Source organism: Trachypithecus francoisi, unplaced genomic scaffold, assembly GCF_009764315.1.
Source record: "Trachypithecus francoisi isolate TF-2019V2 unplaced genomic scaffold, Tfra_2.0 Lachesis_group18, whole genome shotgun sequence".
NCBI lineage: Eukaryota > Metazoa > Chordata > Mammalia > Primates > Cercopithecidae > Trachypithecus > Trachypithecus francoisi.
The window spans coordinates 32,323,363-32,395,451 of NW_022681463.1; positions in this window are offsets into that span (position 1 = coordinate 32,323,363).

Sequence of the window (72,089 nt, forward strand, 5' to 3'; positions counted from 1 at the left end):
GGGATATTGGCTGGGATAACACTTCTTTGATTAACAAATCTCTGTGTTCATAATACAAAGTTAGAGCCATCCAAAATACGTCCATTACACACATGAAGAATACGCCACGGACTTTGTACACGTTTTCCACATCAGTGTTTCTTAATTTTATTCCCTAAATGTCTACCGTATTTTATTATGAGAATCATTTTTGTGGGATGCAAGGAAAATTGTCTTCAGAAAACCTGAACTGAAATACACAGTAAAACTTGCTTCTCATTTTCTAGGTAAGAAATCTAATGACCTTTCCTCATCCTAATGTTCTTGAATTTCTTATAACATTTCTACCAACTAACATTTTCCACTTTCAGTGAATAACTTTTTGTGTCTGCCTTTCTCCCTCTTTATCTTTTTTTATTTCTCTATTTGTTAGTTGGCTAACTGACTTCTCAGACTTTGCATTCCTCTTTTATTCCATCATAATTATTTGTATTCTCTGTATGGCTGTGTCCTATGACCATTTTATTACTACATCTCATGGTAATGTCCCACATTACCACAATGCTGATTTTCAACACAGAGCATCTTACTTCCCAAGGTTTATCATCATCTCTAGAAAATTTCCTAGATTCAAGTTCTGCATCCCCAAATCTCTTGTGATAATCTGTGTGATTTTATTTGATAGGATCTTACTTTGCCATATGGAGAGAAATCTGAGGATCACCTTTCTATCTCACTTTCCTTAGACCTTACATAAATTATTAACCAACTTTTGCTAAACCTATCTTTTTTATTGGTGCCTATATTTTCGATTTTGTATTCCCACTCCAACCATCTTCAGTCAAGTCGTCAGTTTTTTTCTATTGTATGGTTGTTTTTATAGGCATATATCATACTTCCCTTCAAAATGTAATGGCAAAAATCATTTACTTCCTCTTCAGGCTTATTCTCTGCCACACTCTTGGCTCTGAGTGAAAAAAAGATTTTCGTGAGGCATATGATTATGGGAGAAAGTGTATTCCTAAAAAAATAAATAAATAAAAAATAAACCAAATTTTGTCATGAAACAAAAGGCACAGTAAATGAACCCTTAATAGACAATTAGTGGTGGAAAATATTGCTGTCCATTTCCCTGTCATGATGATTAGAAAATGAAATTTAACTAAATTAATTAAACTAAACATCAAAATGTCCAACCATATTTTCCTGACTTCGGAAGCCTTCTGAGGAATGAGTACGATCTTCAATAATGACTAATATTGAGGGAAAATGCAATGTGATATTTTATGTGTCTGCGATGTTTTATGGAAAAAATATACAATGTACGTATACATATATATGAAATTTTACCTCCTTAAAGCATTGACTTGAAGAAATATAGTTGGGAAGAAGTTGGGAAGATGTGAATAGCACATTCTTCCACTCTGGCTTCGCCATATGCATATAGTATTTGATATTAGTGATGCAGTATTTTTTGTTCCTTAGTTCAGCTAAAATCCAGGTTGTTGTCTCATGACAGGAATAATTAGGCACGCAGACATACTGAAAGATGAGGAGGGTGGAATTTATTAAGCAAGAGGAAAGTTCTCAAGAAAAAGAGGGTTTCTGCAAGCTGGTTTCCACCTCACAAAAATACCAGAGCACCAAACGTGAGCTGAAGAGGCTAGACTCCTTGTGCATAAGGCACAAATTCCTGGTGACTTCACCCCATTCTTCCAGTGCACATGTGGGCTTTTAGTTTGAAGCACTCCGCATTGATTTATTTCCCACACAGCACATGTGTTAAGGGACGGAATATTTCACCATGCGCATGTTTAGGCAAGCTCCCTGTGCACAATGACCTGGGGGTTTAGAGGTTCTCCAGGGACCCTTCCTTATCTGCCTAGGCATTTGACTGTCTTCTGCCTCTATCATTCTCCACTCTGAAGAAATACATCTAACTGCCATTAGGATAAGGATAAGGACAATGACCAATCTTAACTCTTACTGACAGGTAAAAAAGTCAGATCTCCCTCAGTGGCCTATCTAAGGTCCCAGATAAAAGGAGGTAATTATTAGAAGCTCTGGTTGCATGATTGTTTGGATTTCAATGGCCTAAACATGAGAAGAGACAAACCGATTTATTATTAGAAGAAATGTTATCAAAATGAAACGGGTGGGTGGGTAAGGATAGCTCAAAAATCCTACCATCATTACCAGATAACCTGGTGGCCATAGTTATCCCTGCTAAGATTAGTGTCCATGGGGCTTGGCTGTGGTTAGCTCTCTTGGTCTTATTTTCTCAAAAAACAAACCTTTGAGTTATGGGCACCCTATTTATTCCTATCATCTGGCAGAATTTGTAGGATAATTGTCCAGAACTAGAATATTGAACCAGATTTTGAGGTTACCCATCCCTTTTGTTTCTTCTGAGCTGCAGCCAGAGATCACTGGTTGATTCACAGGAATAAACAGAGTTAGTCTAAAATGTAGGCCAAAAACTTAAAAACAACTATTGAGTCTAGAGTTTAATGACAAATGTATAAGTTTAGAAACATAATTTCTGTTTCTCTAATCCTCATCTTTGTTAAAAACAAATCATGATAGGACTGAGTTGTTTGCAAAATAAACTTTAGTCTTGTACCTGGCCTATTTATTTGCATAAAGTACAGCAAAAATAATTATTTTTACATAGGCCTTTTAAATTGACTTTGATAGAAGTCTGTTCCACAAGGAACATCAGACAAGACCCTTTAAAGCCAAAGCCAGCAGTGGGGTTGTACCCTCAAATACTTTTGAGTTGGGTAAATTCCTCTTCTTGAGGTCCCACAAACATGGGGTTCCTGGTCCTGTTAGAGAGTCACATTCTTTACTCATACAGGTTAGGAGCCTAGTACAGAGGCTGTGTAGACAAGGTATGAGGCCGCTTTTCCCTCGAGGCTTTTATGGGCTCTGCAAATCAAATATGATTACTTAAAGGGAAACACACCCTTCTAGCCAAAGCTTTGGTAAAACAACCAGTTCCTCCAGTTGTATCCTGTTGCCAAAGAAAATGAGTTCTTACTGCACTGATGCAAATAACTATACTGCTATGAGTTCAGAATACTTACAGATGATTTCCAAATTCTAAAGGAAGAAGGCATAGACAAGCAAACATATTCCAAAATTAGTTCACAGGAGTTTACCTTACTCAATTATAAAGGACTGTAAGTAACTCAAAATAAAAGTTACCCTGACTCTGAAAAACAAAACAAGGAAAAGTTAAAAAAAAATTATCTCAGTTTTCTATTAGTTCAGTCCATTCAGTTAATTCTTGTTCTGCTTGATATTCATGAAAATTTCAGCACTTCATGAGTCCTGCAGGTTTTTTCCTTTATTCCAAGGTCAAAATCTCCAGTTATCAGGAACCTGTATTTGAGAGTACCTGTCAAAGTTCTGTAGCTGATTTTAAACCATCTTTTGAAGACAATAAAAACAAGACAACAGTTTTCTGCAAATAAAAAAAAATTCAAGGTATTTACAGTCAAAAACACAATTGACAAATTTGTTTATCTCTGTGGTTTACAATAACTTACCCTTAATTGTGATTGATAGCATATACTCAAACATTAGAATTTTAGAAATCCTATATAATTTTGGAGCATATATGAATATTAGTTACTAAAATATAGCCTGAAGAACATTAAACATCATTTTGGCAGTCCCAAGTACCTCAACATGTTAGGTAATCTTGTTTACCTCTCTTCGGTATGCTCCGGGCATTCAGGATGCATTTGAAAGGGGAATAGACTGAAGATGAATGGCTACTCATCTAGAAAGAGGGGAGCCAGGCATCCCTGTTTCCTTTCTGTTCCTAGTGAATGCCTAGAATACTTGAGAGAGAGAAGGAAAATCATCGTCTTTCCTTCTTCCATTCTTATATACCTGAATCTCAGCTTCCTCAGCAGGGTGTTGTCCGTGGATTCCAGTGCAGTTTTCACGCAAGCCAACAGGGGGCCTAGTGGGTGCAATTATTCACACACTCATGTGCTGCCTTTCTCCCTGCTGTCAATAACCTTCTAGTTTCCTAGACCCCATTTATGCCATGGATACTAGCATGACCTTTATCCACGAAATTGGAGACTTGGTTTAATCAGCAGGAATTAGCCATGCTCAGCTGTGCTGTACCTTTTAACTTCTGTTGTTGTCTGCCTCTGGATCCCTCAGATCCAGTTTCCTTTCTTAAGGCTTGGACCTGAGCTTGGAAATGAGTTTGGGGCAAAAGAACTGCCTCAGGGGGTGCATGGACTCATCAAGTCCCAGGTGTCTCTCATCAGACTGCAGCCAGCAGCCATCGGCGTTGCTCCTTTGCAAAAATGCCTCCTCAAACATGGGAGAGAAAAGATGTCTTATGAATTGGTGTCCTGGTCTAATAAGACCCCTTCCAAAAGGAAAACAACAACAACAAAAAACAAAAAAACAAAAAAAAACCTCCGATATAGAGAAGAGGGCTGTTACTATGTTGGTGCAAGAGTAATCATGGTCCCTGCCACTCTTACTAATGGAAAAAATCACAACTACTTTTTTACCTACTCAACAATTCCTGGTCTGGTGGAGAAAAAAAAAAAAAAAAACTTAAATGCAGGGCTGTGTTAACTGCTGATAGGGTGGAGAGAATTAAAAACAAACAACCAAAAAAAAAAAAAAACAGATTATGTACAGAGCTGCATTAATTGCTGACAAGTTGGAGGAAAAAAAAAAAAAAGATGCCTGGGGAAGAAATCTCTTATTCTTATGCTAATAAGTTTCTTCAACAGGAAGAGAAACTTTTAATTGCTGTCAGACTGAGCTGGATCCTTCAGCTGGGAGAGGGGAAGACACCTTAGATAGTGGTGGGGAATGCTGGCCAGCCGGCCACGTGGAGCATGGGTCCCCAAGGCCATCCTGGCTTCTGGGCAGTGGCAGTGGCAGTGGCTGTGGTTCATTCCTGCACTGTGTAGCCATTGGACACTGCATGTACATGTGGCAGGAAATACCATGTTCCACAGCTGGAAGGGAAAGCGGGTGGGAGCTATCCTTTGCCCATCTGTCCAGTGTATGCACCTGTGGCCATTGGGATTAGGGTAGAACACCCCAAATATTGTAAAAGAAAAGACAGTGCCATTATATTCCCAAAAAAGAAGGAAAATGCCATAGAAAAGACTTGGTTGGATCCAGGCCAACATTCCCGACCCCTGAGAGGGACATGGGTACGAGGGTGCAGTTTCCCCTGCCCTCAGAAAATGTCTATGAGTGAGAAAGCTCAGAAAAGAGAAAGAGATTTTGGGATTTTACTCACAAATTTTAGAGATTTGGGGATTTTACTCACAAGATTTACATTTTACTCACCGTTCCTCACGTCCCCATACAGGTCACCAAAATGATGCAAGATTTTTTGCTCCTTAATTCAGCTAAAATCTGGGTTCTTGTCTCATGACCAGGAAAAATTAGGCACATGGACATCTTGAAAGGTAAGGAAGGCACAATTTATTAAGCGAAATGAAAGCTCTCAGCAAAAAGAGAGGTCCTGCATAGAGGTTATACACCTCACAAAACTAATACAAGGCCAACACACACGAGCTGAAGAGGCTAGGCTCCTTTCCAGCATAAGATGCAAATTCCTGGTGGCTTCACCCCATTCTTCCAGTGTGCATGTGGGCCCTTAGTCTGAGCCACTCCGCAATGATTTATTTCCCTTACTGCACATATGTTAAGAGACAGAATATTTCAATGTGAGAATGTTTAGGCAAGCCCTGTGTGCACCATGACATGGATGGCATTTGACTGTCTCCTGCCTCTTATCACTAGTTCAACTCTTCCTTTCCATAATTCTCTACAGGAATTGCTCTATGCAGTCACCCAGTTAATTCTGGTTATTGCTGGTCATTTACAGACTTAAGAATGGGGTTTAGAGAGCATTTATAGTCGGCCATCTTGGCACACACCTGTGGTCCTAGCTACTCAGGAGACTGAGGCAGGAGAATTGCCTTCCTCGAGGTGGAAGTCGCAGTGAGCTGAGATCATGCCACTACACTCCAGCAGCCTGGGCAACGGAGTGAGACACTGTCTCAAAAAACAAAAACAAAACAAAACAAAAAAACCACGCACACACAAATAATATTTTATTTCAGCAGGAACTCAATTATAAAACGTAAGTAGTGCTTTGGAGTGGACAATATTGAAACATATGTCAGTACTTTCATTCCTTGGTATTTTTGCTCATGGTTTCACCACAGCCATATCGTTACTTTGCCACTTTGTCACCACTTTGATTCCTAAAGCAGCCTCTTCTCTATATTCCTCTGGAATAAATAATGTTTTCAACATACCTTGGACTGTCACTGTAGGTTGCCGGCTAGCAATTTGTTCATTTCCTAATATCGTGGTTTCTGTAAAGGTATTTTTAGTAGGACTTGCTGTTATATCTCAGTTAAATATATAAAAATGATAGCTTTTAACGATTGATTTTCTTTTGGGTTTTTTTCTGTATGAGTTAAATGGTCAAGCCTAAATTCTCACATAAATTATACCATGTTTCAATCTTAAGATATTTAGTGGTTATTCATTTTTATATTCAGTATTTATACTTAGCTATATAATGAATGAAAAAATGAGTATATATACAACTAAAATGAGTATATATAGATATAATAAACTGAAATAAACAAAAAATAAAATACTATACATTAGCATGTGTATATATGTATATACAATATATAATGTATAATTATATACACTATATGAGTATATATATTTTTTATTTTATTTTAGTGTGTATATATATACTAAAATCATTTTTATTTCATTTTATTCCATTTTAGTGTGTATATAGACATTTAGTGTCTCATACATTTTAGTGTATATATAGACATTAAGGGTCTTATACTTTTAGTGTGTGCATATATATGCTAAATGTCTATATATACTATAAATGTGCTTGCGTGTATTGTGTATATGTACAATAAATGTGCGTGTGTGTGTGTGTGTGTAGTTAGTAATATATATATAAAATATAGTAAAAAAAAGTCTGGTCACTTTTTCTCTTGACAATAAGCTCAATGAAGGTAAAAATCATTTTAAGGCCCATTTATTGTACAGAGTTGAGTTCATGACTGGCCTTTGCCAATGTTGAGATTACAATATAATGGAAGAGACTAATACTAATAAGAAACTTAAAGTGTTATGTCAAAGAGGCTCATAATGCAGTGAAACCTCTTTTAGGGGAAATTGACTCAGTCAAGGAGGATAGGAAAGACTTCCCTGAAAATGAGATGGTATATCATGCAATGAGGATGTGTATGTTTTAATTTAGATGAAAGGAAAGATAGTTCTTGGGGCAATCTAGAACTGTGCTGAAGATTGGGAGACTGAAAGTATATAGGCAGACTGGATAACAGGTTAAGGGAGATGTCCACTTGACAAATGACAATAGTTCAGACCAATAGAGGATGATGTGACAATTTTGAGGAGGAGTTGTGTGTGAAAGGTAATTTGGGGGCTCAAATGGCAGGGATTTCATGGGTGTCAAAAACACCAGCAGAAAAGCGCCTCCCAATCTCCTTAACTCAGTCCTTAGGAACTGATAAATCAATGTCTCTTTCCTGTTAACTAATTATTCTTTCTTACTTATCTCCGTATCAATCAACTATTTAAAGGTTTGCATTCCACTGTGAAATGTTTGCTTTGCGATATTCTCAGTTTTTCCTTAGAGCCTAATGTGTCTTATTCTTGGTAAGTGCTCAGTGTTCATTGAACTAAATTTAATGTTACTTTATTTTTTATCAAAACATCATTATTACTATTGGCCAAAAAGCATGACTTGAAAGAATCATGATAATCATTCTTTCATCTCTAGAGTCCTATGGGTTATGACACAAATACAAATGAGGGGGAATCTATGATTAAGAATACATGTTTTGATAAATTATCTAAGCCCCTATGCTGTACTAGGATTTGGAATCAGCAAATTATCTAGACATGAGATGGTTTGACCATCTTGAACCAATTAATTGTCCCTAAATGTTGCATTGTATGATTAAATCATATTAAGCCACAAGGTAGTTGTTATTTCTTCTTTTCACATATATTCAATTGAAAATATTCCCATGTTATCTTTAAAAGGATGCTTTCATAATTCATGTTTAATGATGTCCCACAATCTTTTACAAGATTACTAAAGGAGATAATAATGGAAGTACCAGTTTTACAATTGGATAGTAGAAGAGCTTATATATTAAGTACTCAAGGCTAAAATTTTGATGAGAAAGAACATGGCAAGTTAAAACACCATTCAAATTGTGATATTATTGTTTCCTCTACATATATAGAAAGCCATTGATATCTAGAAAAAAATTATTACCACCTATGTTTTATCATGCCAGAAAAAATAATAAATGTTTACTTTTAAAAATACACATTTGGCTCATGTATTTAAATAGACTTCTTTAGGTCTTAAATTTTGGTAGTAGATTAAATATAATGCTGCCTGATGCCAAAATACCAGCTGACATACTACCTAGCATTTTCTTATTGCAGGATGGCAAAACTCACAGAAATTAATATGATATTTTAGGTATTCTGGGCTTTTTCATAATTCACATAGAAAGCCCGTGATTATTCCCTGCTAAATTGGAGATAAAGAAGAATAGTATTTATATAAGGAATATTAACAGAATGAAATGACTTTGAAATTGTAATTGAAAGACTTGGTATTGCAATTTAGTAAGTTTTGTGAAGGGTTCAGAAATCAATATTTGGGATGTTTATTTGTTGTCTCTAAAATGGCTTTAAAATATGGTTTATATTATTGATAGCAATATGGGCAATTTCCCAAATGTTTGTATATTGTGTTAATTAATTATCAGTAATGAAATATAGCAGCCATATTAAAAAGTTTTATACTGTGGCACAATTCTGATCTCCAAAATATGCCATGTTAAACCCAAGTTTCTAATCTGGCTATTAATTTTATGTTTTAAATTCTGCTTTTAAGCTAAATTCTTAATAGCAAACAAATTATTTAACTGCAAGTTTTTACTTCTATTATATGCTTTAAACATGAAATGAAATATTGTATTCTGCATGTAGGTAGAGAATATCTACTTGCATGCATGTAAATAATAAATATTAGCTACCTATTTTCTAATGTGACATGCTTAATTTTGTCAATCTTGTTTGATCTCTCCACTGTTAAGTTATTTTCCTGGAATCTTAACTTCTTAGACATTTGTTGAAAATGATTAATTTTTCCTTCACTAACCCACAAACACAATAATATTTTCATCAATATTCAACTACAAATTTGAAATCTATTTTTGCTCTTATTTCTAAATGAATAATACAAGATAACAAGTTCTGATAGAATTTACAATCTTATAAATATCTTCACCATTTTTCCTAAATATGGAGCATCTAAATTTACTAGATTATTTGCTGCTTCTCTCAATTTCTGGTTTTAAGCTCTTAAGCCATTCATGAGGAAAGAAATGGGGAGGGTCAAGGGATGGTGGTCATTTCCTAGACACTGAAGTCCAATGGGCCTGAGGATACATCCTTCCTTGCTAATACTGGCTGTTTAAAATTGGGGAAACCTTCTTCATGTTTAACACTTGAGTATTTTCCTCTCTAAAATGCAGAAAATATCTGGCTTGAAGTATTGTTGTGAGGATTACAGGTAATTTATTTTCATATGCTTAGCAAAATGCTTGACTAAGAGAAAGTGCTCACTAAATGCTTGTTTTTTTCTGTGTGTGTTTGTTTTCTTAAGAAGCTCTTCCACCTTGGAAATCACTCACAGTTTTATTGCCATTTTGGAGCAAATTTAATAATATATGTATATGATGAAAGGATCCACTTTAACAGCTGTCTTCATTTTAAGCACAACTAATTGGGAAAGATCATGAATAATATTGCTAGTCAGAAAGCAGTGTGTTAATGCTGCTGTACGTATGCCATAGTGGCAGAATGGTATTTAGTATTCAGTGTGGGGAAGACAGCTGTAGGGATTGCTGAAAAAAGGTTTTTTTGAAGTTACTGTTTCCATGTAAGTGAAGATAATTATTCCCAAGTCTTAAGTACCTTTGAAATATAATTTTTAAGAAAGCATTTATTATTTCGAATGCAAGAGCAAATGTACCTTATGTTCTTTTACTTTTTTTAATATTAAAATAAACTCTTATATACTTTATTGTCATTTATTTAAAAATATTTTGGACATTTGGTTGGATAAAATACCACAAAAATTAAAAAAAAGAATTTTAAAAATAGAATGACTGATATACTAAACAATAACAGTTATGATTCAATTTCAAAAGTTGTTCTTGATTGAACTAATAATTTTTTCGTTTTCCCCCTTCAGTGCAAAAATAACTTTTCATTTCTAAAGGTTTTAAGTTGATTTTCAAAATACAGTGACAAACTTCCCTGTTGGTCATTGAATTTGAGATATCATCCAAACTGAAAACAAAGAACTATAGTTTAGACCTGATAAGTAAAATGAATAGAACAGTATTCTGTTTGAAATAAAAACTAATACCTTTGTTTTGCCTTTCAGAGGAGGAACTTTCATCATGATAATTTGATGTACTTTGACATATATTTTGAAATAACAATTGATGTTTCTTGAAATTAATATGCTTACTAAAATCATCATACATTTTAAGGAAATGTTTTGACTTATATACAAATATAGTGAACTTGCTGTTTTATAATTTGTTAATGTTGACTATTTTCGTGTTTATTATTTTTAAGAACATTGATGTTTCAGAGCTCATTTTGGCTTTTTAAGGTTATATATTTGGAGAAAGGGAGAAGAGAAATCTGATTAAAGAGTCTGTAACATTGGCCGGGAGGGGTGGCTCACGCCTGTAATCCCAGCGCTTTGGGAGGCTGAGATGGGCGGATCACGAGGTCAGGAGTGTGAGACTGGCCTGACCAATATGATAAAACCCCATCTCTACTAAAAATGCGAAAATTAGCTGGGCGTTGTGGTGTGCACCTGTAGTCCCAGCTACTCTGGCGGCTGAGGCAGGAGAATCGTCTGAACCTGGGAGGTGGAGGTTGCAGGGAGCAGAGATCATGCCACTGCACTCCAGCCTGGGCAACAGAACGAGGCTCCGTCTCAAAAATCAAACAAACAAACAAACCAAAAAACAGTCTGTGACACATTAGTCATCCTATGACTCCTTTACTCAAAGTTCAATAATTATATTTTTAGTGCTTGTGTAAGTGTTCTTAAACAATTCCTATGTTCTTATTCAAATCCTTACACCGAATTGCATGGTCTTTAATTTTCTCTCTATCGATGGGATTTCTAATCATAGTGATTAGATGTTGTTGACATGGTAATGCATCCAGTAACTATCATTTTCATTTTCTCACTGACTACATCCATAAGCAATATAGACAATTTTTTTTTACCTTTTTATTTTTTTACTTTGTAAATTATCATTATTAAAATACAACTTACATAAGATGTACTCATCTTAATTGTGGAGTCCCATTTGTTTTGACAAATGCTTTTGATAAATAACATTTAATCACCATAACAATGAAGATACAGGATATTTTTACTATGACAAAAAGTTTACTTTGGAGTCAGTCCTTCACATCTCAGACTCAAGCCACCAAAGATCTGTTTTTTTGTTAATGTATCATAATTTTGATTATTCTAACACTTCATATAAATGGAATAAAGTAGCATTTGTTAATTTGCATAAGGATCCTTTGACTCAGAATAATGCTGCTGAGATGAATTCACATTATTGAATATATCTCTAATTTATTATTTTTAATTGCTTATTTTGTTCCATATTACAAAAATACATTGGATGATGTTCTGTCATTCATCAATTGATGAACATATGGTTTGTCTTTCCCCAGTTTGAGGCTATTATTATAAACATCTGCATTCAAGACACAGAGTGGCTATTTTTTTTTTTTTTTTTTGGTCTGTCCTGAATTAATGATTCTTTATTTTTAAATGACAAAGCTTTTTAGGTAGTCTCATGTCACTTAATTTTTTTTTTTCCAATTGACACAACAATTATACAGATGAATAGGGTGTACAGTGGTGTTTTGATACATATGGTCAAATCAAGGTATTTAGCATATTCATAAATATTTCTTTGTGGTGATAATATGTAAAATTCTTCTAGCCATTTTGAAATGTACAGTACAATATTATTAACAATAGTTACCCTACTGAGCAATAGAACACCAGAGCCTATTCCTCCTATCTAACTGTAACTTTGTACCTGGTGACGAATCTCTTCCTCTCCTGTCCAGTCCCCTACCCTTCTTTGCCTCTCATAATCACTGTTCTACTCACTCCTTCTATGAGTTCAAGTTCTTTAGATCCCATATATGAGTGGGATCATTTAGTATTTGTCTTTCTCTGTCTTGGAGGACATTTAACATAATGTCCTCCAAGTTTATTCATGTTGCCAAAAATGAGGACTTTCATTTATTTTTATGGCTGAACAGTATTCCTTTGTGCATATTTACCACGTTTTCTTTATCTTTTGATATTTAGGTTGATTTAATATCTTGGGTATTGTGAATAGTGCTGCAATGAACATGGAAATGCAGATATCTCTTTGACACATTGATATCATTTCCTTTGAATATGTAGTGGGATTGCTACATCATATGGTAGTTCTATTTTTAATTTTAGAGAAACTTCCCTACTGTTTCCCATAATGGCTGCACTAATTTACATTTCCACCAAAAATGTACAACAATTTATCTTTCTCCACATTTGTGCCAGTATTGGATTGGAGCAATTTTAGGAGCACCTTTTGAAGAACAGATTTTAATTTAAAAAAAAGTACATGTGCCAGGCGCGATGGCTCAGGTCTGTTGGGAGGCTGAGGCGGGCGGATCACGAGTTCAGGAGATCAAGACCACCCTGGCTAACACAGTGAAACCCCGTCTCTACTAAAAATACAAAAAAATTAGCCAGGCGTTGTGGCGGGCGCCTGTAGTCCCAGCTACTCGGGAGGCTGAGGCAGGAGAATGGCGTGAACCTAGACGGCGGAGCTTGCAGTGAGCCGAGATCCCGCCACTGCACTCCAGCCTGGGTGACAGAGCGAGACTCCGTCTCAAAAAAAAAAAAGTACATGTATCATTTTGAATAATTTCTCACACAGACTTTGAGGATATATTGATAATAGATATATCTGAAAAAATTGGTCTTAGAATATATACAGAAAGCTTACAACTAAATTATAGATCATCAATAAACCCATAAAGCACCTTTACATTTTCTTAGCTCTTTCAAAGGGCAGAAGTTTCTTTTTCTGTATGCCTGTAATATCATAAAATTTTGTGTATTTTAAGGTAACTAAACCTTTCCCCATGTCAGATTCTAGAAGATATGTCTTCATTTTCATTTAGATTTATATACATCTTATTTTGTTTATTGTAAGTAAAAACAATTGATACTCATTTTGCTCCAAGTGGATATTGATTTGTTCTAGCAATATTTGTTTAAAACGCTTACCTTAGTACTTAAAAGTTGACTATATTTTGTGGGTGTATTTCTGGACCATTTATCCTGTTATATTGTCTTATGCATATGCTTATACCAAAAACATACTGCTTCAACTACTGAAACTTAATTTCAAGTCTTTAAATTGAGTAAGTACTCCAACTTTTTCTTTTTTTCCTAAAAGTTTTTGACTAATCTTGTTGTTTCTATTATAAGTTTACACATTTCTTTTAGAATCAATTTGTCAATTTCTACAAAATCAAGTTGGAGCAGATAGTACTGATATCTAAAATACAGATTTAATCTTGGAGAATGTTTTCTAGAATGGGGGCATGAGAAACTGCATGGAACCTATACCCAAACAACCATCACTACACATGAATATAATAATAATAAAAAATAAAATGTCTGGAAATCCTATTGGTCTACGGAAGATGAAGAAACATTTATTCAAGAAAGTCCACTAAATTGGGAAAGAGCTTCTGGAGTCTACGTCACTTGAGCCAAAACCTGTTCTCTTTTGCCACAGCTCAGTATGATGAACCTCCTCTATGGGTTGATGCGGATAAGAGCAAAGGCCTCTCTCTCTGTACATAGGTTTCATTTTAGCACTACGACATGTCCGTGGGAAAGAGAGGCTACCAAGATTTCTCACATTCCCCCAGTTTTAAATTTCAGAACCTTACAGCAAGAAAAAACAGCTGCAAATTCTGCGGCTTACTTACTCTGTCCAGCCCCCATTTCTCCATGAAAGCTCTACCTCAGGCATGGTAGGCAAATAATACTGGAGTGCTAATAGCCCTCTCACATCCTCATTTTAAAGGTGGATGTCTCATGCCAGAGTAGAAAAGCCAAGAGTTAAGAAGCCACTGCCCCAATTCAGCACTTTGCTTATAAAACAGGGTTATCACTCTGAGATAAGTATGGCACTGTCCCCATGCTCAGCTCTGGAATGGTGGTACAGAGTTTTTGCCGAGGGGAGGGGCAAACATGAAAACCATGTGCTCCAAAGTCCTCAGTAAAGGAATTGTGTTTATTTGAAGATCATGGAGCAACTCAGACCTAAATGTGGTGTGGAAAATGATAAGTGTTTTGTTGATAAGCCATTAAAAGGATGCTTATAGCAACATGAGATTTGGAAGCTACCTTAAACTGTTGACACTTAACAGAGACAAGCAGGGAAAGTAAAAGATGAGAAGAGCCTTACTGGGATCTGAAAGAGAGTAGACCTAATGTGTATCTCTGCAAGGAGGACTGCATTTAATTGGATCAGCCTGGTGGGCAATTTATTTCCCCAGAGTATTATTATTATTGTTATTATTAAAAGTAGAACAATCAACTGGAAATTAGTTATGGCTATCAGTTGGGTGTGATAGCAACAAGAGAGACACTGTTGCAAATAAATCAGAGAAACAAACAACTCAAAGGAGTTCTGCTGAAACCACCATTATCCCAAGGAAATTGTGTGCATGTTCAAGGCTGTGCCTTCTGAGGAAGAACATCAGAGGCGCATAGTCTGGAGAAATCACTGATACAGTCCCTCCAAGAAATTGAAAGTATAAACAGTCACCAAAAATGATAAGATGTCTTTGAGAAAGGTATAGATCAGTGTATAGATTTGCTACAGAGCAGTATTTAAAGGGCCAATTATGAACAAAAATTTATAACAAATACAAAAAAAAAAAAAACGTGAAATGTGTAAACCATACACAAGGAAAAAAATTAAACAGCCAACCATAACTATCACCGAGAAGTCCTAGTTTTCAAATTTAATAGACAAATGAATATCTCCGAAAGCTGTTATATGTAAGTTAACTAAAAGGAACCATGCTTAAGGAAGTAAAAAAAGATACAATGGCAATGTGCAATTAAATGGAATATATTAACAAAGAGTTGGGAAAGATAAAGAAGAACTAAATTAAAACTCCAGAGTAATTAAATTTTAAAAAATAATAAAATTAAAAAATTATTAGAGAGGATTAATAGTAGAATGTACTGGTAGAAGAAAAAACAGCAAAGATTAAGATGGATTAATAGAAACTAAATAGTCTTAACAACAAAGAGAAAAATAAACCAAGGAGTATGAAACAGGGCCTTTGCAAAAATGTGATACTTCATTAAGCACACTAATGTGACTATGCTTGGCGTTTCGGAAAGAATGAACAGAGCAATAGATCAGAAAAAGTATACAAATAAATAAAGTCAGAAAATGCACATCTGATGAAAAACATTCATCGGCATACCTAAGAAGTTCAATGATCTCCAAGCAAGGCAAAAAAATCCAAACTCAGATATATCTGAGTGTGGAAATATTGAAAGTGATGAAAGGCAAAGAAAAAATCTTGAAAGCATGAAGTCAAAAATCACTGATTGCATAAAAGTTAGCCCAATGAAATTTACAACTGACACCTCATCAGAAACAATGAAAGCTACAAAAGGTTGTAAGTTGACACAGACGAAGTTTAGGAAAAAATAACAGAAACACTGTATTTCAAAAATGGGAGCAAAATAAAAACACAACCAAATTTTGTTGCCAGCACATCTGCCTTACAAAAAATACTTGATAAGATTATTTAGGCTCAAATAAAATGATTCAAGACTGATCAATTCCATATAAAAAAAAAGTAGCACAACACTGGTAAAGGCAATTATGCAATTATGAAAGACAGTATCAAGGTATATTTCTTCCTTCTATCTTTTAACCAATTTGGAAAGCAATTGTATAAAATAAATCATACTGAATTTTATTATTAAGTTTATGATAGGTAGACACGCAACATATTTAGCAAAAGCAGCACAAAGAAGTTGGTGGGCATGAAACTGAAGTAAGGAAATGACAATGTTTGAGTTATTGACTCAAATATGCATGAAGAAATTAAGAGAAACAGAAGTAAATATTAAAAGTAAATTTAAAAAATATTTGTAATTAGAGCTTCTTTAAATGGCATACAATTTTATAAAGTAATATTCATAACAATGTAGTTTTGAATTTGCAATGAATATACAAGTTTTATATATATAAATGTAGTATCAGAAGAGGGAAAAGGACATAGAATTATATAGGATTAATATTTCTGCGTTTCACTGGAATTACATTAGCATAAAACTAAAACAGAAACTGATAATTTGCAATGTGTATTTTAAGGTAAAGATTAACCACTAAGAGAAAGATTCAAACAAACATAGTGAGATATAATTTAAGAAACTAAAATGACACAACAGGATATATTATTTTAAGAAATAATAAAGCAGTAAAATAATAGAGAAACAAAAATGGTATAAAGGTACCACCAAGAGTCAATCCTGATGTAAATTGTGGGCTTTGGGTGATGATAATGTGTTTATGTAGGTTCATCAATTTTAACAATTGTACCACTTTGGTGAAAGATACTTATAATGTCAGAGGTATGCTTGTGTGGGAGTATCAGGTACATGGGCATCTCTGTACCTTCCTCTTGGTTTTGCACTGAAACCTACAACCAGTATAAAAAATAAAGTCTTTTTCAAATAACATGAGGCATATAGAAATTAAAAATAAAAATAGCAAACTAAACTCATATGTATCAATACCATTAAATGCAAATGGTTTAAGAAATACAATAAAAAGTAAAGATTCTGTAATTGTTTTCAACAAATAAAAAACAATATGTTTCAACCATATGTTGCAGGAGTCACACTTCAGATTTAATGATACAAATATGTTCTAGGTAAAAGGATAGGAAAATGCATAATATGCAACATGGAGCCAAAAGAAACCAAGGCTGGGCACAATGGCTCATGCGTGTAATCCATGCACTTTGGGAAGCCAAGGTGGATAGATCACATGAGCTCACCAGTTCTAGACCAGTCTGGGAAACATGGCAATACCCCGTCTCTACCAGAAATACAAATATTAGCCAGGTATGGTGGTGTGTGCCTGTAGTTACAGCTGCTTGGGAGGCTGAGGTGCAGGGATTGCTGGAGCTTGGGAGATGGAGGTTGCAGGGAACTGAGATTGCACCACTGCACTTCAGTGTGAGTAACAGAGCAAGACCAATTCTACAATTCTAAAAAAAAAAAAAAATCGAAGAAATCTGGAATAGCTGTACTTGCAAGAGCCTTAACAATGAAGATTATTACTTGAGCAAAGAAAAATATCTTACAATGAAAAAAGATATATTTATCAACAAACCTACACATACCTAGCAATAGAACTCCATAGTACATAAGGCAAAACTGACATAAATAAAGGGTGAAAAGGACAAGGCAACAGTGGTAATCATAGACTTCAGTAATAATACAGGCATACCTCCTTTTATAGAATTTGATTAATTGTGCATCACAGATATTACATTTATCAAAAATTGTTTTGTAGCAACCCCTGCATCAAGCAAGCCTATCAGAGTCAATTTTCCAACAGCACATACTCATTTTCTACATGTAATAGTCTGTTCTCACACTGGTAATAAAGACATACCTGAGACTGGATAATTTGTAAAGGAAAGGGGTTTACTTGACTCATAGCTCCACAGGGTTGAGGAGACCTCAGAAAACTTCTACTCATGGTGGAAGGGGAAGCAAACATTTCCTTCCTCACGTTGTGAATGGAAGAAGAAGTGCCAAGCCCAAAGAGGGAAAAGACCCTTATAAAACCATCAGCTCTTATGAGAATTCACTCACTATCATGAGAACAGTATGAGGGTAACTGCTCCCATGATTAGATTACCCCTATCAGGTTCCTCCTGCAACATGTGGGGATTATGGGCTCTAAAATTCAAGAAGACATTTCAGTGGGAATAAAGCCAAACCATATCATTCTGCCTCTGGCCCCTTTCTTTCTTTTCTTTCTTTCTTTTCTGTCTTTCCTTTCTGTCTTTTTTCAGACAGAGACTTGCACTATCACCCAGGCTGGAGTGCAGTGGTGCAATCTCGGCTCACTGCAAGCTTTGCCTCCTGGATTCATGCAATTCTCCTGCTTCAGCCTCCCAAGTAGCTGGGACTACAGGTGCCCATCACCAGGCCCGGCTATTTTTTTGTATTTTTAGTAGAAACGGGGTTTCACCGTGTTAACCACGATGATCTCGATCTCCTGACCTCGTGATCCGCCCACCTTGGCCTCCCAAAGTGCTGGGATTACAGGCATGAGCCACCATGCCCGGCTCCCTTTCAAATCGTATGTTCTCACATTTAAAAATACAATTATGCTCTTCCAACAGTCCCCAAAAATCTTAACTCATTCAAGCATTAACTCAAAAGTTCAAGCACAAATTCTTATCTGAGACAAGACGTGTCCAAAATCCAATAGGGCAGTTATTAAATCTTAAAATTACAAAATGATCTCCTTTGACTCCCTATCTCATATCCAGATCATGCTGATACAAGTGGTGGACTCCCACAGCCTTGGGCAGTTCTGCCCTTGTGGTTTTGCAGGGTACAGACCCCTCCTGACTGCTTTCATGGCTGGTGTTGAGTATCTACAGCTTTTCCATGTGCATGGTGCAAGCTTTTGATGGATATACCATTCTGGGGTCTGGAGGATAGTGACCTTCTTCTCATAACTCCACTAAGCAGTACCTCAGTGGGGTCTCTGTGTGGGGACTCCAACCCCACATTTCCCTTCCACACTGCCTTAGCAGATGTTTGCCATGAGGGCCCCACCCTTGAACCAAACTTCTGCCTGGACATCCAGGTGTTTCCGTACATTCTTTGGTCTAGACAGAGGTTCCCAAACCTCAATTCTTCTGTGCATATGCAAACCCAACACCTTATGGAAGCTTCCAAGGTGTGGGGCCTCTACCCTCTGAAGTAATGGCATTAGCTGTACCTTGGGCCCTTTTAGCCATAACTGTAGCTGAAGCAGCTGGGATGCAGGGTGCCATGTGTTGAGGCTGCACAGAGCATAGTGGGGAGGCTCTGGACCTGGCTCACTAAACCATTTTTTTCCTTCTAGGCCTCTAGGCCTGTGATGGGAGGGGTTGCCATAAAAGTCCCTGATATGCCCTGGAGACATTTTCCCCATTGTCTTGGTAATTAACATTCGCCTCCTTGTTACTTATACAAATTTCTGCAGTCAGCTTAAATTTCCCCCTGAAAGTGTTTGCTTGTTTGTTTGCCTGTTTTTTTTTTTTTTTTTTTTTCCTGTTGCATCATCAGGCTGCAAAATTTCCAGACTTTTTTGCTCTGCTTCCTCTTGAACACTTTACCACTTAGAAATTTCTTCCACCACATACCCTAAATCATCTCTCTGAAGTTCAAAGTTCCACAGATCTATAGGGTAGAGGCAAAATGCCACCATTCTATTTGCATAACAAGAGTGACCTTTATTCCAGTTCCCAACAATTTCCTCCTCTCTATCTGAGACCACCACAGCCAAGACTTCATTGTCCATATTGCTATCATCATTTTGGTCAAAGCCATTGAACAAGTCTCTAGGAAGATCCAGCTTTCCTGCATATTCCTTTCTTCTGAGCCCTCCAAGTCTCTAAGAAGTTCCAAACATTCCCACATTTTTCTGTCTTCTTCTGAGCCCTATAAACTGTTCCAACCTCTGCCTGTTACCAAGTTCCAAAGTTGCTTCCACATTTTCAGATATTATAGAAGCTCCCTACTCTATCAGTACTAATTTATTGCTTTAGTCTGATCTCATGCTGCTAATAAAGACATACCTCAGACTGGGTAATTGATAAAGGAAAGGAGTTTATTTGTCTTACAGTTCAGCATGGCTGCAGAGGCCTCAGAAAACTGACAATCATGGCAGAAGAGGAAGCAATCATGTCCTTTTTTACATGACAACAGGAAGGAGAATTGCCTAGCCAAAAGGGGGAAAAGCCCCTTATACAACCATCAGATCTTGTGAGAACTCATTCACTATCATGAAAGCAGTACAAGGGTAACTGTTTACATGATTAAACCCCCTACTGTGCTCTTCCCACAACATGTGGATATTATGGGCACTACAGTTCAAGATGAGATTTGGGTGGCGATACAGCCAAACAATATCACTAGCTGTGTGACACAAGTTGTAATTCTTGCAAAGTTCGAACTTTAAATAATTTTATCTGTTATGATGATCTATGATCAGTGAGCCTTAATGTTACTACTGTAGTTGTTTTGGGGAGCCTCAAACCATGCCCGTAAGTTTAATAACAAGGCAAGGTTGTCTCTGCTTTCACAAGTGATAGCCAAAATTTTGTTGGAGGTTCTAGCCAGGGCAATTCAGTAAAAACATGAAATAAAAGTCATCAAGATTGATAAGACATAAAATAGCGCTGTTTGCAGATAACATAATCTTGGATATAGAGAATGTTAAATATCCACTAAAATTATATTGGAATTAATACATGAATTTAGGAAAGGTCACAAGGTACATGGTCAATATAAATAAGCCAACTACATTTCTACATACAATGAACAACCTGAAAACAACTTAAGAAAACAATTTCATTTATAATAGCAGTACAAAGAGTAAAGTAACTATGGATACATTTAACCAAAGAAGTGCAAAGCATGTACTCTGGAAAATACAAAACATTGTGGAAAGAAATTAAAAAGATACTGGCTATCAAGGAAATGCAAATCAAAGCCACAATGAGATACCACCTCACACTCACTAAGATGGCTATTATCAAAAGAAAAGATAACTGTTGCTGAGGAAGTGGATACATTGAAACACTACGCACTGTTGGTAGTTGCTTTGGAAAAATAAGTCTGGCAACAACTCGAAAGGCTAAACTTAATATACCATCCAGCAATTCTACTCCTAGGTATATACCCTAGACAATTGGAAAAAGTTACCCATGACATTTGTACATGAATCATCATGGCAACAACATTCCTAATAGTTAAGTGAATAAATGCATAAAATTTGGTGTATCCATACAACTGAATATTTAAAAAAATTAAGAAATGAAGTACTGATATAAGAAATAACATGGATGAACCTTGAAAACATTGGTTAACAAAAATATCTAGTCACAAAAAAATCAAATATTGTATGATTTCATTTATGTGAAATGTCGAGAATAGGCAAATTTATAGAGAAAAAGAGAGATTACTGCCTATTACTGAAACTATAAAAGGGGGTAAGGGACAGTTAGGTATTACGAAAAGTGTGGAGTTATTGCTAGTTTATGTGGGATGATAAAATGATCTAAAATTAATGGTGGTGTTATATGTACAAGTCTATGAACATTTGGAAAACCATTGGATCGTACTTTGTAGATGTGTCAGTTCTATGGTATGGAAATATACCTTAATAAAATTGTTAAAAAAGAGCTTTCTAATTCATCAACATTGCATATCTCTTCATTTATAATATTCGTTTTCTTTCAGCAGTGTCCTGTAGTTTTCAATGTACAGGACTTACACACGATTTGTTCTTTTTCTGTGTGTATTTCCATTCTCAATATTATTTCAATAGCAAATTTTGTTCCAATTTCCAATTATTAATTGCCAGCATACGGAAATGCAATTGACTTTTTAGTATTCACCTTTTACATTGACTATGTGCTAAATTCACTTTTCAGTAGCTTTTTTGCTTATTACTTATTTTTTCTACATAATGTATTATTATATGTAGACAAAGTTTAAAAAATAATTGTAGATGTGTATATAGTGCCTTTATTTTCATTAACTCATTTCACTTTCAAGGACCTTCAGTACAAAACTGAATAGAATATAGAAAGCAGGCAAGTTGTCCATTTCTGAATTTTAGTGGAAAAGTGATAAACCTCTCAACACTGTATTTTTAACCAAATTGGGGAAATTTCTTACTGGATCCTTTAGGATCTGACTTTTAAGTTTCTTCAGGTGTGGTTACAATAGACTACCTTTTTATTGTGGAAATAACATTAACATGAGATATACTCTCTTTAAAAAATCTAAGTTCACAGTACAGTTCTCCCTCTGTTTTGTTTTATGATTGACATAATATTTGTATATAATTATGAGGTATTTGCCATATTTCAATATATGCATTTATTGTATAAAAATCAAATAAGGGTAATTAGCATTATCCATCATCTTAAACATTTATCATTTATTTGTAAAGAGAACATTCAAAAACCTCTCTTAAAGCTATTTTGAAATATACAAAAAGCTATTTAGTATTGTATGATTACACAATACCAATATACAATATATAATATTATTCACTCTAGTTATCTTACTATGGAATAGAATATCAGGACTTATTTTTCATATGTAACTGTAGCTTTTTCCTGATGACCTGTCTCTCCCCTTCCCTTCTCCTCCCCATCCTCTGTTAACCACTATTCTACTCTTTACTTCTTGAATTCAACTTACTTAGATTTCACATATAAATAAGATCATGTGGTATCTCTCCCTCTGTGCCTAGCTTAAGTCACTTAACATAATGTCCTTCAGGTTCGTTTATGTTGCCACAAATGCTAGGATTTCATTTAGTTTTGTGGTTGAATAGTATTCAATTATGTAAATATACCATGTTTTCTTTATCTCTTCACCTGTTGATGGACTCTTAGGTGGATTCCATATTTTGGCCAATGTAAAAAGTGCTGCAATAAATATAGGAGTGAAAATATATTTTCCACAGTGACTTTCTTTCCTTTGGATAGATACCAAGTAGTAGGACTGCTGGATCACATAGTAGTTCTATATTTAATTTTTTGAAGAAGCTACATAGTGTTTTCCATCATGATTATATTAATTTACATTCCTACAACCAGGCAGTGAGTAAGGGCTTCCTTTGTTAGTATTTCCTCTCCAATACATGTCCCTTTTGATTTTTCAGTAGTAGCCATTCTAACTAAAATGAGGTGATAGCTCATTATAATTTTGATTTGCATTTCTCTAATAATTAGTGATATTGAGCATTTTTCTTTTCATATATCCATTGGCCATTTGTTTGTCTTCTCTTAGATATATCTTAGTCTTTTGTCAATTTTTGATTGGATTGTTTTGTTGTTGTTTAGTTGTTTTGTTGCTTACATATTTTGAATATTAACTGCTTATCAGATATATAGTTGGCAAATATATTCTCCCATTCTACAGGTTGTCTCTTTGCTCTGTTGATTGTTTCATTTGCTGATGTAATCCCATTTGTCTGTATTTGCTTTTATTACATCTATTTTTGGAGTTTAATCCAAAAAAAGTTTGCGTAGACCAATTTCATAGAGCTTTTCTACTATGTTTTCTTCTAATAGTTATGTAGTTTTTGATCATACAGTTAAGTCTTTAGTCAATTTTTGTTGACTTTCGTATGTGGTAAGAAAAAAGGGCCTAATTTTACTTTTCTTTATGTGGATATCCAGTTTTCTCAGCATCATTTATTGAAGTGGCTTTTCTCTATCCATTCTGTGTATTTAACACTTTTACCTAAACTCAGTTTTCTGTAGATGCATGGATATATTTATGGATTTTCTATTGGTCTATGTATCTGTTTCTATGCTAGTACCATGGTGCTTTGGTTGTGATAGCTTTGTAGTATGTTTTAAAATCAGGTAGTGTGATGGCACCAATTTTGTTATTATTGCTGAAGATTGCTTTGGCTATTTGGGGTTTTTGTGGTTCAATATGTTTTTAGTTTTCGTTTTCTATTTCTGTGAAGAGTATCACTGGTACTTTCATAGGGATAGGATTAAAACTACAGATCATTTTGTTGACTATTTTATATAAATGGAACCATTCACATAAATCACCCATTTATTCTTCTGTGGTTGACTTGTTTCACTGAGCATACTATTCTCACATTTCATCCATGTTGTAGCATGTGGCACAATTTTTTCATTTGAAGACTTAATGATATTTCATTTTATGTGTATACTACTTTTCTTTATCCATTCACCCAGCAATGGACATTTAGATGGTTTCTCTATCTTTGTTGTTGGCAATAATCCTGCAATAAGCATGGGAGTACAGATATCTCTTTGAGATCCTAATTTTAATTACTTTGGATTATTGCCCATAAGTGAGATTGCTGGATTGTAAAGTAGGTTTACTTATAGATATTTTAGGAACTTCCAAACTATTTTCTTTAGGGGCTGCACCATTCACATTTTAAAAAACCATACAGGGGAGTCCCCATTTCAATATATCCTCATAAACACTTTTTATCTCTCTCTGTCTTATTTTAAAATAATAGCTATCCTAACAAGTGGGAGGTGATATCTCATTGTGGTTTTGATTTGCATTACCCTGATGATTAGTGAGACTGAGCATGTTTTCGTGCTATGCTGCCCATTTATGTGTCTTGTTTAGAGTAACTTCTATTTAAGTCCTTTGTCCATTTTAAAAAATGGATGATTTATTTATTTTACTATGATTCAGAAGAGTTCTTTATTTTAGATAACAACCATTTATCAGATATATAGATATATTATCAAATATTTTCTACCATTCCATATGGTCCCTTTTCATTGTTTGGATTGTTTCATTTGCTGTGCGGAAGCTTTCTATTTTGATGTACTCTTATTTTTGCTTTTGTTGCCTGTTGTTTTGTTATTCTGTTGAAAAAACCATGGCCAAGACCAACACGAAGAAGCTTCTTTCCTATGTATTTTTATGAGTTTTATATTTTAAGGTCATGCATGTAATTAATCCTTTTTGAATTGATTTTTGAGTACAGTAAATTTAAGTGTCTACTTTCATTCTTTTGCATGTAGACATCAAAGTTTTCCGACATTATTCATTGTAAAAACTATCCTTTCTCCATTCATTGTGTGTCCTTGGCACCCTTGGCAAAGGTCAGCTAACTGTATTTGTGTGGGTTTATATTTCAAAATCATGGAGTATAATTCCTCTGGCTTTGTTCTTTTTTCTTTCTTTCTTTTTTTTTGTTATCTAGGGTCATTTTTGGTTCTATATAAGCTTTAGAATTTTTTTCTCTTTCTGTAAAAAGTGGCATTGGAATTTTGATCCGGATTTCATTGAATCACTAGATCAACTTAGGATGTTTGGACATGTAAAAAATATTTAATATGCTAATCTATAAACACATAATATCTTTCCATTTATGTGTCTTTAATCTTTCATCAATGTTTTAGATTTTTTCAGAGTACAAGTATTTCACGTTTTTAGTTAAGTTTAATCATAAATATTTTGTTATTTTGATGCTGTTGTATAATGAAATTGTATCCTGAGTTTCCTTTCTGGATAGTTCATTGTTGAGGTATATAAACTCAACTAATTCTTTTATGCTGATTTTGTACTCTGTAGTTTTAGTGAATTTGTTTATTACTTTTAACAAATAGAAGACATACAAATTGGAAAAGAAGAAGTAAAATTTTGGATGCATTCGGATGACACTATCACGTATTTAGAAAACCCTAAGCACTCCATAAAATCGCCTTAAATTTAAGGCTAATTCACTACTACTATAAATTTGACCTTTTTCAGTTCTCTACTAAAACCTCTAGGCTTTAACAAAATCTCTCCATGATGCCTAGTCAGAACTTGCTTGTCTCCCTGTCCTACACATGGTATCTGGGATTTTTTTTAGCTTTTCCTCACTGGTATTTATTCTTCCCCCATTACTGCTTTTAACTGGCCTCATAAAATATCACCTTACACAGTTCAGTTTACTGTTAGCCAGAGACCCAAGCTGTCCTCTATGCAGATTTCTGAAGTTCTTTTTCAGAGTAGCCCTCTCTTGTCTGGCATTCTGCCTTTGATTTCCAGCCACCTTAGATACCTTGAATTCTGACCTCTGCATCTCTTCATCAAAACTATGCTGCTCTGCTCCATTCCCCATCTGTGCACTGAAATCTAAAGTGTCCTCAGAAAGAAAGCCAGAGTGACTCTATAACTAACCTTGTTCAGTTCTTCTTTTTATGGATCTCATAACTGAGCTTTTCTCCCTAATGTGTGTAAAATATTGTTTCATATATTTTCTCCAGGATTTTTTGTTGTTGTTGTTGTTGTTGTTGCATATGGTGGGAGGACAGTCTAGACTTCATTGTTCTATAATGGCTGGAAACAAAAGTGTTTTCCATATCCAAAGTTTGTTGTCTAAAGATTCTTATAACTTTTTCGAGACATGTTTATATAAAAGTATAAAAAGGACTCACCCTCAAGTCGAAATAGTGACAAATAATAAAATTTATTAGAGGAAACTCTAATTTCACAGTCTGTCCCTGAAGTTATTTTATGTATTGAGTCTTACTCTATGTTGTACAAAACAGTTGTTATACAGCTTTTAATCTTCAAATATATGTAGAGCTATTATTATATTTTTCAACATGATAAGCAGCAGCTCATAGGACGGCACATACCTTTTCAAGATTGAAAAAATATCCAAGCACAAAAAGCATAAAGAAGTTAAATAAAGCACTCATAATAAAGTGAGGAGTCATATGTGATTTTTATTTCAATTGTGATAAAGCATACATGCTTATGTGTTACACTTGCACAATCATATGCATGAAATACTTCACTCATTAAAGTCCTGTTCAAAAAAAAAAAGTAAGTAATGAGAGTTCTTAGTTCTCTATCCTTATTTTTAATTTGCTCAGTAAAGTTATTCAACTGGTTATTATTCTATCAGCATATTTTACTGTCAGTCTGGAACATTTCTCCAATGACACTGATTTTCAAACAAAGCCATCTCTATTTCCTTCTACCAGGATGCATATTTTCTCAGAATTATTTTAGTATAAACCTTCAGTAATAACAAAGCTTAGCATGACAAATCTATAGATTTTAAGCTCCTTTTAATATTTTAACATATAAACTATAAAGTCTCTCTAAAATATTACTTAATGAACAGTAATTTCCAGTTGTAAAATAATTGCACTTGCAAGTTTAGGTTACTGATAATTTTAACTATAGTATATACAAATCTAATTTTATGCATTCATATGAATGTCCACAGTGAAATAGGATTTTAACCATAATTCAAGGCAACTATGACTATATTCAATTTGTCACCTAGATGTTACAATTATTTAATAAAATTAATAAAATTAATCCTTTTTTGACTTTAAAAAATTTAAAGTACAGTACTATAGTTATTTTAAATATATATCTGAAATGTAAATAGAATCATGAGAACAGGTATGTTTTTCCTATTCGCCACTACATTCTAAGGACTGCACAGAAATCCAGAAGTAGATTTCTAGATCAGATTCTAGAGAGGATCAAATTTCTAGAGAGGACTCTGACTTTTGGACCAAGTGACTTTTAAGATGCATGACTAGAGGGCTACCACTCTTTTCTCCTGGCTTCATCAGAGGCTCGAATCTAAAAGCAGTACAGAGGACAGTAGATTGTGACTGATTCCATCTTCTCCTTCATGAACAGGGTAGCATAGCTCCTTGCATGACATGGTTGGAGGTCATCATTGCATGATCTGCAATCAACAGTCACAGTTGAGGGAGCCCCAGCTCCTCTTGCAATATGATTCTGTGAAGAAAGTCTAAGACTGTGATTATGTCTTATGTGACATGCTAAGTGGGTGAACTGATTTCTTTTTTTTTCTTTTTATTATTTTTAGGTTTCAGGGTATATGTGAAGATTTGTCACATAGGTAAACTCATATCACAGGTCTTTACTGCACATATTATTTCATAACTCACCTATTAAGCCCAGTACCCAAAAGTTATCTTTTCTACTTCTGTCCCTCCTCACACCCTTCACCCTCAAATAGACCCCAGGTCTGTTGTTTTCTTCTTTGTGTTCATAAGTTTTTATCATTTAGCTCCAACATGTAAGTGAGAACACACGGTATTTGCTTTTTTGTTTCTGTGTTAATTTGCTAAGGATAATAGCCTTTGACTCCATCCATGTTCCCACAAAGGACATGATCTTGTTGTTTTTATGGCTGCATAGTATTCCATAGAGTTTATGTATCACATTTTCTTTATCCAGTCTGTCAATGATGCACATTTAGGTTGATTCCACGACTTTGCTATTATGAATAGTACTGCAATGAACGTACGAGTATGTATGTATTTATGGTAGAATAATTTATATTCTTTCAGGTATATACCCAGTTTTGAGATTGCTGGGTTGAATGGGAGTTCTGCTTTTATCTCTTTGAGGAGTTGCCATACTGCTTTCCTCAGTGGATGAACTAATTTACACTGCCCCCAACAGTGTATAAGTGTTACCTTTTCTCTGCAAACTTGCCATCGTCTGTTAGTTTTTTACTTTTAGTAATAGCCATTATAACTGGTCTGAGATGGTATCTCATTGTGGTTTTGGTTTATGTTTCTCTAATAATTAGTGTTATTGAACTTTTTTCATGTTCTTGTTGGCTGCATATATGTCTTCTGAGACAACAGAGAAGTGTCTGTTCAGGTCCTTTGCCCACTTTTTAATGGGCATTTTTTTTCTCTTGTAAATTTGTTTAAGTTTCTTATAGATGCTGGATATTAGACCTTTATTGATGCATACTTTGCAAATGTTTTCCCCTATTCTATAGGTTGTTGGTTTACTCTGTTGATAGTTTCTTTTGCTGTGCAGAAGCTCTTAAATTTAATGAGATTCCACGTGTCAGTTTTTCCTTTTTTTGTGATTACTTTTGGTACCTTTGGCATGAAATCTTTGCCCATTCTTACATCCAGAATGGTATTTCCTAGGTTGTCTTCCAGGGTTTTTATAGTTTTTGGTTTTATATTTAAGTATTTAATCCATCTTGAGTTGATTTTTGTGTATGATGTAAGGAAGTGGCCCAGTTTCAATATCCTGCAATAGGCTTGCCAGTCATCTCAGCATTATGTATTAAGGTGTTTTTTTTTTTTTTACCCCATTGCTTGTTTTTGTCAGCTTTGTGGAAGATCACGTGGTCATAGATACACAGTATTATTTCTGTGCTGTCTATTCTATTTAATTGGCCTATGTGCCTGTTTTTATACTAGTACCATGCTGTTTTGGTTACTGTGGCCTCATAATGCAGTTTGAAGTCAGGTAACACAATGCCTCCAGCTTTGTTATTTTTGCTTAGGATTGCCCTGGCTATTCAGGCTCTTTTCTCATTCCATATGAATTTTAAAGTATTTTTTTCTAGTTCTGTGAAGAATGTCATCGGTAGTTTGATAGAAACAGTATTAAATCCTTAAATTGCTTTGGGCAATTGTTGTGGGAAGTCAGGGACCCTGAACGGAGGGACCAGCTGAAGCCATGGCAGAGGAACATGAATTGTAAAGATTTCATGGACATTTATTAGTTCCGCAAATTAATACTTTTATAATTTCTTAAGCCTGTCTTTACTGCAATCTCTGAACATAAATTGTGAAGATTTCATGGACACTTATCACTTCCCCAGTCAATACCCTTGTGATTTCCTATGCCTGTCTTTACTTTAGTCTCTTAATCCCGTCATCTTCGTAAGCATGATAGCTTAATTAGCTCTATATGAACTTATTTTGGAATTTTTATACATACTTATCTAGCTATCTTTATGTTATTAACTTTAGAGAAGTGATTTTTACCAACTTTCTAGAAGCATAAGGATCATACTGAAACAATTCTGATTTTAACACACTTCTTTCTAAACCAGTGCCACTTTTCCCTCATGATTTTTCACTCTATCTTTGTGTGAAACTACACTTTTCATTGTGTAGTGTCACCAAAACAATAAGAAAAATAGATGTATTTTTTCCAAACTGTACATGTACCATAATCTTTTTTGCTACTAGGGCCAAGTCTGTTGATCTTTTAGTCTCCTCTTCCGCTTGCAAAACTCTTAATTGTGCCTACTGTTCTAGAGATACAGATGGATTCATGTTTATATGAAGATCAAAGAAGCTGTTACAGGAAGATGTGACATACAGATGGGGTCTTCGATTTTTTGATTTTTCCCCCAGAAAACCATAACTGTAAGAGAAAGACATTATATATAACTATCAATATCATTGCCAATTCCAGGTTTAACAATTATTGAGAACTTAATTACCTGCAAAGTACAGCCTGAATTACTTAAGCATATTAACTTGAGCATGAGATTCTATGAGGTAGGTACTATTATTATTGTAATTGTATAATTAAGGTAATTTAGCCACAGAGGAGATTAATTATGTGCCCATATTCACAAAGCTAAGAGGTAAGAAGCCAGAATTGTAACTGAAGTGTGTACCAGAGACTGCATCATCAAAGATGAAGCATCGTAAACTTTTGCCTTTCTTTTAATTAAAAAAAAAATTATTAACGTCGCACTATTTGAAAAAAACTATTTAAAATAGCCCCCTAGTTCTATGAGACTTACAAAGAAAAGATCACCCCTAAACTCAATTTTTCCTCATCTAAATTTCCTCCTCAGAGTCATGCACTTTCAACTATTTATAATGTATTCTCTACCTCCATCCGTAGCTGCTGTTGCTTTCATGTTCACTGTGAGGTAAATCAATTGGCTTTCCATTCGTTTTATTCATATAAACATCCTTATATTTTCCTGCCTTGCATGACTAGCATGCAATTTCATCTGCATGCTACTACATTCTTCCTAAAAGTTGAATGACTGAGAGATTAGACTTGATAACACTGGTTAGAATCAAGTGGCATAATTAAAATTATACTTTCAACCTGTAAAAATAAAAATCCATGAATTTGTGTCCATTGACATCTGATAGTGTGAAGGCAATTGAGTTAGAGGTACTGAGCCTAGTTTACTGTCTGTTTTTTAGTAATTTGTCATTACAGCATTATTTTTATCTTTGCATATGACAAAACAGTACTGAATATATTAATCTCTAAGCTTAGAAATATGCTTTATATGCTCTAATGATTGACCAACTAAAAATTTCCTATATTTTCTTCATAAAAGCATTTTCTCCTGTTTTCAAAACATTAAAATACCTGTTTTGTTACTGCATTTGTGGAAGGTCCACACTCAAGCAATTGAAACATCGTTCATGGACCTGCATGTAAATTATTTTCATGAAGTTGTTGAGTAATACTGTATTTTTGAACATTTTGGATGTTAAAAATAGTTCCCATGTAGTTAATAAAGCTTATCATTAATAGGAATGTTTTTTCAGGTTTCATGATTGCTTCAGGACTATGTATGAAGAAGATATATTATCTATATTCATTTGTTGGCTTAACAGTGCTCTGACATCTTGAATATGTGACCTCCAAAGTTGCTCTGTGGATGAGAGAACAAATAGTTGGATGGAAGCTTTTTGATAACAGGTCTGGAAAGTGAAATACATCATTTCTGCCCCACATTCAATTGCCCATCAATTGGTCATAATATTAGCCATACGTGTAAGACTTGTAGAACAGATAAGAATGTCCTTACACCTTGTACAAAAATTAATTCAAGATGGATTAAAGACTTAAATGTTAGACCTAAAACCATAAAAACCATAGAAGAAAACCTAGGCAATACCCTTCAGGACATAGGCATGGGCAAGGACTTTATGACTAAAATTCATGACTAAAACACCAAAAGCAATAGCAGCAAAAGCCAAAATAGACAAATGGGATCCAGTTTAACTGAAGAGATTCTGCACAGCAAAAGAAACTACCATCAGAGTGAACAGGCAACCTACAGAATGGGAGAACATGTTTGCAATCTACCCATCTGACAAAGGGCTAATATCCAGAATCTACAAAGAACTTATACAAATTTATAAGAAAAAATCAACCCCATCAAAAGCTGGGCAAAGGATATGAACAGACACTTCTCAAAAGAAGACAGGCATACAGCCAACAGACACATGAAAAAATGCTCATCATCACTGGCCATCAGAGAAATGCAAATGAAAACCACAATGAGATACCATCTCACACCAGTTAGAATGGTGATCAGTAAAAAGTCAGGAAACAACAGGTGCTAAAGAGGATGTGGAGAAATAGGAACACTTTTACACTGTTGGTGGGACTGTAAACTAGTTCAACCGTTGTGGAAGACACTGTGGCAATTCCTGAAGGATCTAGAACTAGAAATACCATTTGACCCAGCCATCCGCATTACTGGGTATATACCCAAAGGATTATAAATCATGTTACTATAAAGACACATGCACACGTATGTTTATTGTGGCACTATTCACGATAGCAAAGACTTGAAACCAACCAAAATGTCCATCAGTGATAGACTGGATTAAGAAGATGTAGCACATATACACCATGGAATGCTATGCAGTCATAAAAAAGGATGAGTTCATGTCCTTTGTAGGGACATGGATGAAGCTGGAAACCATTATTCTGAGCAAACTATCACAAGGACAGAAAACCAAACATCACATGTTCTTACTCATAGGTGAGAATTGAACAATGAGAACAGTTGGAGAGAGGGTGGGGGCCTGTCATGGGGTTGTTAGGGGGAGGGATAGCATTAGGAGATAAACCTAATGTGAATGATGAGTTAATGGGTGCAGCACACCAACGTGGCACATGTATACATATGTAACAAACCTGCACATCGTGCACATGTGCCCTAGAATTTAAAGTATAATAATAATAAAAAACTGGAGAAGAGCTAGCTGTCTCTGTCACAAGATGTAAACTTCTTTTTTTAAAGATTAGGTTAACTCATTTGTATATATGTATATGGCATAATGATTGTACTGGGGCATATCATATCACATTATGCCTTTTATTTCTCTTGTATTTGATTTTCTCTAAGCCTGTGCTTTGATATCTGTTTTTTTTTCCTGCAATATAGTCATTTATTTCTCTATTTACTATGGCTTATATTTTTGTTTTATTATAAGTTTATATGATACCTTTAATATTATATTTATTTAGGTATAATCTATAATTATCACTGAAGATCATTATATCCTTTTCCATCACCTATGTTTTGTCAATAAAAATATACTTGTTTTTCTTTCCATGGTTCCATATGGTAATACTGTTATTTTACTTGTCAGCTTTAATACTTTTGACACTCAGTTATTACAAAGCAGGCAATTACAAGACTTATTATAGCTTCCAAGTTATTTTCTCTTCTTCGACACAGGGTTTTATTGAGTTTTTAAAAACATTAGAGCTTCAATATTTACATTTTTGCTCAGTAACTTTACCTCCCACATTATTATACTCAAATGTACTTGATTAAACATATATGGTGTTCAAAGCCAATATTTCTGTCATGGTGTCCTAATAATTATTTGATTGCCTAAACTATGTCTGGAATAATTTATTCAAAAACAGTTGATAAGTAAAATATTCTTGAAGTTTTCTATAAAAAAAGAAATATAATTTGTAAGCCACATTATTTTAGCATATTAAATATTTCATTTCATTGTTAAATAGCTTCCATTATATAGTAGTTAGGAGAAAGTATTCGCAGTAATTTACATGCCTTCTGTGTAGAATTATACATCCACGGGTTTCTGCATGTGACTTTCCAATTTCCTTCAACTATAGTAGGCAAAGTATACTTTCCCAACTATTTAATGCAGGTGTACTTTGGCCAATCGAATGTTAGCCAGTAAGACTAAAAGTTAAGCTTTAAATATACTTGTGTGGTTTGGCTTTCCTCTGTGGTCCATCAGAAGAAGAGTCTGCTCCCTGTAGCTGCTGTTGCTTCTTACAGGGCTCTAGAAAGAGTACATGGAATAGATCCTAACTGACTGCGGGTCTTCAGTACACACTGGTCCAACAGGTAAGCCCTGCTGGGATTAGATGAACTCCAGTTGATCTACAAGACTCATGAAATGAAAAAAAAAAAAAAATGGTTGCAAGAAACCACTGAGATTATGAAAGGGTTACATACCAACATTTCAAGAAAAAAACTAATATATGTTTTTTAAAAGTTCAGCTTCCTATTCTACATTCCTTTAAAGATTTTTTTCTGACTCCTTGTGAGATTTTTTTTCATTGTAAATATAAAAAAAATTAACCATTTTCTGTCATATGTCTAGGGGTTATTCTGTTTATATTTAGCCTTACTAAGGCACAGGTGTATAATATCTATAGACAGATGATTTTCACTAGTATTGAAAATTTACACCTATCATCTCTTTGGCTACTTGCTACTTCCCTGTTCTTTTTTTTTCTCTGTAACATTCATTAGAAATAGATTAATCACCTTTTATTGTGTTTCATGTATATTTTTACATGTTTTTCCATTATAATACTACCCTATACTTAAGTCTGGATTTTTTCCTGAGCAATGTCCATGTCACAAATTCACTTTATTTTCTAAATTTTGCTAATTCCATTCAAATAATGCTTAATTTCAGTTTTTAAAAAATCTAGTTTAATTTTAAAAGACTCTTCAGTTCTTTGTTTATATTACCTAACTTGTATTTTGTTAAAAATATATTTCATTTACAGTTATTTTAATGTGCATGTCTGGCCACCCCTATATCTACATCTTCTATGGTTTTTAGTTTTATGGTATTCTCTGGAAGTTTTTATTAATTACTTCTTCTTTTATGCTTACCTTCTTTTTTTTGAGTGACAGATATTTGATGCGAACATTTGTAGAGATAATCTAATGCATAATATAAATATGTGTGTGTATGTGCACGTGTGTTTTTGTGTATGTGCGCGTGTGTGTGGTGGTGCTGTTTGGATTGTCTTTGTCCTTCATCCCCTCCTTGCTCTGCCCTCTTCTTCCTCATCTTCCTTAAGAACACCCTTCCTTTTCCCCTCCCTCTTCTCCTCTCTTCTTCTGTTTTTTTTCTTGTCATGCATTTTTGTTTATTTTTATGTTTCCAACAAGAACATTTTTCCTTTACAAACCACTCCACTGCTTGAAGTAATTTCACTTAGTCCACTTAGTTAAATTGTTCTTCTCTTTTATATTTCCATTTCTCACAGTATCTTTCTCTATCTGCATTTTTTTCCTGCCCTTCCTATGGTTAAGAATTATTTTCTAATTCCACTTAATTCTGTGTATTCACTTCTAATCCCCTTTGTCTCACTAATTCTTGTGATTTTGCTTTGTAATTTTTCAGATAGAAAGTTACATCATTAGCTTTATTTTAAAAATTAACGGCAACCTATTTCAACAAAACTAATATTTTTTGGAAATATTTGAGCATTTTTCTACTGTGGGCTTATGATTTATGAGTATGACTTAAAATTTGTTTTTCCTTATGGTGTTATTGTATCTATGTGTACTAATTTATCTTATTTTTAAATAATACATAAATAAAATAGATTCAAAGTAGACATTTGAAGGCAATTTAGGACAATCAGGAAGAGTAAGAGGCAGAGTAGCCGTTCAGTATTAATAATCCAAAGGCAAAGTGTTTCCAAATTACAGAGTCAGACAGACTACTTTCTTTGAGCTATCTTGTAGTCATTATTAGTATACAGCTATACCATCTGTTATCTGACCAAAGAAAGTCCCAGGGAAATTCTGACAGAGTTCAAATTCACATCACTTTTTATCTTGTTTCCAAAAAAAGGGGTTAAAAGATCATTTCATGACATGTTTTTACCTTCATAAAGTATTTCTTTTCTGTTTTATTCTAAAATTCATTGCCTTTGGGTTTTTTTGTTTGTTTGTTTGTTTGTTTTGGATGGACGGAGTCTAGCTCTGTCACCCAGGCTGGAGTGCAGTGGCGCAATCTCCATTCACTGCAAGCTCTGCCACCTCCCGGGTCCACGCCATTCTTTTGCCTCAGCCTCCCTAGAAGCTGGGACTACAGGTGCCCGCCACCACGCCTGGCTAATTTTTTTGAGACGGGGTTTCACCCTGTTCGCCAGGATGGTCTCCATCTCCTGACTTCGTGATCCGCCCTCCTCGGCCTCCCAAAGTGCTGGGATTACAGGCGTGAGCCACTGTGCCCAGCCACCTTTGGGTTTTTTAAACACTTTATTATATTTTCTTCACTTCTTCTCCCTGAAGTTCTACCTAATCTTAGCTCTTTCAATAATCTTTACCAAAATTTGGAGTATTTGATTTATCTGTGTTCTAGTTTTAATGCTAATAGAATCTGAAAATTTTCTTTTGTCATTTCCGTTGTTGCTTTTGCAACTTTATAACGTGGTGACTGAAAGATTGCATTCAAATCAGCAGTCCTGTTAACAATCACTTTTATGGCTTCAAGAATTTTTCTAAACATTAACCCAGCGAATTCAAAGCACAGAACTAAAATTTTAATAAAAGTTTGAATGAGTTTTGAAGTCAAAGGCAATATAACTTTTTAAAATTTTATTTGTATTTATTATTTTTTTTCTTTTTGATACCAGGAATCTCTCTCTGTCGCCCAGGCTGGAGTGCAATGGCGCGATCTTGGCTCACTGCAATTTCTGCCTCTCGGGTTCAAGTGATTCTCCTGCCTCAGCCTCCCCAGCAGCTGGGATTACAGGCGCCCACCACCATGCCCGGCTAATTTTTGTATTTTTAGTAGAGACGGGGTTTCACCAGTTTGGCTAGGATAGTCTGGAACTCCTGACCTCAGGTGATCCACCTGCCCCGGCCTCCCAAATTGCTAAGATTACAGGCGTGAGCCATGGTGATAACGTGTTAAGATGTATATGATTTATACATTTCTTGCCCTCAATATATTACCTTTTTTAAATTTGGTTCTTTAAAGTTGTGAGCAAAAGACACACTTTGGTTTTCTTCTTGATGGATATTTGAATTGCTATGTAATAGATACACACTTTTTTTTTTGGTGTACATGTGATATTTTTCTACATTCACATAATGTGAAAGGGCATATATGTTGAGGCTACTTAGGGAAATAATGCAGTGAAGAAATCTTTCTCCAGTGCAAGCTTCAGATATCCTGGATAATTGGATTTCTCTTTACAATGCCCCATCAATAATATGTCATAATTGAGATGTAGTTTACTCAGGCCTCTTCTCCGAGATTCAACTACTGATTCCTTCCCTAGTCTCCATTTTACCTAGGAATGTCTGATTGCTGAGGATTCTGACTGTAATTTCTCTCTCACTACCATCCCGCCTCCTATCTCCTGGCTTCTGACCTTCTGCTATCTCAATTTCCTGCTGTATATTTCCCATTAAGAAATTCTCCAAAAACTGTGGTTATCAATTATCTTATTCAAATGTTGTCATTACTCTTTAAGAGACAAAACAGGCATTTTTGTCCCCTATTTACAGAAGAAAAAGTACGCTTATAATCATAATCCTAGAATATAGTAACCTGAAATTAAATTTTGGCTTCGTGAACATTAACCTTATGACCTTTAGCCTTCTATGCTATATAATCTAAGGCCATCTAAACTTTAATGCATGCATCACACAGTTTGCAAAACTTAAAAGGTATATGTAGAAAGAATGTGATGGATTTTCATTTTATAATAAAGCTGTAAGGTCACAGATGTACAAACAAAAATATAGCATTTATCATTTTCTTTAACTTCTTTTTTTTTTTTTTTTTTTTTTTTTTTTGAGACGGAGTCTCGCTCTGCCGCCCAGGCTGGAGTGCAGTGGCCGGGTCTCAGCTCACTGCAAGCTCCGCCTCCTGGGTTTACGCCATTCTCCTGCCTCAGCCTCCCAAGCAGCTGGGACTACAGGCGCCCGCCATGTCGCCCGGCTAGTTTTTTGTATTTTTTAGTAGAGACGGGGTTTCACCATGTTAGCCAGGATGGTCTCGATCTCCTGACCTCGTGATCCGCCCGTCTCGGCCTCCCAAAGTGCTGGGATTACAGGCTTGAGCCACCGTGCCCGGCCTTTCTTTAACTTCTTAAATCATTCGCAGTATACTTAGTTATAAGAAGTATTTAATCTTAACCAGTAAAAGTACAGGCTTGGCTAAACATAAAGATTTTGTCTCCCTTCAATGATTGGAGAGAATGATGACCCATACCTGGATTAAATTGTTTTTGCTCTAACTTACTACACATGAGGTGACAAGCACTTCAGAAAGGTATCACAAAGGTATATAAACAATTAAGTGGACTAAGTTTTTGCTTTTTTTCTAAGTATTTTCTACTTTAATGACCAGTGCAGTCTATAGGGAGTGAGAAGACCCAGGATGAGAAAGGCTGATACCAGAGTCTTCTGCTTATTCTGCTGTTAGGTTGAGGTGGGAGTATATAAGCCCTCAAGAATCCACGTATGTTTATGCATATCCAGTGCTGCACCAGTTACATCATTCTAGATTTGATGTCTTATGCATTATCAAATGTACAACAGTTGTGGACAAGAGTTAACATAATACATCCCCGTGTCTGTCAAATCAACAGAATCTCTTTAAGGTAAGTTAAAAGTGTTACAGAAGCTAATGAACAGAAACTGTGCCTTGATATAATCTGTGTATGAAGGATGTTATGTGTCTTCGTGGTAGCAATTTTGAGGGGAAGGACCCTTCTCGTTTATGTTCATTTCTCCTGGTGTTTTCTGGTCTTTGGTTGTGCTGCCTTGTCATCCTTGCTTCCCTGAGCTTTTACCTATGTCTTAATTGAATCTGCTGGTGATCGTGAAAGGTTCCATTCAACGTCTGTATATGTACCAGTATCTCCTGCTCTCTCAGCCTAAGTTCTTGGTGAGATTCCACTTTCTGGATCCATCATTTTCTGACCCCAGGCTTATTTGTCTCTTAGCTCTCTGATAACCCTTTGTGGGCATGCAGGAAAATGTTGGTCTCATGCACAATAACGTCATTATTTTCCTGTTTAGTGGAAATCTCTCTTGATTCGTGCCATTCTATTGCCTTTATGTAGGATGTTTGAGTAAATGGAGCACAGAGAGCTAAACTGATCTAGTGTTTCAAAAAGTGCCCTTTGCCTTGTCTCCCCCTGTGATTCTTCCCCTGTTTTTCCTTTGCACTCATGTTCTCATCAGAAGGACTGGTATGTTGGTTTCTTATGAGAGGGTACACTGTTTATTTCATACTCTAGTATTTTTTCTACCTTTTGCCTATTATAACACTCTATTATCCAAGTTGTCCAAGTGTGTCCAGTAATATAAAAGGAGTTGTTGAAATTTAGAAAATCAATTTGTGCAGTTGTAGTTACCTGGTGCTATATAACAGTTTACCCTAAAATTAAGTAGGCTAAGACAAGAACTATTATGGATGATTCTGTAGGTTAATATGGCCCAGATGAGCAATTCTTCTGCTCCAAGTGTTATTTAATGAGGCTGCAATCATCTGGAGGCTCAACTGTGCTGGAATGTTCAAGATAACTTTGCATATCACTGTTAGGTGATGCTAACCGTAGGCTTGGAATTGAGCTAGGGCTGTTGATCAGAGATGCTTGTTGTTTTTCTTGTGTCCTATGCATGTCCTTTATGCTTTTCTTAGCTTTAAAGGTGGGTTCCAAGCATGTGAAAGTGGAAGCTGCATCTTTCTTAATGATTCAGAAGTTAAATAGCATTACTTTTGCTGTGCTCGATTACTCAAAGCATGTCACAATTCCAGCCCAGGCTTAAGGGAAGGAAAAATATTTTCCATCTCTTGATGAGAGAAGGGGCAAATAATTTGTTTTCATCTTTAATTCCCACTCTGCCCCCCACCCTGCCCCCAGTAAAACCTACCTACAAAGACTGCTGAATCAGCCTGGACCATCCCCAAATCTAATCTCATGGTCAACACTCAGCAACAAGTTTGGTTTGAATCTATTTTTTTTGAGAAGCTATAACTTTTTAGTTCACTATATTTGTATCAAGATTTAGGAGTCATAAAACATATCTGTTTATTCTTCAAACATATTATCCAGTCGGAAAAAATAATTAAAATTAGAATTACACTTTTGGGATAAGATAGTTGACACAACTAAAATTTAATTAGAAGAGATATAGTTATCCTGGGACTTCCTAAAACTAATAATATCCAATCATTATTAAAGGTTGTCTGTGATGAAGTTCCACTGATAATCAGGCAGAGTCATTTAGAATGTTCCTACTAATTGCATACTCAGTAGCAAATTGTGTAAGCAAGAAAAGCCAACATGTTTCCCATCTGTCTTTTGAAAACATTCAGGAAAGCTCTCTTTTATTAAAAAAGTCCAAATCATTGGAAGGACCAAAGCAGAAAAGAAGAATGACAATGCAATTTAAAAATAATAATTAGGGCCGGGCGCGGTGGCTCAAGCCTGTAATCCCAGCACTTTGGGAGGCCGAGACAGGCGGATCACGAGGTCAGGAGATCGAGACCATCCTGGCTAACACAGTGAAACCCTGTCTCTACTAAAAATACAAAAACTAGCAGGGCGAGGTGGCGGGCGCCTGTAGTCCCAGCTACTCGGGAGGCTGAGGCAGGAGAATGGCGTAAACCCGGGAGGCGGAGCTTGCAGTGAGCTGAGATCTGGCCACTGCACTCCAGCCTGGGCGACAGAGCGAGACTTCGTCTCAAAAAAAAAAAAAAAAAAAAAATAATAATAATTAAGGCTATTTCTGGTATTGATCTTTTAAAATGATAAAATTTTATATTTTGTAAAATATAAATTAATTCTAGAAATTATCAGTGAAAATTAATATAGGCATTGTAACATATAAATCTCTTGAAAATGGACTGAGTACAAATGTTCACACCTGTAATCCCAGTGCTTTGGGAGGCAGAGGCAGGAAGATTGCTTGAGGCCAGGAATTTCAGACCTATAGGCAACAAAGCAAGACTCCATCTCTGCAGAAAAAAAAAAAAAAGTTAGTGAGGCATGTTGGTGGATAGATCACTGGAATTTTTAACATTGAGGAAGCTTTTACTGCTACAAACCTCAGAACTACTTACAATACCACTGCTACACCTATACTACTTCAGGTTTACATAAGCATTAACTGGTTTTAAAAATTCTAAAAATATATTACACTTTTCTAAAACTCTCAATTTAACTTCTTAGGTTCTCATTTATTCTATAATTTTCAAAATTCATGTAAATGGAATTATACACTATGTAATGTTCTGCTATTAAATTTTTTAACTCAGCATAATTCTCTGATAAGTCATTCATGATGAGTATAAATTTATAGCCAGTTCCTTTATTATTGCTGAGAAGTATTTCATGTTATAGAACTTCAACAGTTTGTTTAGTCAGTCACCTGTTGAAAGACATTAGGGCTGATTTAAGTTTTTAGCTTTTATGAATAAAGCTGCTATGGACATTTGTGTACAGGTTTTTGCATGAACATGAGTTTTTATTTCTTTGGGATAGACATGCAAGAGTGCAATTGCTGTGTCACATGGCAGTTGCAGGTTTACCTTTTAAGAAACTGCTAAAGTGTTTTCTGCAATAGGTTTTTGAATTAAAGTATTTTTTAAAATGTTGAATGTGACAACTGATTTGTTTTGGTGTGATAATAATTGAGTTAGTAGATAATTGTAATGAGAATTCTTAAGACATTTGAATTTATGTAATGTATTCGTCATTGCATTAATTTATGGCATAGAATATTTTGCTAAGAAATTTTAAATAATTACGTTATCCAAAAAAGTTTTGTACACTAATCAAAATGGATTCTTGAAGCTCAATAACATTTATCATAATTTTTTTATATAAAATGACTTAGAAAAAAAGTAATTCCTATAATAATTAGGTTGACCTTGAACAGTAAATAGGAGTCATATTATTTAGAAAGATACAAAAGGTAATTGTATAGCAAATTACATATTAAGACCTTAATTATAGAGTTGATTAAAAAAATGATGACGCACTCAATTATTTCATAAAGCTTATAGGTTCTGTACAGGTAAAGGCATATTAAGTAGAATTTTTAAAAATACAAATTTAGGTATAGAAGCATTATTCTTAGTAAATAAAATGTAATCAAGGAATCAGACTTAATCTGGAATAATTACCAGTTTGATTTTATTTGTGAATTATTTGTGTTTCCAATGTTTACTGTATGTTTTTCCAGTCACAACAGACAATCAATGTAGTTATATTATTTGAATTTAAATGGGTGCCTACAAATAAGTAATGGTCAAATTATATGATAATATATCTTGTAAAAAGCTTAAATATATCTGCAAGAAATATAATGTAATAATACCTGGTTGAAAAGATACTACATGTTTTATGTTATAGTTGGTTTGAAAATATAATTTCAAGGAATGCAAAGCTAAAGGTATGCACTAAAATTGGATAAATTCTATCAGGTTTTATGAATACATATGCATATGTTTACATGTAAATTTTTATAAATGAAAGTAGTTTTATTCTGCTAACTAAAACTATGTGTGTGAATGCACATACGTACACACGTAAACACATGCTTACATATATGCCTACGTACACACTCCAGCTACTTTTTGGTTGTAATAGTCTTTTATCTTATATAGTGGTCTGATGTTTCTATAAAAACCAAACGTTTTATTACACAGAGCATAAAAAGAAGGCAGGATACTGTTTGTCATTAGTTCCCCACACCCCAATTTCATTTACAGAGTAAAGTGAGGGTGAGTGGTTTTTCAGGACATGTATTGGGTTTGTACATAAAGAGGGAACCCCAACATCATGAGATTCTGAGCTAACATAGGGGCTGCTGGCACATCTGTTAACCATTTTCTCTGGAAATATATGAAAACCTTATCTTTAATTCTGCAAAAGTAAACAGATTATCTTTGGTGAGTGTAAGGGGAGGTCCCTAGTTTCTTACAACCATGAAAAGCAATTCCAAGGAGTGTGTGGGTAGATGTTTTCTATTTTTATTATAGTTTGTCAATGTCCTTTGCCCAGAATGCATGGAATATGAGAACCCCAAGGAGAATTTTCTCTCCAAATATCCACTTCCTGGTTTTACAATACCCTGGCTGTTGGCCAGTTTTTCTAATAATTTCCCATTCCCTCTGTTACTCTAATATAATTCACCCTGGCTGATACCAAATCTTTTCATCAGCTTTTCTTGTGTAACACTTAAATTTAAGACTAGTGTCAAACTTATACTATTGAACTCAACCACGTCAAGCAACCTTGATAGCCAAATGAACAAATACCATAAACCTTCAGGTCAACTTCAGAAAGCCGAGTAGTTTTCTATATACATTTCTGTAATAACTTTTCCATCTTGTTTGAGGCATTACCAGAGTCCTAGCATGATAGCCACTTCACCCTTTTTGGTAGAAGGTAAGAATACTGGTATCATTCAGAACATTTCTATCTAATGAATTGATGATGGTTTGAATGTCTTCTATGGCTAGGAGGATGTCATTGATCATTTTACCTAAGTCACAGACACATTTTATATTATCCTTTATGTTTGAATGACTCTCATTGTGGTTAAAATTGCCCACATAGTACAAGTCATGAGTCTGGTACCCTTCTGGGATTTCCCCGAATATCTGAGGGTAGCTTCATTTCTGAGAGACCTCGGCAGTTATCTGAAGACTACATGATCTATTTGTGCATTTTCTTTATACAATCAAATGTCACTAACATGCCTTAACATAAAAATCACTGTGTCTCTTGTGAGGGAGAAAAGTCAATACCTGGCTCTCACCCAAGAAGGGCAATCCCAAGGATATATGTGGTGCCCCTGGAATTAATGATTGTTTATAATTGTCTCCCCCTTCCACTCAAATGGAATATACTTCAGTCAGTATGCACAGCTTGACAGTGCCATTCTCATGCTTCCAGTGGGGTTTTCTAGCAGGTATCATGTAAAAGCAGCCAGTTCAATGTGTCCTACTTGTCCAGTACACCAACTTATTGATCCCCACAGAATAACTAAGTATAAAGATAGGAACAACGTAGAGATATTTTTGGTGCGAGACAGGCTGTTTTGTTGTCAGTGGCATCTGGTTATGGATGAGAAACTCAGTGGAGAGTTTATTCCACAGGCCGCCACAACGGTTTGCAAGAGTAGCACCACACTGTTTTCCTTTGAGAAGAAGGCACCAGAGGGGGTTTTAAAAGATTTTTAAAAATTAATTTCTCCCCTTCCTTATATTCCAAAAATCTATGATAATCCTTCCCAAGGTGCAGAGGATTTTTCTGTTCTTCCATCTGCACAAATTCTGTTGGTATCATTTTAGTAACTATACCTGCCCCTCTTTTGAAATCATCCCAAACTTTTACCCAGACCTTTCATCCGGAGTGGCTGAATAAAGAGGACCAAAAATATTTTTAGACGATTTAACTGGAATTAAGTTTAAATCCCCTAAGCCCTATTTAGTCAGGCTACCAATTAGCTGGGTTTAGATTTGCTTCTAAGATACAGAATGACAAATGATGCTTGGGAATGGTTAGGACTAAATTCTGAATTTTCACGTGGGTGATGGTAAATCAGACTTTTATGATCCTGATCATTATTCAGTAAACAGCTTAGAAAAGATCATCCCCTTTCCGGGGTGGTTTCATTTAATGACTAAGCTGCCTTAATTTAGTCTGTGTTTACCAGGAAAATGCATGGTAAGTAGAGACAGAAATAATTTGGGGTAAAATTTTGAAGCAGGATTCCGATGCTCAATAATATCTTATTCCTGTAGATAGTAAGGAACATTGAATATCTACTGAATATCTTGACTTTCAGTCTAAGGTCTTGAGTGGCTTTTATTATAAAATGAACATTATTGACACAATTCCAACAGTCTAGAAAGCTAAACTCATAACACATATTTGTTTCCAGAGCAGCTATAGTCTCATGTCTGGAGTATGCCAGGGATTTCATAACCTAAAAAGGTGTTAACAACAGCAAGACACCACCAATAGCCTTCAGAAGGGAACAATTTGATGTAAGCAGTTTGCTGAAAATGAGCGTGTGTGTTGGGGGGGTAGTCACAGTATCTGGAATGTGGCCTCCCCAACCTTGGGATAACCAGGCAAATTGTTGGCAGGAGACACAAGTCTGCCATGAAGTGGTAGCCTCTGCATCAGAAACCTAGAATCCTTTCTTCTGTATCCCGTCTATGACAGTAGAGAGGTTGCCATGGAATTATCATGGCAAGCTGGACAGCACAGGCTGAAAGCTGTCGATTCCAGTCAGTCTCATCAGAGAATGGGCCCTTCCCAAGGGCATTTAAGAGTAACCCAAATGGTTCGATCAGCGATCGTGATGTTTCATGGTTCATAGTCTAAGGAAGGGGGGTCTATAATTTGCAGTAATCCTACTGCCTGTGTTCTTCCCACTGGAAATAACAACCACTGCCCTCTTATATCCCAGCGTAACTGGTGATGAGGCTGAAACAGCTACAGCAGACACCATTGGGCTTTGGTTTAGGTTAACATCCTTAAACAAAACACAAGTATGAAAGACACCCTTCTGTGAATTGAATATCTTATTGAGCAAGTAGTTTTGTTTTAGCCAGTGAATTGAGAGTCATGTTTTACCCACAGAAATAGTTATCATTTTTCTTGCAAAGTCATTATTTCCCTGGGGATTAGGTTGGCCACATTCCTCAATTATCCATGCCCATTTGACACATGAGGTTTTTTGGGCCCTTCCTATTTTACTAGTTATAAAGTCCTAACTAAACCAACCCCCAAGTTTTCAGGCCCCTATAAGTCAAGCCTTGCTTTTCAACAAGGGCACTGTGGAAAAAAAGGGAGCTGCTTTTAAAGTAGCACATCCAGTAGCCATGTCAAAAGCCTAAGTTCCAAAAGCCCAAGACATTTTTATCCCCTTTGGTCAGAGATACAAATCAGCAAAAATTATCATCAGTTAAAAGAAAGTTGCTGGATCTCCAATACTCTTAAGAATTCAATAAGGTCGTAAGCCTCCTTTTTGATAAAGAAACAAAGGCACAGCAGTATTTTCTTGACTCGTCAGACTATCAGTGACTTGAGTCAACTGCTTTAAATATAAATTGTGTCAACAGTGGGAAATGGCAGGGAAATTTGTCCCAGGAACAGAGTTCTCTACCTGTAGCTTTTTTTTCACTGGGATAATTCCCTGAGAAACTTATGAGAAGAGGAATTAATACAGCTCATCATCCATTTCTGTCATAGATTTAAATGTAGAAGCAAATAAGGACTCAATACATTAAATCAGCCTAAAGGACTCTGATCACAAAATAACTTTAACCATTTTGTTTTCATTCACTGCAAGTTTTGCTCAAGCCCTAGTAGCTGAATTTGGCATTTCAAGGGCTATCATTACAACTGTCAGGAAATCCCAATGTTATCTCTCATCTGGGTCTTTGAGGCAAAAACAGACTCATAATGTTAAGGCTATGGGGTGGGCGTGTGGGAGGAAGATGATGGACTTTTATTCTGTATTTTGTTCTCTATTTTGTTCTCCATGCACTGCAGGCATCAGGGGTTGTATGGTTGGTGGGGGCCTCTCAGAGTCAGAGGCTCTTCCTTTCTGTCCTTTTACCTGCCAACAGTGACATTCTTCCACATCTTCATTCACCCATATGCTCAGCACTCCTCCCCAACAGAATTCGACCTGTTGGTGATATGGGCACATGTTTGCAATACAGTTATGAAAGTTTTGAGTCCCTCCTCTCCCTGAGTTCCACAGTATATTCAGATGGGTAGAAAAAACTTCCAGTTTCCCTTTGCTATAGTAAGATGAGGAAATCACCAAGAATCCTTCAGGCAACTGAGGTTTGAATAGAGGGGGGAGAAAGGAATAGGTAAATGCATAAAAGAGTCTTCATGCTAATAAGTAAGCTAGATTAGAGCAGTGCAATGACTTTTTACAGTTCAACTACCCATGTTCTTGGACGGTCTTCAGCCTTACAAGAACTCTGGAAGCTAATTATCCCTTTCTGTTCCTGCCTGGTAATGACAGCAACAAACAAAATAATTTCTAATGTTTTCTTCTTGACAAAACCTTATACAAGCTTTGGAAATTCCTTGACCTTTTCTCCCCCGCGACGATTAGGGCTTCCCATTCACTTATTTCAGCCCTACGTCCTAGACATAGGCCTTCAATAACCTTTCCTTATTAATGTACAGCAAAGAGAAACACCGGTTTTGCCTAAGTGAACCTACAGTTGGTCAGCCTGTCTGCTGCTGATTCATATTGACTTGTGTGGTTCTTGACTTCCTCTACAAAGGTCTCCAATGTTGTGTCATCCTTGCTTTCAATAATTTTGAGTTAAATTTTGAAAGATCTGAGATTTACTCTACTTACAAGCTAACAAGTTAGTCTGCCAGTTTAGTACAACATATGTTGAGGGAAACACCATACCTCTGGATCAGAGAATGAACTATTTACAACTCACAGGAAAACAAAAAGCTCCACAGTATATCTTGCATTGTTTTACCACGTTCTAATTTCAACAGGGCAACTGAAGACCAACTTTCATGTGCATGTGCCCATAAGAAAGTAAAGAGAAATTTTATTTATTTATTTATTTATTTATAGACAGGGTCTCACTCTGTTTTCCAGTACAGAGTGCAGTGACGTGATTATGGCTCAATGCAGCCTCGATCTCCTGGGCTCAAACAATCCTCCAACCGCAGCCCTGGGAGAAACTGGGAACACAGGAATATTCCACCATATCCAGGATTTTTTTTTTTGTAGAGTTGGGGTCTCTCTATGTTGCCCAGGCTGGTTTCAAACTCTTAGTCTCAGGCAGCCTTCCTGCATGGGGTTCCCAACGTTTTGGGATTACAAGTGTGAGCCAGTGTGCCTGGCTGAGAAATTTCTTAATACAATATATTATAAAATGCTGTCAGATATGTAGACCAATTTTCACTGAAGTGATCTATATAGCTGTTTTAATTTTTTTTCTCAGAGTCTAATCAAGTTTATTCATGTTATCTTTTTAGTTTCTAGTCAACCTTTTTTCCACATAATGGCAAATTTTTAGAGTAACCAAGCAGGGTGACATATAGAATATATAGGTCATGTAAGACATGTAGATTGTATTAGCAAATATTAAGCCTAGTCTTACTTTGTTTCTGATTAAAACTGATTAAATCTCTGGCTAACCAAGGTGACTCCCAGCACTTTGGGAAGCCAAGGTGGGAAGACTGCTTGAGGTCAGAAGTTTGAGAACAGTTTGGGCAACAGAGTGAGATTTCATCTCTACAAAAACAACTTAAAAATTAGCCGGGCATAATGGCACACACCTGTAGACCAACCTACTTGTGATACTGAGGTGGGATGATCATTTGAACCTGGAAGGCTGAGGCTGCAGTGAACAATGATCACACCACTACACTCCAGTCTGGGTGACAGAGCAAGACCCTGTCTCAAAAAAATAAAACAAAAAACCGGTTAAAACTCATGATTCATGACTCAGTAGACATATTTTATTAGACATCTTTGCTTAAATATTAATGAAGTAATTTGCACATGACTTTCTTTAGGACTTTATTTTCTTTAAAAGGTAACATGATATTTAATGGGTATAAAAATAAAATAGATAAACACGTGTGTGAAAGTATCTTTTTCGTGTAATGACTTCTTTTTCTCTGGGTAGATACCCAGGAGTGGGATTGCTGGATCAAATGGTAGATCTACTTTTAGTTCTTTAAGGAATCCGCACACTTTTTCCACAGTGGTTGTACTAGTTTACTTTCCCAGCAACAGTGTGAAAGTGTTCACTTTTCACCACATCCATGCCAATATCTATTATTATTTAATTTTTTGTTTATGGCCATTCTTGCAGGAGTAAGGTGGTATCACATTGTGATTTTGATTTGCCTTTCCCTGATAATTAGTGATGTTAAGCATTTTTTTCATCTGTTTCATGGCCATTTGTATGTCTTCTTTCAAGAATGGTCTCTTTATGTACTTAGCCCATTTTATTATTATTATTATTATACTTTAAGTTCTAGGGTACATGTGCATAACGTGCAGGTTTGTTACATATGTATACTTGTGCCATGTTGGTGTGCTGCACTCATCAACTCGTCAGCACCCATCAATTCGTCATTTATATCAGGTATAACTCCCAATGCAATCCCTCCCCCTCCCCCCTCCCCGTGATAGGCCCCGGTGTGTGATGTTCCTCTTCCCGAGTCCAAGTGATCTCATTGTTCAATTCTCACCTATGAGTGAGAACATGTGGTGTTTGGTTTTCTGTTCTTGTGATAGTTTGCTAAGAATGATGGTTTCCAGCTGCATCCATGTCCCTACAAAGGACGCAAACTCATCCTTTTTTATGGCTGCATAGTATTCCATGGTGTATATGTGCCACATGTTCTTAATCCAGTCTGTCACAGATGGACATTTGGGTTGATTCCAAGTCTTTGCTATTGTGAATAGTGCCGCAATAAACATACGTGTGCATGTGTCTTTATAGCAGCATGATTTATAATCCTTTGGATATATACCCAGTAGTGGGATGGCTGGGTCATATGGTACATCTAGTTCTAGATCCTTGAGGAATCGCCATACTGTTTTCCATAATGGTTGAACTAGTTTACAATCCCACCGACAGTGTAAAAGTGTTCCTATTTCTCCACATCCTCTCCAGCACCTGTTGTTTCCTGACTTTTTAATGATTGCCATTCTAACTGGTGTGAGATGGTATCTCATTGTGGTTTTGATTTGCATTTCTCTGATGGCCAGTGATGATGAGCATTTTTTCATGTGTCTGTTGGTTGTATGAATGTCTTCTTTTGAGAAATGTCTATTCATATCCTTTGCCCACTTTTTGATGGGGTTGTTTGTTTTTTTTCTTGTAAATTTGTTTGAGTTCTTTGTAGGTTCTGGATATTAGCCCTTTGTCAGATGAGTAGATTGCAAAAATTTTCTCCCATTCTGTAGGTTGTCTGTTCACTCTGATGGTAGTTTCTTTTGCTGTGCAGAAGCTCTTTAGTTTAATTAGATCCCATTTGTCAATTTTGGCTTTTGCTGCCGTTGCCTTTGGTGTTTTAGACATGAAATCCTTGCCCATGCCTATGTCCCGAATGGTACTACCTAGGTTTTCTTCTAGGGTTTTTATGGTATTAGGTCTAACATTTAAGTCTCTAATCCATCTTGAATTAATTTTTGTATAAGGAGTAAGGAAAAGATCCAGTTTCAGCATTCTACTTATGGCTAGTCAATTTTCCCAGCACCATTTATTAAGTAGGGAATCCTTTCCCCATTTCTTGTTTCTCTCAGGTTTGTCAAAGATCAGATGGCTGTAGATGTGTGGTATTATTTCTGAGGACCCTGTTCTGTTCCATTGGTCTATATCTCTGTTTTGGTACCAGTCCCATGCTGTTTTGGTTAATTTGCAACTGCAAAAACGTGGAACCAGCCAAAACGCCCATAAATCACCTAGTAAAGAAAATGTGATGTGTGTGTGTGTGCGCGTGCATACACACACACACACCCCATGGAGTACTACTCAGCCATAAAAGAAACAAAATAATGGCATTCACAGCAACCTGGATGGAATTGGAGATAATTATTCCAAGTGAAGTAACTCAGGAATGGAAAACCAAACATTGTGTGTTCTCCCTCATAAGTGGCAGCTGAGCTATGAGGACGCAAAACCTAAAAGTGATGCAAAGGACTTTGGAGACTCAGGAGAAAGAGTGGGAGGAGTTTGTGGGAGAAAAGACTATATATTGGGTACAGTGTATATGCTTGGGTGATGGGTGCACCAAAATCTCAGAAATCACCACTAAAGAACTTATTCATGTAACCAAACACCACCTGTTCCCCCAAAAACCTATTGAAATAAAAAAATCTATAATAAAAATTAAAAAGAAACAAAACTTAAAAAAAATAAAAAATAAATAAAATAGATAATGATAAAAGGTAGGATATCACATGGAAATCATGAGATGGGTTCGGTAATTTAACAGCTAACTGCTCAGATATTGGTAACATTTTTATCTAGCAAGAACACAGAGTTTCACAGATTTTAAGATTTGTTCCTAAATGAGAATCGTGAGTGCTGAATGTGGGGTGTGTATTATAAAAATGCTCATACATAAATCTTAACATCCATTCATTCATTTAATCACAAATGATTGTTCACCAACAGACATTTTTCCCACCCTCAAGATTTACTTAATTACTAAAGTATTAATCAGGAATAAAGCATTAAGCTTTCAGATGACTTGTAGGAGAATTCAAATATTAAGGAAAAGATTAATAGATGGAGATTTTAAATATGTATCACCATTATTATCTAAACAGTAATTGATTGGTCACGGGACAGTAATTAGCTGCATAGTAAAATGAGTAACAAGTCGACACAAGGCAGTGAGATTTTACAATTTAAGAAAAGTATGAAAATGTTCAGAAAATATATTCTACCAGAAGAAGGCTGAATTGAGTGGAAAGTACCCTGAGTGCAGCACAGAGGACTTAACTAGCATAGAGATAGAAAAACGAACCAAAGAGAGAAGAGGAACCATCACTGTCCATCTCAATCACTGAAAAATTTAAGTTGCCTTGAACGTGCCTGTTACCCAAATGATAAACTGAAAAAAGATATGGTATTCCTAGAGATATTTTTATACAACTAAGTTAGTCTATAGTTAGAAAAATGAGCAAATTTGGTTTGGCTGTTGCTTCAGTAGAATTGATTTTTCTCTTCTTTTTCTGATAATAATTGGATGATATATAAAATAGTAGGTGACTTAAAAACAGGATAAAAATGTAAAAGAGTTGTAGTATGTTAGGAATTACTGGATGTGAGAAAGTGTTTAATCGATCGGTATAATTTATAAATGATAAAGACATATATCTCTTATTTTAAATTATTTATTTAATGAAAAATTTATTGAAAACTCATCTGGTAAATGACTTCTTCAAGTATACCTGAGTATGCAAAATGATAAGTTACAGAGGAAAAAGGGGTAACTAAAGGTACTTACCCCATGACAAAATTGATGTAGAAACACAACCAAAATTTTTTCTTTTTCCCCAAAATTAATTTTTCTAAACAGCATAAGATTTGCCTGGGAAAAAATGGGCTATTGAATAAAAAAAAAATTGGTTTTGAGTAATGAATCAGATCAAAACTATTTTTCATAATAGAGAGTATTAGAAAATACATTAATAATACTAGGCTACTATTTATAAAGGATGAGCTATATTTCCTTCTAAGTTTGAAAACATCTCACCCAAAATTTTCAGTAATACTTATTTAAGCTGAGTATATTCATATTATGAGGAAAAAATCTCCACTATTTTTAATAAGTGGAAATGAAATAGTCTCTCCCAAAATGAAGCAGAAGGAGAGCTAAGCAGCACTTTTATAATTCGCTCTTTTTTAAACAGATGCCTTTGCTAAGGAGTATGTACTTTAGTGACCCCACTCTGCGCCTTTACCTTGATATTTTACGTTATTATATTTTAGGGTTTTAAAAAACATATTATTCCATTAGTTTCAATTGTGTGTAATTTTCTAATTGATAATTTACTTTAAAAAATGAAACAGAGGAATGCTGTTTTGCCGACATCTAGATTACTCCTACAATAATACCAGCTGACAAATTTTTAAATACAAGTTCCTTTAATGTCGTGTATTCAACATGACATTAGATTTGCTTTATTTTGTTTTCATTGCTGGATGTCACCAATCCACCTTGCAGGAAGAAAGATTAATATGCTATTTAATAATATATTATATTGAAATGTTATAATATTTTAAAAACTTTTGTATTTTGAGATTGATTAAAGTTAATTAAATCATTACAACGTAGTATTAGCATTACCTCAGTGTAGACAAGTTAGAGCGACAGTTTTTCTAACAGATGTGTCTGTGTACCACAGTATCATAAGATATTTAAATAAAAAGCTTTGTAGAATATTTTCATAAATAAGAAAAATGGGATTATGTTGAAAATGTAATTTCTCATGTTATTATACAGCTTTACGTTTCTGGAATACAGTGTGTACATTTGTCATCGGCAAATTCCTTCCTATTTTTAAGATTCAATTCATACATTACTAGCAAACATTGCAAAACTTTTCCTGATTGTATCAAGTTGATCTTTCTATTCCTGCTTTGTCACCCAATGCCTGTCACATTCACCTTTTATCTCAAACATTTGCTGAATGAAAGCAAATATGAGTTAATAAAAGAGGTAAATGGAATGGCATTTGTTTAGTTTAAGAGTACCTTGTTATTATATATAAGATCTTCAATGAAGGGAATAAACTAAAAAGCAAATTCTACTTTATTAATATAATAAGAAAAACATTGAATATAAGAAAACCTCAAACATCTAATAAAAGCATAAATGCCTGATATAATAATGCAGTTGGATGATCTGAACTGCAAATATCCTAAGTTAAACACACAGTACAATAATACAGTATAAGTGATAGCTCTTTCAAATACTTTTTCTGCATTCCCAGACTGAGCACCTGGTCTCAGACTCTATGACTGTTTAAAAATAATTTCATCCTAACACATATAACAAAATATTGTAATTTTTCATTTCTTCTGAATTTGGACATAAAGTCTTTAAAAGGTGGGACACTTCAAACTAATGGTTTTATATTTTTATTTCTAGCATAGCTCTACTTATTTCATACCCACACTTAATGCTAAGTGAATGAAATAATAAATTAATACATGTTTACCCTTTATTGCTAAGTAATGATTACTTGCACCGACATAAAACTGTAGAGTTTCTTATGAGAATTCCTATTTAAAAACGTGAGAACTCAATCTAGACTGACAAAGACTGGGGGGACAATACCAAAGATTGATGAGAATGTAGGAGCAAGAGGAACTCTGCTGCTGGTGGGAATGCAAAATGGCAGAGTCATTTTGGAGGACAATCTGGTGGATTCTTGCAAAACTAAACATATCTTTACCATATGACCTAGCAAACATGTTCTTTGGTATTTACGCAAAGGATTTAAAAAGTTATGTCCGTACAAACCTGCATATAGATGTTTATAGCAGCTTTATTTCTAACTGCCCAAATTTGAAGTGATCTAGGATGTCCTTCAGTCTGTGAATAGATAAATTGACTGCTGTACATTCAGACAATGCCATTTTATTCAGTATTAAAAAATAAAAGAGTTATCTAGCCATATAAATACATGGAGAAACTTTAAATGTATACAACTAAGTGAAAGAAGGCAATGTGGAAAGGCTATGCACTATACAGTTTGAACTATGTGATATTTTGGAAAGGGGAAATTTTTGAAATAAAAAGATCAGGAGGGCAGAGCAAGATGGCCGAATAGGAACAGCTCCAGTCTCCAGCTCCCAGTGCGAGCGACACAGAAGACGGGTGATTTCTGCATTTTCAACTGAGGTACCGGGTTCATGTCATTAGGAAGTGCCAGACAATCGGTGCTGGTCAGCTGCTGCAGCCCGACTAGTGAGAGCTGAAGCAGGGTGAGGCATCGCCTCACCTGGGAAGCACAAGGAGGAAGAGAATGCCTTTTCCTAGCCAGGAAAACTGAGACACAAAACACCTGGAAAATTGGGTAACTCCCACCCCAATACTGTGCTTTACCAAGGGTCTTAGCAAATGGCACACCAGGAGATTATATCCCACACCTGGATGGGAGGGTCCCACGACCATGGAGCCTCCCTCATTGCTAGCACAGCAGTCTAAGATCTAACTGCAAGGCAGCAGCGAGGCTGGGGGAGGGTGGCCGCCATTGCTGAAGTTTAAGTAGGTAAACAAAGCCTCCAGGAAGCTCGAACTGGGTGCAGCCCACAGCAGCTCAAGGAGGCCTGCCTGTCTCTGTAGACTCGACCTCTGGGGACAGGGCACAGCTAAACAAAAAGCAGCAGAAACCTCTGAAGATGCAAATGATCCTGTCTGACAGCTTTGAAGAGAGCAGTGGATCTCCCAACATGGATGTTCAGATCTGAGAATGGACAGACTGCCTGCTGAAGTGGGTCTCTGACCCCTGAGTAGCCTAACTGGGAGACATCCCCACTAGAGGCAGATTGACACCCCACATCTCACACAGTGGAGTACACCCCTGAGAGGAAGCTTCCAAATCAAGAATCAGACAGGTACACTTGCTGTTCAGCAATATTCTATCTTCTGCAGCCTCTGCTGCTGATACCCAGGCAAACAGGGTCTGGAGTGGAACACAAGCAATCTCCAACAGACCTACAGCTGAGGGTCCTGACAGAAGGAAAACTAACAAACAGGAAGGACACCCACACCAAAACCCCATCAGTACGTCACCATCACCAAAGACCAAAGGCAGATAAAACCACAAAGATGGGGGAAAAGCAGGGCAAAAAGCTGGAAATTCAAAAAATAAGAGCACATCTCCCCCTCCAAAGGAACGCAGCTCATTGCCAGCACTGGATCAAAGCTGGATGGAGAATGACTTTGATGAGTTGAGAGAAGAAGGCTTCAGTCCATCAAACGTCTCAGAGCTAAAGGAGGAATTACATACCCAGCTCAAAGAAACTAAAAATCTTGAAAAAAGAATAGAAGAATGGATAACTAGAATAATCAATGCAGAGAAGGCCATAAACAAACTAACAGAGATAAAAACCATGACACGAGAAATACATGACAAATACACAAGCTTCAGTAACCGACCTGATCAGTGGGAAGAAGGAGTATCAGCGATTGAGGAGCAAATGAATGAAACGAAGTGAGAAGAGAAGTCTAAAAAAAAAGAAGAAAAACAAATGAACAAATCCTTCAAAAAGTATGGGATTATGTGAAAAGACCAAATCTACGTCTCATTGGGGTGCCTGAAAGTGAGGGGAAAAAATGGAACCAAGTTGGAAAACACTCTTCAGGATATCATCCAGGAGAACTTCCCCAACCTAATAAGGCAGGCCAACATTCAAATTCAGGAAATACAGAGAATGCCACAAAGATACTCCTCGAGAAGAGCAACTCCAAGACACATAATTGTCAGATTCACCAAAGTTGAAATGAAGGAAAAACTGTTAAGGGCAGACAGAGAGAAAGGGAAGCCCATCAGACTAACAGCAGATGTCTCGGCAGAAACTCTACAAGCCAGAAGAGAGTGGAGGCCAATATTCAACATTTTTAAAGAAAAGAATTTTAAACCCAGAATTTCATATCCAGCCAAACTAAGTTTCATAAGTGAAGGAGAAATAAAATCCTTTACAGACAAGCAAATGATGAGAGATTTTGTCACCACCAGGCCTGCCTTACTGGAGACCCTGAAGGAAGCACTGAACATGGAAAGGAACAATCAGTACCAGCCATTGCAAAAACATGCCAAAATGTAAAGACCATCGAGGCTAGGAAGAAACTGCATCAACTAACGAGCAAAATAACCAGCTAATATCACAATGACAGGGTCAAGTTCACACATAACAATATTAACCTTAAATGTAAATGGACTAAATGGTCCAATTAAAAGACATAGACTGGCAAATTGGATAAAGAGTCAAGACCCATCAGTTTGCTGTATTCAGGTGACCGATCTCACATGCAGAAACACACATAGGCTGAAAATAAAGGGATGGAGGAAGATCTACCAAGCAAATGGAGAACAAAAAAAAGCAGGGGTTGCAATCCTAGTCTCTGATAAAACAGACTTTAAACCAGCAAAGATCAAAAGAGACAAGGCCATTACATAATGGTAAAGAGATCAATTCAACAAGAAGAGCTAACTCTCCTAAATATATATGCACCCAATACAGGAGCACCCAGATTCATAAAGCAAGTCCTTAGAGACTTACAAAGAGACTTAGACTCCCATACAATAATAATGGAAGACTTCAACACTCCACTGTCAACATTAGACAGATCAACAGGACAGAAAGTTAACAAGGATATCCAGGAATTGAACTCAACTCTGCAGAAAGCAGACCTAATAGACATCTACAGAACTCTCCACCCCAAATCAACAGAATATACATTCTTCTCAGCACCACATCACACTTATTCCAAAATTTACCACATAATTGGAAGTAAAGCACTCCTCAGCAAATGTACAAGAACAGAAAGTGTAACAAACTGTCTCTCAGACCACAGTGCAATCAAACTAGAACTCAGGACTAAGAAACTCAATCAAAACTGCTCAACTGCATGGAAACTGAACAACCTGCTCCTGAATGGCAGAAACAAAGATGTTCTTTGAAACCAATGAGAACAAAGATACAACATACCAGAATCTCTGGGACACATTTAAAGCAGTGTGTAGAGGGAAATTTATAGCACTAAATGACCACAAGAGAAAGCTGGAAAGATCTAAAATTGACGCTCTAACATCACAATTAAAAGAACTAGAGAAGCAAGAGCAAACACATTCAAAAGCTAGTAGAAGGCAAGAAATAACTAAGATCAGAGCAGAAATGAAGGAGATAGAGACACAAAAAACCTTCCAAAAAATCAATGAATCCAGGAGTTGGTTTTTTGAAAAGATCAACAAAATTGATAGACTGCTAGCAAGACTAATAAAGAAAAAAAGAGAGAAGAATCAAATAGACACAATAAAAAATGATAAAGGGGATCTCACCACTGACCCCACAGAAATACAAACTACCATCAGAGAATACTATAAACACCTCTATGCAAATCAACTAGAAAATCTAGAAGAAATGGATAATTTCCTGGACACTTACACTCTCCCAAGACTAAACTAGGAAGAAGTTGAATCCCTGAATAGACCAATAGCAGGCTCTGAAATTGAGGCAATAATTAGTAGCCTACCAATCAAAAAAAGTCCAGGATCAGATGGATTCACAGCTGAGTTCTACCAGAGGTACAAGGAGGAGCTGGTATCATTCCTTCTGAAACTATTCCAATCAATAGAAAAAGAGGGAATCCTCCCTAACTCATTTTTATGAAGCCAACGTTATCCTGATACCAAAGCCTGGCAGAGACACAACAAAAAAAGAGAATTTTAGACCAATATCCTTGATGAACGTCGATTCAAAAATCCTCAATAAAATACTGGCAACCCGGATCCAGCAGCACATCAAAAAGCTTATCCACCATGATCAAGTAGGCTTCATCCCTGGGATGCAAGGCTGGTTCAACATACGCAAATCAATAAACATAATCCAGCATATAAACAGAACCAAAGACAAAAACCACATGATTATTTCAATAGATGGAGAAAAGGCCTTTGACAAAATTCACCAGCCCTTCATGCTAAAATCTCTCAATAAACTAGGTATGGATGGAACGTATCTCAAAATAGTAAGAGCTATTTATGACAGACCCACAGCCAGTATCATACTGAAGGGGCAAAAACTGGAAGCATTCCCTTTGAAAACTGGCACAAGACAGGGATGCCCTCTCTCACCACTCCTATTCAACATAGTGTTGGAAGTTCTGGCTAGGGCAATCAGGCAAGGGAAAGAAATCAAGGGTATTCAGTTAGGAAAAGAAGAAGTCAAATTGTCCCTGTTTGCAGATGACATGATTGTATATTTAGAAAACCCCATCATCTCAGCCCAAAATCTCCTTAAGCTGATAAGCAACTTCAGCAAAGTCTCAGGATACAAAATTGATGTGCAAAAATCACAAGCATTCTTATACAGCAGTAACAGACAAACAGAGAGCGAAATCAGGAATGAACTTCCATTCATAATTGCTTCAAAGAGAATAAAATACCTAGGAATCCAGCTTACAAGGGATGTAAAGGACCTCTTCAAGGAGAACTACAAACCACTGCTCAGTGAAATCAAAGAGGACACAAACAAATGGAAGAACATACCATGCACATGGATAGGAAGAATCAATATCATGAAAATGGCCATACTGCCCAAGATAATTTATAGATTCAATGCCATCCCCATCAAGCTACCAATGACTTTCTTCACAGAATTGGAAAAAACTGCTTTAAAGTTCATATGAAATCAAAAAAGAGCCCACATTGCCAAGACAATCCTAAGTCAAAAGAAAAAAGTTGGAGGCATCATGCTACCTGACTTGAAACTATACTACAAGGCTACAGTAACCAAAACAGCATGGTACTGGTACCAAAACAGAGATATAGACCAATGGAACAGAACAGAGTCCTCAGAAATAATACCACACATCTACAGCCATCTGATCTTTGACAAACCTGACAAAAACAAGAAATGGGGAAAGGATTCCCTACTTAATAAATGGTGCTGGGAAAATTGACTAGCCATAAGTAGAAAGCTGAAACTGGATCTTTTCCTTACTCCTTATACGAAAATTATTTCAAGATGGATTAGAGACTTAAATGTTAGACCTAATACCATAAAAACCCTAGAAGAAAACCTAGGTAGTACCATTGAGGACATAGGCATGGGCAAGGACTTCATGTCTAAAACACCAAAAGCAATGGCAACAAAAGCCAAAATTGACAAATGGGATCTAGGTAAACTAAAGAGCTCCTGCACAGCAAAAGAAACTACCATCACAGTGAACAGGCAATCTACAGAATGGGAGAAAATTTTTGCAATCTGCTCATCCGACAAAGGGCTTATATCCAGAACCTACAAAGAACTCAAACAAATTTACAAGAAAAAAACAACCCCATCCAAAATTGGGCAACGGATATGAACAGATGTTTCTCAAAAGGAGACATGCATACAACCAACAGACACATGAAAAAATGCTCATCATCACTGGCCATCAGAGAAATGCAAATCAAAACCGCAATGAGATACCATCTCACACTAGTTAGAATGGTAACCATTAAAAAGTCAGGAAACAACAGGTGCTGGAGAGGATGTGGAGAAATAGGAACACTTTTACACTGTTGGTGGGATTGTAAACTAGTTCAACCATTATGGAAAACAGTATGGCGATTCCTCAAGGAGCTAGAACTAGAAGTACCATGTGACCCAGCCATCCCATTACTGGGTATAAACCCAAAGGATTATAAATCATGCTGCCATAAAGACACATGCACACGTATGTTTATTGTGGCACTATTCACAATAGCAAAGCCTTGGAATCAACCCAAATGTCCATCTGTGACAGACTGGATTAAGAAAATGTGGCACATATACACCATGGGATACTATGCAGCCATGAAAAAGGGTGAGTTTGTGTCCTTTGTAGGGACATGGATGCAGCTGGAAACCATCATTCTCAGCAAACTATGGCAAGAAGAGAAAACCAAACACCGCATGTTCTCACTCATAGGTGGGAACTGAACAATGAGATCACTTGGACTCGGGAAGGGGAACATCACACACCAGGGCCTGTTATAGGGATGGGGAAGGGGGGAGGGATTGCATTGGGAGTTATACCTGATGTAAATGACGAGTTGATGGGTGCTGATGCGTTCATGGGTGCAGCATACCAACATGGCAGAAGTATATGTATGTAACAAACCTGCACGTTGTGCACATGTACCCTAGAACTTAAAGTATAATAATTAAATATAAATAAATATATAAATGAAAGAAAAAAAAGAAAGAAAATAGTGTGATGAGGCACAGTGGTTCATGCCTGTAATTCCAGCACTTTCGGAGGCCGAGGCGGGTGGATTACAATGTCAGGAGACTCAGACCATCCTGACTAACACGGTGAAACCCCGTCTCTACTAAAAATGCAATAATAAATAAATAAATAAATAATTAACTGGGCGTGGTGGTGGGTGCCTGTAGTCCCAGCTACTGGGGAGGCTAAGGCAGGAGAATGGTGTCAACTGGGGAGGCGGAGCTTGCAGTGAGCTGAGATCATACCACTGCACTCCACCCTGGGTGACCGAGACTCCATCTAGAAAAAAAAAAAAAAAAGAAAAAGAAAATAGTCTGTAAGTCGATCTTTTGGGCATATGGACTGCCCTATGAGCCTGAAATGGGTGCTCCCAATCTGTATGAGAGCCTGACATCCATCACTTTCTGGACTTGTCCACTTCTCCCTTCCCCTTTCCTCTTGCTTCCTGGAAACATAGAAACCTTATAATGAAATAAAACAACTGGCTCCACCATAAACACAACCCCTTCAATGGGCTTCTTTCTTTACTATTGTATCTTTGAGTTTTAGACATTTCAGCAACCCTCAATCATCTTAACATTTCCCTTAAGCTGGAAAAATAAAAAATAAAACACTCCATTGGTGAGAAAAAAAAAAAAAAAGATCAGTGGTTGCTGTATTTGTGATGGAGGAGGGAACAATGACAAGGCAGAACACAGAGGATGTTAGTACAGCAAAAAGGCTAAATGGAAAATTTCAGAAATAAACAATTGATAGGTTTTAAATTGTGCATTGTTCTGAGTAGTGTGATGAAATCTCACACTGTTTCACTCTTTTCCTTCATCTCAAGGGAATGAAGAGTGAGCATGGTATAAGGTAAGTTGAGAGGGAAAGAAAAGCCACATTCACATAACTTTTATTATAGTACAGTTATGTTGTTATAATAGTTCTATTTTAATATTAGTTATTGTTAATCTCTTATTGTACCTAATTTATAAACTAAATTTTGTCATAGATATGTATGTATCCTAAAAGGTATAAGAGAAAACATGTGATAATAAAGTTCAGTACTGTCCCCTTTTAGGCATCCATTGATGGTCTTGCAGCATATCCCCTTTGGATAAGGGAGGCTGCTGTACCCTATATACTAGTAACCATGGATATAGGTCTGTCTAATCACATGGAATGCACAACATTAAGAGTGAATTCTAATGTAAACTATGAAACTTTGGTTATGGTGTGTCAACGTAGGCTCATCAATGTACCACTCTTCTGGGGGCGAGGGAGGGAGGGTTGGTAATGTGGAAAGCTATGTAACTATTGTTATAGGAAGTATTCATATGTGGGAGAACTCTGTACCACCTTCTTAATTTTGCTGTGAATGTAAAACTGCTCTAAAAACCTATTGTAAAAAAAGAAAATGAAAAGCCAAATACATTGACCTTTGTCAGCCCACTTAAACAGACTTGGTGTTTTTTTTTTTTTTTTTTGAGGCGGAGTCTCGCTCTGTCGCCCAGACTGGAGTGCGGTGGCCGGATCTCAGCTCACTGCAAGCTCCGCCTCCCGGGTTTACGCCATTCTCCTGCCTCAGCCTCCCGAGTAGCTGGGACTACAGGCGCCCGCCACCTCGCCCTGCTAGTTTTTGTATTTTTAGTAGAGACGGGGTTTCACCGTGTTAGCCGGGATGGTCTCGATCTCCTGACCTCGTGATCCGCCCGTCTCGGCCTCCCAAAGTGCTGGGATTACAGGCTTGAGCCACCGCGCCCGGCCGACTTGGTGTTTTAAATCAATTTTTAAACACTTTTAAAAATAAACTTTCATAATAAACACTAATTTAATAAACTACATGAATTATGCGTTTAGGATAAAATCATTTGAGTTATATAGAACATACTTGTGTGCATGTGTGTGCATATGTGTGTATAAAGAAGAAAATAAAAGCAGTATTTTGTGGCTTCTGAGAAAAGTTATCGTTCTTTATAAAATGATTAAGAATTTTTTTCTGGGTTAGTTTGTACATGAATATTATACGTTTTATCACTGAATATATTTTTTGTTTGCTTTAACAACCAGCGAGTTAACATATAAATATCACCTGAACAGTAAGACTTATAAATTAAAGTGGGCTGTGAATGCTTTCTTCAAGATTTTTATTTTTCTTTTTTAGTCATATAGTCTTTTAACCCATAACTACACTTCTGGTTATTATGATTATTTTTTAATTGTATGTATCTTTCTATGCCAGTGTAGATCAGTTTAGAGGCCAAGTTATTTATGTGAAGGTGACAGTAGGAGTGGTTTCCTTAGCCACAATGTTCTGTCTAAAACTCTTAACTGTAAAGTGTACAGTATAGTATTAATACGTTCTTTCAAGTCATTATACTTTTTATTGGCATACATAAGAATACTTCCTGTTTCTTTCTTCTTTTAGGTTTAGAGTCCCAGCTTCTTCTTTTGTCACAAATGTAAGACATTTTCAGAGTCCTTTCTCAGTATTTAATACATGAAGATACCATTTACCTTGCCAGTTTTTCACTTCCTTTAATAGAAGAACTCTAGATGAATTTGCAAATGATAAACCTGCTTAGTCATCTAATGCAGACGTCTGTATTCTTGGACCTGAACTAAGACGTATTTTTGGCTGTTCAAAAATTTTGCCAAAATGATGAGTAATTTGCTGTCTCATTCTTCTGTGATTATTTTCCCTTAGCAAAAGCAACTTCCTATTCTTTACCATTGAAAAAGTTGCCAGGAAAGGGTCTTAAACTATAAACGAAATGATTAAATGGATGATGGCTTACATAGGGCGCATTTGTTAATGCATCATTGATCACCTTACCACAACATTTCATTAGACCCTGACATGAGATGCAACCTACAGTTTTAACCACCAAATGACCACAAGCACGTATTTGTTTGCCCTGTTGGCCTGTAGAAAAGCCTGTTAATAAGGCAACATACCCTTGGGTCAGAAGCTTCAGAGATAACCAAATATTTTTTTAAAGGAATCTACATAAAACATGAATTTGATAGTATTCACTGAACCCTTCTGTGACGTGAATTCAATGATTGTGTTCCTTAGATTAGTTGTGCAACCTGGATGAGTTCAGAAATTAGCACCTGAAACTGGTCATTAGGTGAAGCCTGTGTGCCATATGTCTTAATTTCCTCAAATCTGTTGCCTCCAAAACTTCAGCAGCTGAAATCCCAGACTCCATACACTGTTCTTAATTCCCAACATTCATCCAATCGGTAGCTATGCAGAGATCTCCATCTCTTCCTCACTTGTTAGCAGGTGAAGTGTAGCTGTGAGACCTGGCTTCCAGCCAAAGAAGGAGGAGCTTATGGTTATCTTGAGAAGTAGTAGCAATTATATAGGACCTTCATGTTGAGATTTAGAAAACTTCATTGGAATCAACTGATGAGGACACTAAGGTGAATAAGCTATTTAATAAGAGAGATCCAACTTCCGAAACTTCATCTGTGCTACTAGGAAGATAGAAATATCTGTGTTCTGAACAACTGCACTGCTCTGAGAGATATATGAATATTAAGAGAAGCGGGTATTATTACCGTCAGACGGCTGGAGTGCTTTTTCACAGTTAAGATGGAGTGGTTCTTGTTTAATTGTATCTAATTCTGCTCAATTTCTATAGGTTGCACATGGTTGAAATGGTTACTTGTGTTTACTCAGGTGTATATGCTCTGGTATAGAGAAATACCTACTCTTAAGGGGCGTGAACTGCAGCAGGGAAGTTCTGAGGGACAGTCCTGTAGTTGACAAACACCAGAATCAGGGTTTATACTTAGAGCTGTCTGGCTCAAAACTTTATGCCCTTTCTATGTATATATATATATATATATTCTGACATATTGTCATGCTAATGTATTCCCATGCCTAAAACCTATAATTTTGACACATACATACTTACAGACATTACAAAACTCTGTGAGACTAGAAGGCCAATTTGACAAGAGGATGCATTCTGGAATATTCTTCAAATAAGATATTGTTGCCTCTTTTGTGAAAAACTAAAGTAGAAGTGTGTATTTAGTGGTATTTAGTGTGTGTTTTACAGTGTGAAAATATTTAGGATATAAAATGGGCACCATTTATATTTCTAGACATGATGCAAATGGGGGGTATTTTAATATTAAACCATTTGTCTCTGATACCATCTCTGGCATCAACTGAAAACTTAGAACCAATGGGATGAAAAGAGCTGGGGGCTAGGACAGTGGATCTTATTTCTGTAAGATTCTATTTAGAAAACTCTCCTAAAATAAGTCACTGAATGTGACTCAGCACAGCTAGATCACGGAGTGGCGCAACTGTATGTACAGCCTGTTATCATTGCTGCATTCGCATATATAGAAAGAGAAACTTCACAAAGGTATTTGAAACTGAGGCCTGAAAGGAAGGGAGTGGTAGGTAATTCATACTTTCATGATTCCTGCTTGATATATTCTTTCTCTCATTGTAGAGGTAGTTCCATAGAGACACATCAATATCTAACCATGAGATTCTGGACTCTTAAGACTATACTGAATTTTTATGTGGCTTTTATCTTGTATCCCTTGAAAAGTGGTTGCATGAATTTTATGTGGAAAAAAGAAATAATATATAAATGGTAGGATAGTGAAAATATGTTTTGCCCCACACTGTGTTCCAGTCTATTGAAATTAAATATGGTCATGTGAATTGAGGATTGCAGGTATGTTTCCTATTGAACTAAGAAGTGGTCACATGACTACTTGCTTTGGTCAATTAAATATGAGCACACATGATGTGTGCTTTTTATAAGCCAAGTTTACTTTTGCCAAGTTATTTTCTCTCTGCCACAGGATCAGTCTGGACAAAATTGAGGCTTTTCTGTTAAACTAATATTCAGAATAAACACACAAAACAGAGACATTCTTGACCCTCAATAGACATGTAACTTGAGTGAGAAATAAACTTTTATTTCACAAGCCACTGCTGCAGTAGGGTCATTTGTTGCCACATAACTTAAGCTGAGTGAAAGAAGAAGGAAAGATTAGTAATAAGATTACCAAATATTTAAAAATAGTATAAAAACTGCTAACTTATTTTTATAACACGGCCACAGAAGATAAAGACTTTCAATAAAATTCTTATTAGTAAATGAAAGATAATTTAGTTTTGGGTTTGTTCGTTATATATAGAAAGTATTGAATTGAGATTATTAGAAATAAAATCCATCTTTTGCAGCTAAAATTAGTAGCATTGCCTAATTGTATAACTAAATATATGTTTATTCTTAAAGCTGATTCATGCAGTTTAATAAACCCATGAAATATATAATACAGACAAGCACATTGTTAAAAAATGTTAGTTAATGCAATTTGCATATTATGTGATTTCAAGTAGGTTAATGCATATATGAATGTATTTAGCTCATGATTACTTTAACAGTTAACATATCTATAACTAATGCAGTGCCATTACATTTTTAAAGTGTTATATTCTAAAAATAACCTTATAAATTTTATTGCTATATGTGAAACCTGCGTGTAGAATATAATTTTTCCATAAAAATAATGATGATAATAATAGTAACAATAAATGAGTATAAAAATTTCTAAGAGCTTCCTCTATTGCAGCCAGTGTTCTATGTGTCCCAAATGAAAAATTATGATTATCATTTTTTAACAAAAGGGAAACTGGGTCAGGAGATTACACAGAGTCTAAAAGACAGTGTAGAGATTTGGACTTAAGTAGTTTTATTCCAGGTCAATATTTCTTGACTATTCTCTCTCCCCACACATATGTAGAAAATTAATGTAATTTTAGCTATGTGAGTGTATGCATACACATACACATACATACATATAGCTAATCAATCTAATTTTAGCCTTCTAAAGGCAAAGATATTTTCTTAGCCAGAATTATTCATTCCCTGCGTTCTCTAAGAAACAGATTCTAAATGAAAAGCTTATGTGCTAACACTTTCTTCAGGTGTTGCAAAACAGAGAATAAGAGGGAAAAGAAACAGGTAACTAAAGAAGGAACCGGGGAGAGCAAATAAGAAAATAACGTTACTGAGCTAGACATTGCTTTGCAGTAATTCAGATCCATTAGCCTAATCAGTTGAAACATCTCCTTAGAAAATGCATGAAATCATTTTGTGCAGGAATAATCTATCTTGAGAAAAGAGGATATAAAATAATTTTCCAGTGTCCCATTGGCCAGAGCCCCCTTTTTGGGCTTCTGTCTGACAGTCCCTGGATAAGCTAGAACTTCCATGGGTTCAGTCTGGTGAGAGTATGAGCAAAGTGGTCTCTCCTCAGTCAGTGGAAGAGGTGCTGGTGACAACTAGCGCTTTATGTCCATGAAAATAGTGTAAGCTATTGTGAGGGCTCTTCAAGTCTGGAGTCAGAGCAAGTGGTGAAGGCCTGTATCGTCTTTTATGACCTAGCATAGAAAATCACGTAGCGTTATTTCCAACGCATTCTGTTTATAGAAGTAGTTACAAAGGCTCATCCACATTCAAAAATAGAGGACATGGATTCCGTTTTCTCAGTAAACTATGGCAGGGGTTGAAAAAGCGTGTGCAATTGAAAATATTTTTGAAAATTAAATTTGCCAATGTCTTGGTCAGTCCTGCTATACCAGAATATCTGAGACTAGGTAATTCATTTAAAGAAAGGTTTATTTCTTATACTTCTGGAGGGCTGTAAGTCCAAGGTCCATCTGGTAAGGACCATCTTGCTACATCATCCAATGGTGGAAAACAGAAGGAAGGGCAAGAGAACACAAGCAAGCAACAGGTGGCCAAACTCACTTTTATAACAAGCCCACTCTCGTGATAACAAACCAACTTCTTCAATAATGACATTAACCCACTAATGACAGCAGATCCCTCATAACTTAATTACCTTTTATTAGACCCACCTTCCACCACTGTTGCATTGGAGATTAAGTTCCCAATGCACAAATTTTGGAGAACACTTTCACACCATATCAGTCACGTTGTCTTCTGACCACACCAAAAAAAAGAAAAAAATCATATTTCTCTTATTTGCAAAATACAACCATCATTGTTCCCAAACCCATCAAAGTCTTATCCTGTGATATCATTGGATTAGCCTAGAGGCTTGAGGATTTTGTTATCTAAATCAGGTCCAGGTGTAGATGATTCTTTTCAGTCTGATATGATATCTCAATGTAACTCTTTCATTACCAACCTTCTCATTCAGAAAACATGCAATATAACAAGACATGTATTTTTCCACATGCCTCCCAACATATGCTGTTGGATGAGGTATAGGATATCTGCCATAGGTAATTCCCATCATAAAGGAAAAATACAGCCGGAACACGATAGTCAGTGACTTGGCCATGACAATTTTAAAATCCAGTCAGACATATGCTGTCAGTTCCTTGATTACAGTATAGTGCTATGGAGAATTACAGGTTTGGAAATATTTTCCAAATTCTTGACTCAACCTTCTGGACCTCTCTTTTACCATCTCAGTTATTCTTTATTTTTATATAAAAGTTACCCCCAATTTGTAGTTCAGTATTTTCATCATCCTTCTTGTTGCCCACAGAAATATGAAAGTCCAAAAGCTTCTCCCCATTTTGTGCTGTCCTGGTCCCGTTAAGCCCAGCTACTACAGTTCATTCATTTGAAAGCTATTTGAGTTGTTTATGAATGAGTAAATAATCTGTAGAAGGAGTTAGCATTTTTTTTCTTTAAAGGTCAGAAAATAAATATTTCTCTTTTTGCAACCATATGGTCTCTGACACAATTATTCAGCTCTGTGGTTGTAGCATGAAAACAACCATAAACAGTATGTAAATGAAGGTATGTGGCAGTGTGGGAATGAATTTTTACCTGCAGAAATATTCAGTGAGCTTGATCTGGCCTTTTGTTTATACTATGCTGATGCCTTCCTCCACTTCTAGCAATTATATTAGACGTAAGTCATTTCCACTGATCTCTTTGAAATGAGTCCCTTCTTGTTTACATCCCTGTTAAACTACTGTATGACAATGTCCTTAAATCCAAAGGAGCTTTATTATTTAAAAGAGAAGATTTGCAAACAACAACCCTATGATTCTCAGGGGGCCTTTTGTCTGTTTGGAAGTCTTTTGTATATGTAAAACAGCCTATAAACCACTGCCTTAAATATTTCTGAGTTCCTGGCTAAAGGTTTTTGAATAATAACCTTGGTTTCATTTTTCTGTACCACCCAAATCCAGGGTAGGGAGCAAGGCCTTGGATTTGGTTTTGTATGAAAGTAATTTCTTAACTGTAGCATCGTTTGCCTTTTTGAAAGGCAGGACTTGTGTAACAGTTTACTTTTCTATCCTAGCAAGTTTGATTTCCTTTATATTTAATAGTTTTATCTTCATCATTCTTTTATTTCTTCGTATAGTTTGCTTTGAAAGCCAGTCAACATATTGTAAAAGTTTTGAGGCTACATTGAGAAGCTACATAAAGGTGGTTTCAATGACAGTCTCAGCTAATGTCCCTACTGACAACATCGAATCCCTGGCCAAGTGATTAGATAATTCCAGTCTCTGGCCTTTGAGTCCTCCAGCTTTTGCAGAATAGAGCAATGATAAGCCATCCCTACTGAGTTCTTCCCGAATTGCACATTCATTAGTAAAATAAATGTTTCTTTTAGTCATTAAATTTTGGTATTAATCTTTTAAGCTGCAATAGATAAGTAGACCAATATCTAACTTAAAATATTGGTAAAGATCTCCTCATCAGTTTCCTCAAATGAATTAATATTGACAAACTGTAAAAAAAGTGGAGTTTCCTAAAACACAAATTCTTCAGGCAATTTATCCTTAAAACACAAAAAGTTAACATCTTCTAAGACAATTTGCTTCCATGTGGAAATGGGAATATTCTTTTATTAGCTTGCAGGAAATTGTGCATGATTCATTCACTCAGCAATGTGATATCAACTGACTGAGAGATTTTAATAGTTTCTTGATTATAATATATTGAGCACTATCATGGGCCTTAAACATTTTGAAGTTAACTTTGTGCTTTATAGATAATATGTTCCTAAATTTTGAAAGAGTTTCCTCCAATGGGTAATTCAGCTGGCTTATTATTTTTTACTGTTTAAACTTGTAAATCTGTAAATTGCTACTCTGTAGGCTAGCTATTTCTGAAACTGAAATAAACCTATGTCCTCTGCAAAGAAATGTCACTCACAGAAAGAATATGTTAGAGTAAAATGATCCTTTAACCTTTGCCAAATTGTATCAAGAAAACTATCTCCACTGATTTTTTTTTTTTTTTTTTATATTTCAATGGTGGTTCAGATTTTTCCTCTGACTTTCAAGATATTATACAAAGTAGAGTTTACTTCCATTACTCAATTCAATTTAGAAACTAAAAAGAACAGACCAGGAGTGAATCACAAATAGTGATTATTGAAGACAATTATAAAGCCCTTATCGTTTCCTGGGAATTTTTCTGAGTCCTTTATATGCATTTAGAGTATTTAATCCTCAGCAGTTGCTTATGAGATAGGTTCACTCATGATCCCTATCTGACTGATGAGGAAACAGAGGTATAGATCTATCAAGAAACACAAAAGAGGTCATTTGACTAGGAAGTGGCGGAGCCAAAATTCAGACCACATTTTCACTGATTTGTGGGTCCATGATCTTAATCACCTAAGCCTGCTTCAGTAATAATCCTTGTACCTGCATGTGATATGGTTTGGCTGTGCCCCTATCCAAATCTCATCTTGAATTGTAGCTCCCACAATTCCCAGGTGTCATGGGAGAGACCTAATAGTAGGTAATTGAATCATGGGGGCAGGTCTTTCTTATGCTGTTCTTGTGATAGTGAATAAGTCTCATGAGATCTGTTGGTTTTATAAAGAGGAGTTTCACTGCACAAATTCTCTCTCTCTTGTCTGCTGCCATGTAAGATGTGCCTTTCCCATTTCCCCATGATTGTGAGTCCTCCCTAGCCACATGTAAGTGTGAGTCCATTAACCTTTTTCTTTATAAATAACCCAGTCTCAGGTATGTCTTTATCAGCAGCATGATAATGGACTAATACATTATGGTTTACATTCTTTAAACATTTCTTATTATTTATTTTAGTTAATATTTTAAGATAATCATTTGAGACAGTTATAACTTGAGAATTCCAATATCTTGTCTGCAGTATAATATGGAAATTGAGGCTCACAGTGAAGCTTTCACAGCATTGAATGGTGAATCTCGCTTGTCAAACCAGTTTCTGGTTTAGCCGTGTCTTCTTTTAACAAATTCTCAGATCTGAGATTATCATGTTATTCTTTCTTTTTTCAGATTATTGTTAAACATTACTTTCCTTCTTCTTACAAAACAAACTGTATACTAACGTCACTTACTTGTACATGCACACTGCAGTTCATGAGCTTTTAAAAGAGAAAAGTTTCTGTTTATCACAAAAGTCTTGATGAATCACAAAATGCCTTTGGCATTTATTGTCAAAACTCATCTTTATGACACTTTGTCTTGTTTTCACTTGATTTTGAGAAAGGGGGCACCACGTGTTTGCTACTTTTAATGACTTATAAATAATGTCATAAAAATCTCCTTCTAGTTGTCTGCATATTTCATTAGTCAGATGATCATTAAGTGAGCTACACATTTTGTCATGCTACTATTTTATTCAATGTTGCTTAAATAAGAAAATATTAACAATAATTTTTATGTATCATAAAATTATGTATTTGACAGCATACATGGAAAAGCCACATGAAAATGTTTTGGCTGACAGTCATGGCTAATGTCCCTACTGACAGTTAGGCCCAACTTCCTGATCAAGAGTTGAGATGATTCCAGCTTCTGGCTATTGTGGTGGGGGCTGAAACAGAAAAGAGGAGAACTACAGAGAATGCTTTCATCTTCTTGGATAATATTTAAGTAATCATGAACAGACTGTTAATAGAAATGTAGACATTTAAGCCCATTCTGGTGATATAAATGAGGGAAATGAAGAACATGTTATTAGACAAAAGTCATTTCCACTGATCTCTTTGAAATGAGGCACTTCTTGTTTGCATCCCTGTCAAGATGTTGTAGGACAATGTCCTTAAATCCAAAGGATGTCTATTATTTAAAAGAGATAATTTGCGAAGCACAGGCTTAAGATTTTTAGAAGCTTTTTTGTCTGTTTGTAGCAGTTCTCCTTTCTCTATGTGATGTTGTCTATGAGGCACTGCCTTAAAGAAGTATTTCTGAGCTCTTGGCTAAAGATTGTACAGGAATAACTTTGGCTTCATATTTGTACCACCAAATCAAGGGGAGGAAACAGTGCCTTGGATTTCATTCTGTATAAAAGTATTTTTAATTATAACATCATTTGCCTTTTCACAGGCAAGAATAAGAATTAACTTTTCCATCCTAGCAATTTTTGGCTCCCTTATATTTAATAGTTCTGTCTTTAACTTACCTTTATTTTATTAAATGTTTGCCTTCAAAACTCACTTAACATATTGTGAGAGAAATTTGAGGGTACACTGAGAATAAAAAAAACGGATTGGAATGTTGGTAGAAATATGAACATTAAAAGCTATTATTCCAAGGAGATTACAAATGGCAATGAAAAACATATTATTGGAAACTAGAGAAACAGTGACCTTTGTTATGAAGTGGCAAATAACTTGACTGAATTGTGTTTATGTTGTAGCATTTTGTAGATGGCAGAACATGTGAGGAATTAAATTAGATGTTTAGCTCAGGAAA